We start from the raw sequence: 72,089 nt of genomic DNA on the forward strand, positions 1-72,089 counted from the left end.
TTAATGACAAAGCCCGTACATGCGCGAGCTCAAAATGCATTGTTTTCAATGGGTTTAGGGACCGCCCATTGTCCCTAAGGGGTTAAAAATATTTAAAAAAAAATTCGGAATCCTATTTAGATTTTTTTTTAATTGAAAAAAAATTGCATTCTATCCCTTCCCGTAACAGCGCGCTTTGTTATGAATTGTCTGGGGCAAAACTCAAAAAGAAGGAACTTGGAAATAGGAATATGGAACTTCCATAGCTCATGACCTAGAACAAAGAACTCTTCAGGACATGCTTGCCTAGAACAGTTCTAGAGTAAAGTTCTGAACATGAAAACATGAAAACATGTAAAGCTGTATATCTCCTGAACTTTGCCTTCAGCTCCCTATCAAAAATAACTATTTTTAAACATTAACATTCCTTGATAAATGTTCTTTGAAGCCAAATGATGACAAAAAAGCTGATAATGTTAAAAAAAATGTTTTTAACGTTCAACAATTGTAAAAAATATTTAAAAAATATAAGCAGAAAAAAATTGTTTAAGATACCTGCTCTTTCAGATCTCTGGATGCTGGCAATAAAATATTTTAACCAAAAAAAATATATATATATATTTTAACCAATTTTTTAAAAGTGCTATTTTTTTTTTTGTAGACCTATATTTCAACCAGTTGAAATTGAAAATGAAAAGCAGACGCGCTAGCCGGGATATCTGGAAAAATGAAAGTTGAAATCAACTACGGTTTCCAAAAATTAGAAAATGAAAGAAAATGAGTATAAAAGGTCCCAAAAATAAGCAGAATAACACATCGTATAAACATGGGCTCATAAGGGGTATTTATGTAATTCTTTCATTATAGAAATAAAAGAATTAGTAGCGCTATAGAAAAGCACAGAATACTGAAAAAAAAATCCAGAAAATCTGAATATTTGCAATCAATAAATTGGATAACAGATACGAGGAGGGGGGGGGGCTTCATATGTACTTAAATTAACATAAAAAAATGATTTTACTATGAGATTGTATAGACACGTAGATAAAAAATACCCAGTAACAATATAATATAAAACTTGAGATCCAAGATAAGATGATACAATGTATCCCCCGAATCACACAGAACATTTCGCCGTCTTTGGAAATGAACTTTTAAAGTACAAGCAAAGTAAGAAAGGTTGATGTCTCGTGCAGTCACTATTCTATCTGCCTTCCGCTTCGGCTGTCGAGAATTACAGATCTTCTCTGCGGTTGATAGAAACAACTGGTGGACGTTTCTAATCGTTGGCCGTTTTTGGGGATTGTCAGTTTGTTCCTGAGAATGACTCCGTCGGGGGTCCTCTGGTTTTCAGACGTTGTCTCTTGAGAGGACGCCTGACAAGGGTTCTTTAAAGGCGTGAACATGATTTTCGAGTCGGCCGGGGAAGGATGGTCCATAATTGGGAACGGTGGACTAAAGAGAATGAGGCTTTGAGGCCTTCCTGGTCTGGACCTGAAAGAAGTCTTTGATATTCCTGAAGATCGCTCAATTTTGGAAGACAAGGGGGTGTCTGCAGTAGATTCCCCATCAGAGGTACGCTTCCGACGTAGGACGGGATGCTCTTGGGCAGGAACATGGTTGCTGTCTGAGGTTGAGTTTAAACTGCTGAACGGGAAAGAGTCTGATGAGACTGGGTCATTGTTCTCCTTCTCCTCTATGGCTTTCTTCTCGGGTTTTGGACTCTGTAGAACGTCATTGCACCCCGTGCTCGATGATACAGTTTGTTGTGTAGTAGAGTTACAATCCGAAGGCAGCGCCGCCGCCGTATGTTTCTTCTCAGGTGGAGAAACTTCACAATCGACGTTTACAGTCTGTAAGGGCTGGGGGATTTGGGTGTACTGAACTTTAGGGGGGATCACAGGCACAGCTTTAGCTTGGCACATTTTTATCATGAAAGAGGCTCTCACTGCTGACACGCTCACCGGCGCAGAGTTCCGACGACCTGATGGACCATGAGTAGACGGCGTGGACTCCAGGTCCGGAGCCTGGGTTTGTAAGCGAGGCTGGAGCTTCCAGGATTCATCTTTCCACTCTGTTACGTGCGTCGATCTTTCGGATGTGGATAACTTTGAGCCTGCGTTCGTTGGCTCCATTGGTTGACCTTGAACAGTGCTAGCAGAATGTGCCTTTTCAAGTGGAAAATGAGCACCTGTTGTAATGGAGGGATCCAGTGTCAAAGATGAAGGTCTGGTTTTGGACTTCCCAACTGCATCTTCATTGCTACTGGTGCTGATTTTTACCGATTTCTCTGGATTGTAAATGGTTTCTAAGTTGTTCCCACTTGGCGCTTTCGAAGAACCTTCAGCAGAATTTACGGGCGACGCAGGTAACAGCCGTTTGGAGCTTGGTGACTCCTCATTCTTCACGCAGCAAGTATCTAAAACAGGCTGGATCTGTTGCCTTTCAGACATTTCTTGCACTTCTCGGGACTCGTTCTTTTTCCCAAACACCGGTAACTCAGGACATTTGAAAGATTTCTGGCCGAGTTGGGCCGGGTCATTTTGTAAAACCGGTTTCAATAAGTTATTGGTTTCTGACCTTATATGAAGAACCCCATCAGCTTTGCCCAGCGCTGTATGTCTAAGCGTCCATTGACTGGTACGAGTGTCTTTACTATCCAGCGACAAACTTCGAGTAAACTCTGGCCTCTTATAAAGTTCCCCTGTTGTTCCTCTCCTCTTAGGTTGTATCATTTGGGTATCGTTTTCTAGAACGTTCTTTAATTTTGGAGAGTGTAAAGGACTCGTCACCCATTGATGATCTTCCCAAACCTCCTCCAGTTCGAACGCATGTATGCCATCTGTCTCAATATCTTCTTCATTTTCCAAAGACTCATTCGATTTCCCCTGAGCACTCTTTACTTTCGAGTCTTCTTCTCTGTTGACCGAGTCAATGTTGGGAACAACCTGCAAATTACCATCATTTTCCTTTTCAGTAAAGCCTCGACCCTTATTCTTCTGATCCATCGACGATGGGTGAGGACTTTGCCATACATCTCTAACACTAATAAAAGGTTGTTCTTGTTCCACATATTGGGGTATCTCTTGAGGTAGAGGAACATCACTGCTGCAGCTTTGGGTAACACCAGGAGAAGACGGTGTCATTATTTTTTCCAGTTCTCGTTGACCCAAAGACTTCGATTCTTCCTTTTCGTTTCCATTTTTGTCTTCCAAAGCGACATGATCCAGTATTAGGGAATTAAAAATATCCGTATTATTACTTTCGGGTACAGGAAGGTCATTGATAGATCTATCCGAATCGGCGTTTGGTTTGAAAGAACCAGACGCCTCTTCGATCCGGCCAGATGGCGACGGAACTTGGCTGATCTCCGATGCGTAGTCTGACGGTACTGGAAGCTCTTCCGATTCAATTATCTTCAGCTCTTGTTGTAAATCGGTCCATAAAGGATCTATCAGGGTGATGGAAGCATCATCGTCCTAACAACGAAGAAGCACAAACAATAATTACACATATTTTGTATTTGGGAGAGGAAAACACTAAATTAGGGAATGTTAGATAAAGAAAAGGCAGAGCAGATTATGTATTACTTAAATACTCCACGCTGCAGTTCAGCCAACAAGAGCTGCAAATTCAAACGACTTGAAACAATTTATACAATCATTCCAACCATTTACTATACCCCCCCCCCCAAAAAAAAAGTGTGAGAAGCTGCAGTTCCAGGGCTGCAGCACACCACTCCCTCTGTGGTTGGCTGCTTGAAGAAACCAATCAGAGACAAGAAAACACTGAAGTGAATAACAGCTCTTTGCAGGCATGCAAATAGGTGGTCTCGTTAGAGCCCCTGAAGTCTCCCATGATGCCGAGCTGGAGCTGGGTGTCATTGGGTATAGCGTACATGTACAGAGGTAAGGAAGAGATGCATCCAGCTGAATGCATCGCCTGCAAACCAAGAAGCTGGGGGGCAGGGAAAGAGTAGAATACATAGAGGGGTCCTGCTGAATCTCGTCACGTCGTCGTTAATATGTATTAAAGGATTAAGGATGATGAGCAAACCCGGGGTTTGCCCGGAGATTGCCGGGTGAACCACCGCTTCTCCGGTTCAAGACCCAAATCCTCCGGGTCGCGGGAGCGGGGTCTTGACACACCCCACTCCCCGCCCATTTCCCCTTTAAATGGGGGTGTTTCCCACTGCCGTCAGCAGGAACGCCCCCGACGTCAGCAGGAACAGTCCTGGCCGCGTCCCGCAAGGGAAGGCTCCGGGTAGCCGGAGCCCAGAAGTTCCCAGGTATGATGATGAGACACGTAGGTGCTCTTTAACCACGCAATGCAATACCGACCTGATCGTTGTCAAATAGCTCCTCGCTGTCACTGCCCGAGGTCTCTCTCTGCCGAGTGCCGACCGTCTCTGGGCCACTCGACTCCAAGCTTAATACTTTCTCCAGCTCACTGATTGACACGAGTTCATTTGACCTGCTTTCCGACAGAGGGCCAAAGCCTGCGCCCTCAACTTTCGTCCTCTCCGGGGATCCTTCCCTGATATACTTGGTTGCGTCATCTAACATGGAACCTAAAAATCATATATATATAAAAAAAAAAAATCAATATCAATGCTTAAATAACGCCTAATATATATGTATTTACCCCAAAATTTAACCTTGATTTCTATTTATTCTTTTTAAAAAGGAGGCTTAGAGTACCGACTTAAAAGAGGCGGAAGTCGTACTTAGAAAAATGTTAAATGTTTGGGCAAACCATTCATATTTTGGTATTTGGTATTTTTGTGTAAATTCCGAACACCAAAAACCAATAGAATATGTACGGAATGTTATGATTCTGCGAGTTTGGACAGTTCATGGTGAGGATCCCAACGCGTTCCTTTACCTGTTGGGTTTTCAGAATCTAAATCTTTTGGGCAAGGCTGCTTCGGTCCCTCCTGAGCTGCCTCTCCTCCAGAGTTAGGAGCAGGAGCTTTGTCTTTTGAACCAGGATAGCTCAATAGGTCCAAAACTGGGGATTTGGCCCCTGCGCTCGGCTCTAACAAAGGTAATTCTTCCAAGCTGGACAGGAGAGGGCGTTCTTTCGAGGTTCCTCTGCAGGGAGTGCTGTTGTTACTGATGACGGCGGACACTCGAAGTGGCACCGACACGGCAAATGGTTCCGAGATGTTGATGGCTTTCCTCTGGTGTCTGGGAGAAGCTTCCAAGGGAAAAAGGCTGGCGGGGAAACTGGATTTGGGGGCTCCGTCGCTGGAAGCGTAAAACAACTTCCTGACTTTTGGGGAGATCTGCTCGTTCTCCGCTTCATCTTCAACTCGGAAGACCTTCATCTGCTCGGGTGGGGGCTTCGCTTGGGGGGTTTTGGGATTGGATCTGTCGTGGTTGGATGGTGAACCTCCCGTAGCGCCAATAATTTCTTCTGTGCTGTATTCACTCTCCGGTTTCCTGACGTCGTAAGTGCTTGCGCTGCCGGTGGCTCGGGACTTTGACATCGGTATGAAGAAGCCTCCGGTCCCCACCGACCGCTTGAATCGGCTGACTTTCTCCTCTTCCCCTAAAATTAGGAAACATGAAACCACAATCTGTTTTTATCAAAAGGATCAATTAAACACACGTGGGATAGGCATACGGCTCCTGAATCTAAGACGAGACCAACGACTGATTAAGGTTTAAGTCTTTAGACGGGGGCCGGATGGGGCCGATCTACCGGCAGGTTCTATGTTTCTACGTTTCTAAATTCTCATTTAGAAAACAGAACAAAGACTAAACAGGAGTCAGCAGCAGACAATCCTGACCAGTATGGATGATGAATGGCGACCCCAAGGGAGCTTCTTCTGCAAGAACAGCATAGTTGGCCCCGTATAGAATAGTCCAACCAGTAAGATTTCTTGAAAGTCTCCTCATCTATTAAACAATACACTATACAGGGCCAACTAATCCCTTTTTGCAGAAAAAAAACCTCCTAGGGTTATCCCTGATACAGGAAAGTTAATAACACGTGAGAAGGAAGGAGAGGGGTCTTTAGAAATGAGTTCCAAGTGAAGCAGAATCTGGTTTCTTGTATTTCGTGAAGTTCTTCAATAAATTTAGCACGTTTAGGAGAGTCGGAAGAAAAAGCTGTTGGGGGAGAAGAGGGGAGAGAGATGTCGGGAACGGTTAATATCAGCCAGCAGATAATCACAGAAAGGTGGAGGAACCATGAGGACAAGCAGAGACGTGACCTTCAGATATGGCGGGGAGGAGACGGGGTGACAGTAAGTCTAAATATCCTGGCAGAAGTCACAATCTGGAAGTCAAACAGTAAACAGGGAACAAGAGGGAGGAAGTGTGCGATCTGTGTTTTTAGTTCTTTTTTTTAAACAATGGACGTGCGTTTACATTAAGATGAACATGTGCCGGCGTGAAGGGGGTAGAGGGATTGTATGGATGGACGTGGGCCGAGAGAAAGCGGGGAAAGGAACAGGTGAAAGAGATATCTCCTTGGATCCAGGTCCTGCCTCTGGTTATAGGTGATGTGATAGGTGTGATAGGTGGCTGTGTAGAGCGTTGGGTTGATAGAAGTGGTGCTTGGTGGCATCTCCACCTGGTTTCTCCGATGAGACGTGCATGCGCTGGGGCATTAAAGACATGGTTCATCTAGGAGAAACCCAAGGGATGGCCCTGCTCACAACTGGTGGGAAGAGCTCCTGGGCCTAGCGGAGGGCAAGAAGAGAATGAGATGAAATGTCCTAATCACTGGACTAAGTTTAACATCCGAAGGAGAACATTCAGCTATCCAAGCGATTATCTACAATAATGTCTCCTCATGCTGGGGCTGTAAATGGACGCGTGGATGTTGCCCATCCCTGGTCAGGAGTTCTGGACTAGTTGGCTACATTGTATCGTACTGGTATTTTATATATTTTATTTTTAAATGCATTGTTTCAAAAATAAAATTAAACCATTTCCATACATCGTTTGGGCTTTTTGCATTCTACGTTACTTATAATTATGACGATTACATGTATTGTTACACGTATTGTTACATGTATTGTTACACGTATTGTTACATGTATTGTTACACGTATTGTTACATGTATCGTTACATGTATTGTTACACGTATTGTTACATGTGCTAGAAACGGTATTCCTATTAATTTCGCATGGAAGTCGTTATTTTCCCCATTTTCATTTTTGATTCTGATTAATATCTGCTTGTAGCCATGTGAGACGCCTCTCATTGGTTGAAGGGCTTTGTTGCTGTTGCAGCGGAAAAAACACGATGTCATCAATCCAATTGTTTAACGAGCTGAAGCGTACGAGCGTATTGTGATATCATGGCTTTTCAAATGATTTACCGTCCGTTACCCGCTTTCAGACTCACCGTCTGCCGGCAGGGAGCACAGAGAATCCATACTTTTGGCGGGGCGAATGGTGGCTTTCTCTGCAAAGGGAAACATTTGTCATGTTAGTGTCATACGTGTTGAGGACTAAAAAAAAAATCATACAACATGTAGCACTGCTTGTTCTAAATGTTATTACATTCTTCATGTAGTTTAAGGGAAATAATAGGGCGATAGGCTGTAGTCTAACAATTAGAAGCTTAGGTGTGATGTAAGAAAGTATTTCTTTAGTGGGAGGGTGGTGGATACGTGGAGCAGACTTCCAGCAGAAGTGGTAGAGGGAATGAGACCAACGACGGATTAAGGTTTGAGTCGGGTTAGTGCGATCTTACCGTTCATTTCCTTCTGCCCTCGCACAAAGACGCTTCCGTTGCGGCTCAGCTTGGATTTGGACTCAGACCCGGAGCGCCCCAGATTAAATATAGATTTCCATTTCTTTGACTTGGTGGAAAGTTTCCTCCTGGAAAAACAGAAGTGGGAAGGGGGGGGGGGCATATTTAATGGACTCTCTACTTATATCACCCAAATCCCCCGTAGCAGTCCTGACGTTCACAGCACAAAATATTTGTCATTTTTACCGTGTTTGTTAAACTGTGATTTCTCCTTTTCCCTATTTGATGAACCCGCAGAAATTATACATCATTTTTTGGAAGGGGAGAAAAATAAATTCCCCCCCCCTCCTCTGCCTGATCTGTCGGTCCGCGTCACGCTGTAAACAACAAGAAGGGCTCTATAGCCCTGCATGGCTGATTGCAATAATTGGGGTCAGCCAGCAGGGGGAGCCATGGGAGAGCCCAACAGGGTGTAGAAAGATCCTGCTGAGGCTCTCCTGTCCTCCAGTGAATTTCCAGTGGGTGTCAGCAGTGACACCTGTGGGGGGGGGGGGGCCCGATCTCGTGATCAGGCATTCCTTGAATGATGGAGTGCCGGTGCTTGCTGCGTGCACCGTTACAAATGATCACGTGAAGCTGGTCTAGGCTGTCATCCATGCAGCTGCAACAAAATCAGGATGTACCCGTACATCCTAATGGGCGTCCTGCCACTGATTTTGGGGACGTACAGCTACGTCCTAAGGGGGCTGGAAGGGTAAAAGTACATATGACGGCTGAAGTGTCCCTTTCAAACACAATAAGCATGTCTTGTGTAGCTGATCTGATTCCGGGAACCACCTGTTATCTAAGAAACAGGAAATATTAACTTATTTAAACGTAAAAACACAAAAGCTATAGAAATTGTTTGCAGTCCTTCGGCTCCGAGTTCATCGGCGCTTATTATAATTCCGCTGTTTCTTACAAACAAAGGCTGAGACTTCTTTTATGAACTCGTTATAATTAAACTCTGAGATTCTGGACGGACGTCACAGATGAATATGAGGGCACTTGTGGCTTCTATAACGTGACTATCTCATCTAGATTCTGCAGCCATACTCCTATCCCAAGCATGTTTAAACTCCTGCACTATATTAGGTTCTACCACCTCTGTGGGGAGGCCATTCCTCTTTTGCTTAATACAATGACAGATTGTTCTTTGTTTAGAATTTACTTTATGTAAAATGCAGGACCACCTTTATCACGTCTGCTGGGAGGCTGTTCTACTTATCTACCACCTGCTCATCCCTCCATTACATCAAAGCCCCCGACCCTCTATTATTAATTTAAACACCTATATATTACATTTGAGCACCAAATCATACTTTTTTTACCCCAAGGAAGCAGGTTATTCTGGTGCTGCTAATGCTAACCCAGTGCAGAATATAATACCCCCCCCCATGCCACCTGTCATCAAGCTGTCAGGATTAGTCTCCGTTAATAAGAGTGAGACAGCCTCCCAGCAGAAGTGGTAGAGGGGAATACAGTGAGGGTATTAAACATGCATGGGACAGACATACGGCTCCTGAATCTAAGACGAGACCGACGACTGATTAAGGTTTGAGTCTTTACAGCAGGAGAAACGGACAACTAGACGGGGGCCGAATGGGGGCCGATCTGCCGGCAGGTTCTATGTTTTAATATAAAGCAGACAAATCTTGGAATCTTGTAGTTGAAACAAACACCACTAGGAGGCAGCATTCCTTCACAGTCCCCGTTCTCTATCCATTTATTGGTAACACAGTAGGGTTTGTATGACGATTGGATGCGTTTCATTAAACCATCTGAAGGTTAGAAGTCTATCCCGTTAACCCTCGTTGCTGTCTAGCCCTCTTGCTTGTGAGATGACATGTAAGCAAATGTTTTACTTTACTTTAGAGAGCAGTAGATAAGTGGAACAGCCTCCCAGCAGAAGTGGTAGAGGGTAATCCAGTGAGGGGATGTAAACATGCATGGGATAGACATACGGCTCCTCAATCTCAGACGAGACCGACGACTGATTAAGGTTTGAGTCTTTACAGCAGGCGAAACGGGCGACTAGACGGGGGCCGGATGGGGCCGATCTTCCAGAAAAAAATCCGGATTTAAAAAAATATATAAATAAAGAAATTATTGTCTGTTTTGGATGGGAGTTTTATCTAGAAAACCTAACTTTAATACATTCCCCGGCAGATAAAATATCTTAATATCATTTTTTTTCTTTGAATTTACATAATAATTTGGACAGAAACAATAAAAAAAACCCTACTGGCTCGCAGCGTTGTAATAGATTGCAAGCTTTGGAGACCACCTAGACCTCTTCTTCAGGATTACTATGAACAGCAGGTTATCAAAACCTTCAGACGCCGCCAATTATCAGGAAATAATAAAAAAATATATATTAACGATCTCATAATAAAGCGGAATAAAATGAAATTGCGATCTAATAAGAGATTTGGTGATTAGTTGTGAATTCGTGGGGGGGGGGGAGTCTTTGTACAGCCGCTAATTATCCGGTAGCCCCCGCTTCCTCCGTCCAGCCGGAGACCGTTGTGTCGGAGCCGAGCTAATTGGAGCAGCTGGGGAGCGGCCGCTCCGTTTCTGCTTCTTATCCATATTTGATCAGCTCTCCGGCGGAGGCCGTGTTAATCTGTTCCGTGTTCCTAGAGAATCCCCGCCGCTGGTGACAAGGACCGCAAGCCTTTGTGATCAGAGCCGAGGCGCTCCATCGGCTCGGATTTTTTACCTTTTCTTCTATGTTTGCGGTGAGGAGCGTGCGTTCTAAATACACGACAAAGAACGCTGGCTGTCGTGGAGCTGTCCTTCTCTATTAGTCTCACCCACGGGAAACAATCCCTATTAAAAGTGCATTGTACAGGGCTGTACGGGGTATATTAAGTGCTGGTATTTTGCTTCTCTGATGCTCCTGTATATGGACTTCTCTCTTTATTTTCTCTCTTTTACTCCCTGTTTTCTCTGTCTCAGTCTCTCTTATTGTCTTTCTCGCCCTCTCTTTCTCCTAAATCTTTTGCTTTTCTCTCTCTTTTCTCTGTTTTCTCTCTGCCTTGCTCCCTTGTTTTGTCTCTTTTATTTATTTATCTTTTCTCCATTTTCTTTTTCTTCTTTCTCTTCTCTACCTCTCTCCTTTTTCTCTCGCTCTATTTTCTCTCATTCTCTCTCTTTTGTCTCTTTTTTTCTCTTTTCTCTCTTTCTCGTTCTGTCTTGTCCCCCCCATCATTGTATACATACAGTTTTTTTTGTAAATTACCTAAATATATATATAAAAAATAATTGCACATTTTAAAGCCACATTACATTGGCAGATAAACAATAATATATATTTTGTGGTACTGTCCCTTTAAATATCAGTGTATGACCTCCCGGTAGGACTAGGTGACCTTCCCTCTGTGCAGGAAGTAGGAGGAGCCAGCACTTCCTGCGATAAGTTCCATTGTAATGTGAGTGCAAGGAAACAATAGGGGGACGCGGCTGAGAGGAAGCGCAGCAATAATCCTGTATACAGAATGCGACACGCAGCGCGATCACGCACCCCGGCCACGTTACTATATATTTATATAGCGCCATCCTATTCTGTAGCGCTGTACAGTAGGCAAACAGGACATAATAAGCAGTGCACAGAGAGGAGGGCCCTGTACAGAGGAGCTGACAATCCATGGGCCCCGCGCTTGGCCCACGGGCTTGTCCGGTTTGAAGTCCACACCAGTAACCTCACGATGGCTCCACACCAGTAACCCCGCGATGGCTCCACACCAGTAACATTACGATGGCTCCACACCAGTAACCTAACGATACCTCCACACCAGTAACCTCACGATGGCTCCACACCAGTAACCTCACGATGGCTCCACACCAGTAACCCCACGATGGCTCCACACCAGTAACCTCACGATGGCTCCACACCAGTAACCCCGCGATGGCTCCACACCAGTAACATTACGATGGCTCCACACCAGTAACCTAACGATGGCTCCACACCAGTAACCTAACGATGGCTCCACACCAGTAACCTTATGACGGCTCCAGACCGGTAACCTCAGGATGCCTCCAAACCAGAAGCCTTGGAACACCTTCACACCAGTAACCTCATGATGTCGCCATACCAGTAACCCAACAACACCTCCAAACCAGTTACCTTACGATGGCTCCACTACGTTAAACTTGGAACATTCTTCCACATCTGGCTACGTCACAGTCGTTCTACACAAGTTACTCACAGCATCTCCACACTAGTAACCTCACAATGCTTCCACCTCAGCTGGTCCACCATTATACACAGCAGGACATGACACGGGACTCACTTGTTTTCAGGTAGATCGATGACCGTGTGGAATAGGGTTCCGGTGACGGGGACAATCTCCGGCAGGCTGTTTTCCCTCCTCTCCTTGCGGGCAGGGTGCGTGGCCGACAGACTCATAGCTTGAGCTTCCTTCAAGCTGACCAGTTTCATGGGCAGAGATCCAGACGGCAAGGTCATACTCTTCATCACTCTACACTCTAGGGAGAAAGAGAGCCACATTTATCACACTATATGTACAAGGGCTTAGCTTAGTGTTACGCTGATTCATACAACCCTGACGACCGAGCAGCAACCAATCAAGACTCATCGAGTAGGCCTTGTTGGCCATGTGATGTCACCATTTGATCTGAAGAAGACCTCCGAGGTTCCAAAAGCTCATGTAACTTAATATCTTTTACTATGTTGGCCAAAAAAAAAAGGTATCAACTACAGCTAAAGACCCCATCTTATTTTTTTTTAACCAAGGACAAGTGAGATCCAAGCTGTAAGTCATCACCTTTCTTACATAATAAAATAATACTTCATCGCTTTGCCGACTTGGCAGCCAAACAAGAAGCGCCTTGAAGAACAAATACGTGTTTAAGGATCGCAGATGTTTCGCGAGCCAAATTCCGAGGGCCACTCGACTCTCTCCTTAAGGACAAATCGAGAGATTGGGAAAGCAGGAACGGAACAAAAAAAAAGAATAAACGATCATTCTTGGCACGGAGCAGAAATTTCCACCGCGATAACACAAAGAAAGGCGATAGTGCCAACAGCTATATGCACAAGGTCACCCCAAGGGCAGGACAGGAAGGTGCATATAGGAACCGGCTTATTTTATTAATAGACACGAAGCCTGCATTTGTAAAGGCGGACATCGGGAAAATATATAGAAGTTTACGGAAAGGTTTAAACTTTCAAATTCAAGTTTTATTATATTATGGAGACGTCTGGAAGAATGTTAAATAAAAATATCAATAAGTCTCGTTTATAGATTGAATAGCGTGCGCAGATGAAACACAATGGTCCTGTAAACGGTCCGACGAGGCTAATAAATTAATAACTAACCCAAGGTTCATTGACGACGACTGCAATTCTCATCATCAGTCGGACTACAAAAAAACTCACATTCCTGATGATTTAGGAGACGCCTCTACCTGATTGGAACTTTAGAAGGTGTTTGGATTCTTGCATAGATTTTTTTTTGTAGTCACGCGACTTTTACGGCATTATAACCCGGCCCGGAACCAGGTGAAACATAACCATGGTGTCCCTTACCGTCCCTCGGACACAGCTCGGGCGATGGCGTTCCGTTCTTCTTAAAGATCTGCTTCACGTTGTTGAGGATGAACTCAATGACCACCTGTTGTACCCGCACCTCGAGGAACGCCGCGTCGCCGTTACATCCGGCATCTTCTATCTCTTTTGACCTGAGAATAAAAAAATAATTTATGAAGCAATCCCCTCGGTGATCACTGACCTCGGAGCAAGGAAAAAAATCCAGCTCAAGACGAAGTAGAAGTGAAATGTATGGATCAAGATTTTGGGTCCTCTCTCTCTCCGTGACATCCCCTGGGAGAACAGCTAAGGCACAAAGCCATCAAGATACTTGTAGGGTTGACTCGTCACCGAGTGGACTCTAATGTGAATTCTGAAAGTGGTCTTATCGGCATAGCAACTAATGTAATGATCCCACTGGCTGGACCCCCAATGTTTTTATAGGAAGGTGAATAATAGAAACAGAATCTGCCGGCAGTCCGGCCCCATTCGGCCCTGTCTAGTCTGCCTGTTTTTTCTGCTGTAAAGACTCAAATTGTAATCCTTGGTTTTATGTATGTTAGATTGGATGTATGTGTGAAAGCGCGTATGTGTTAGCATGAGTGTGTATGCATAAGTGTGTTAGCATGAGTGTGTATGCGTAAGTGTGTTAGCATGAGTGTGTATGCGTAAGTGTGTTAGCATGAGTGTGTATGCATGCGTTAGCATGAGTGTGTATGCTTAACCCCTTAAGGACAATGGGCGGTCCCAAAACCCATTGAAAACAATGCATTTTGAGCCCGTACATGTACTGGCTTTGTCATTAACGGGTTCAGTGTGTTAGCATGAGTGTGTATACGTAAGTGTGTTAGCATGAGTGTGCATGCGTGTGTATGCGTAAGTGTGTTAGCATGAGTGTGCATGCGTGTTACCATGAGTGTGTGTGCGTGTGTTACCATAAGTTTGTATTAGGGCTGAAACAACGAATCGATAAAATCGATAATAATCGATAACGGAAATCGTTGTCGACGATTTCCGTTATCGATTAATCGAGCGATCGATTCGTTGTTGGAGCACTCGGCTCCTTTTACTTACCTCCGCGAGCGTTCCCCGCTTCCGCTACACGCGCCTTCTTTTAGTTGCGGTTCGCTCTGTGCGAGTGGCTCCGTTCGCACAGAGCGGTTCGCGGGGGTGGGGGTGGGGTTTCAGGGGATGCAGGGCAGAGTGGGGCTGGGGGGGGCAGGCCAGGGTAGGAGACTGAGTGCAGGGCAGGGTGGGGGTGGGGATGCAGGGCAGGGTGTGAGTGTGGGGGCAGGGCAGGAGACTGGGTGCAGGGCAGAGTGGGGGTGGGGGTGCAGGGCAGAGTTGGAGACTGGGTGCAGGGCAGAGTGTGAGTGTGGGTGCAGAGCAGAGTGGGTGCAGGGTGTGAGTGTGGGGGCAGGGCAGAATGTGGGGGCAGGGCTGGGTGCAGGGCAGAGTTGGAGACTGGGTGCAGGGGCACAGTGCAAAGTGCCAGGGCTGGGTGCAAAGTGCCAGGGCTGGGTGCAAAGTGCCAGGGCTGGGTGCAAAGTTCTGGGTGCAAAGTGCCAGGGCTGGGTGCAAAGTGCTGGGTGCAAAGTGCCAGGGCTGGGTGCAAAGTGCCGGGTGCAAAGTGCCGGGTGCAAAGTGCTGGGTGCAAAGTTTCTTGAACAGTAATAGTCCACCTCTTTTCAGAATGTTTGGGGTTATTTTGTTTCATAAATATTGTGTTTGGGTTTTTGTACTTTGAAAATATTGTTTTTTTATTACATCATAACAAAATAAGAATGTTAATGTAAATTTTAAGTTGTTTTTTAACATCCAGTTCATTAAATTATTTTAAATAAACAAAAAATTTGCATATTGTTTTTTTTTATCCGATTAATCGATTAATCGAAAAAATAATCGGCCAACTAATCGATTATTAAAATAATCGTTAGTTGCAGCCCTAGTTTGTATGCGTAAGTGTGTTAGTATGAGTGTGTATGCGTGTGTTAGCATGAGAGTGTATGCGTGTGTTAGCATGAGTGTGTAAGTGTTTGGGGTTCTTATTCTATCTGGTCCTGAACTAGCCTCCCAGTAGAAGTGGTAGAGGGTAATACAGTGAGGGGATTTAAAGATGCATGGGATAGACATACGGCTAATTCAAGGCCATTGACTGATTAAGTTTTGACTCGATAAACGGGCGACCAGACCAGATGTTTTTATGGATAGAATGTGGTTTTATCTCAGAATCTGTACTGTTTGACCGGGATGATCAGGGATGGGCACACATCGGCATTCCAGTTGTTTTAATGCCAGCAGATGCCAACCTTGGAAGGCAAAACATACCTGAGCAGATTGGGTGCCCAGACGAGCGCCAGGTTTCGGATGTGCATGTTTGTCATGGAGCTGTGCGACGCTATGTTAGTCAGGTGGTTGCTCAGGTATTCCAGAGTCCTGCGAGATTAAGGGAAAGGGAGACGTGAACATGTGACAACAAGAGAGCAAAACTCACCTCTATCTAATAGACACCGGTACCTGACCTAAAAGGTGAAGACAGATGCTGGCTGGATAGAGAGGAGTCTGTTCTAGGACAGCCCGGTGTCTCCTCTGCATAGCCGGCTCCTCACCGACAGTAACAATGAAACGACAGCCTCCCCTCCTACTGTCTACACAATGCAGGCAGCAGCAAAGCAGTATCGCAGCGCAGGTAACCTCTGATGCTGGAGTGCAAAACAACCATGTGTGTGTGTGGTTAACCTCTTCGGTGCTGGGTGCAAAACGTTCATATGTCTAGTTAACCCCTTCTAAGCTGAAGTGCAACTTTCACTCTTTTGCGTAGTTAATCTCTTAGGTGCTGGACTACTGTGCTGTGTGAAGTTAACATCTCCACTGCTGGAATGCAAAATCCTGTGTGTGTGTGTGTGTATATATATATATATATATAATTAACCCTTTCTGTGATGATATAATGTGTCGAACTGATGGATGGGGACATGACAATATGGCTGTGAAGGCATCAGAGTTTGGGGTATTCTGGGCAGCTATAAACCCTTTTTCTGCTGCCCTATCCTAAAATGTGAGTTGGTTTTCCACGTTGATTAGTGAGGCTTTTCATCCCGGTTAGGGTTAGAATGAGCCCACTACTTATTTTCCCAGCCCTAGATTGTCAGCCCTTCTGCCACGGCTGCTGATGACTGGTAATCCGCTGGTGAGTCAACACTCAAGCTTAACCACGGCTTACTGAATATCTGTTCACTTGCTCCGGAGCCCCCCGTCAGCCGATCAGAACCATTTTAGGATTACGTTCCAAAACACGTTTTAAAGCCGCAGTGTAAATAAACCAGAGCCTGCGCTGATACAGAGCCGAACGCCGCAGAGGCTTACGTCTCCGCAACAGAAGCCTATAAATCTTTATGTTTGTACAGGGGGGTCTAAAAACCGCGGCAGCATTTATAACGCTGTATATAAGAGTGGTCCGAGTCCGTACCGTGATCCATGAGCGTGTTTACAGAGGAGCGGGGATCTATTCTGTGTTTACGCGTGCCTCGCGCGTCGTACGGGAGAAGAATTCCAGCTCTCCCCCGACAATCGATAGCGAACACTATATAAGGTGCAGGGCGCCCAGATATCCACGCCGTACCATTGTTTAACATTAGCACCGGCTATACGCTAAAGGTGGGGAGGGGGGAACGGAATTCCAAAAATGCCCAGAGACGGGCAATGTAATTATGTAACAATAACAGCATAATTGAGACCACTGTAAAAATGTACTATACCTAGCGGCATCCGTCAGGGTCATGTATGAGTCGGTACACATTATGTCAGTATTGCGGTGACATCATAACATTTTCTGCCCCGTATTTACCACTTTATGCATGCGCAACGTTTAATTTGCGTATGAAAAACATTCTAATCTGCCCATTTTTCCTGATGAAGGAAAGTCAGGGGTCTCGGCGTCTTCCTCCGAGACTGAAAAGCAAAGAGACGTTGCTTGATCCAGAGGCATAACAATCATGGTCAATAGGGTACTTTGGCCCATTAATTTGCCCCTTAAACGCTGCTTGGTACGGATAACATAACCTCCTACATGCTGGATCAGTCTACACACAGGGAGACACACCACCCCTGCGGGTAAGTGGTGTCAGCAGGGGCACAGGCAGGCTGTTTGGGGACACAGAGGGCACCGACAAGCTTTTTGAGGGCAAAGATGGTCAGGGCGGCCTCTGTGGCAATTTTCGCACACGGGACCCTGTGGTTTCTAGTTAGGCCCCTTGCTTGATCCCCAAAATTAACTCTTGGACTGTCCCTTTACCCGACAGCACCCCCCCCACACAATAATAGAGTTCCCGCTTGTGTCTTACGATTATGTCAGAAGGTGTCCGTAAAACTTCTGCTTTTCTCGTATTTGTTACCAAGACTACAGGAGGCGACTCCTAACCTCGTAACCGTTATTTTTAACAATCGCGTGTGAGTGGGAGAGTTTTAGAGCAGTGCCGAGCGTCGATCTGCTGGGCTTCAGCTGGAACCTGCTGCCATTACTCCTACATTCAATTCCGATTTGGAACGCTTACATCAGTCACTCTTTTTCCTCCTCACCGGGACAGCAATCTTTTCCCATACAGAAAGCCGCGCTGTATGCTAGCGAATGCTGCGTAGGTCAGCGCTTTAAAGCATAAATAACTCATATTGCTGGGTTCTGAGTGGGTCGCCCTGTTTGACCGATGCATGTCCCAAAATGCTAAGCAACAGATCCATTGAGCATCAACACGCCAGGAGACCGGATCAGCCAAGAGGGCACTCTGGCCCCTGGTTTTCCAGGACAAGGACTGCCGCCCACCCTAGATCGCCCATCCAAGACATTTCACCCCATCACAGCTGTCACCGCCACCCGTTTGCACCTTAATATTTAACAGAATGCCCCCTGCATCACTTCCTTCATGGAATAACTCTGCTGTTGCTCCGTCTCCTCTTGGACCAGTATGGCGACATGCGCGTTCGTTATTAACATTGGAACGATAGTCAGTCCTTCCAAAACGGCAACCAGATTAATTATTTCCCGACTTGGAGAGATCTTAAGGACTCCGCAGAACAGGAGAATCGTCATTCCATGTGTTTTCTATTTAATGGATCACAAAGCAGAAGGAATAGAGAACGCCGGGGTCTTTATATATCGGAACGCAATCAATTTCCCCCATTTACAGTCCTTATGTGTTTTTTTTTGTCCTAGCGCACAGTTTGGGGTAATTTCAGAAGTCTGTGGTTTTAGATGGTGGTTTGTTTAACCCTCCAAGAGCCAGAGAGACCAGCAATGCATTATAATAGCCATTTGTCGCTCGGAATGCCTAACCTCACGTTACCTTGATGGAAAAAAAAAAGAATCTTGACGTCTAAATGTTCCATCGCGAACTGGACAAATTGTAACAAAAGATTCCTTGTACACCCTGAATGTTCTAGATCACAATATAACCCCAATCACAGGGGGATTTGGTGATGTAGAACACATAAGTAAACCCATCTGCCCCATCTGGTTTGTGGACGTTGAGTTAAAATAACAGGAAACTAACAAGGCTTGAAACCACGTCAGGCTCTACTCTTCAAGCTTCTGAAGACAGATGATAAATGAAAACACTAAAGAAATACAATAGGTGTCCTAAACGGTATGTAACCCCCCCCAGGGCCAGCCCTACCATGGAGCAGAGTGGGGCAATTGCCCCAAGCCCCTTTTTTTTTTTTAAAGCGGAGGAGAGGGGCGCCGAGTGGTTTTCACTTACCAAGTTGTCAGTACCCGCTCGTCGCCACTCTCTCTCCTCTGCGAGCCCTCTAGTTCGGTCTCGGTGCCGGCTTGTAATGCTGAGCGCCGGAATATGACGTCATTTCCGGCGCTCAGCATTACAAGCCGGCACCGAGACTCGCCGCAGAACTGCTGAAAGGTAAGTACAAAGGGGGAGGGGGGGAGAGGAAGGGTAGATAATAGAAAGGAATAGATAATGGGGGGGCTGCAGAGGAAGGGTAGATAATGGGGGGCGGCATTTTAAACTTCGCCCCAGGCGGTATTATGTCTTGGGCCGACCCTGCCCCCCCCAACCCAACCCAACGCCCCGCACAGCACCGTGCCATTTCCAAGTCAGTCACCGTGGATGTCATGCCTAAAGAGAAACTCGGGAGCAATCTGGGGCTGAATCATGAAGTCAAAAAGCCACAACTTAGCAAATGTTATAAAATTACCCCTACGTTCCAATAATACCCCCGGCATAACATTACTGCCCTTGAATACCCCGGCTCTGCCTTGCACACCAATGTCGCTTCCAAGGAAGGCAAAGCCACAATGGAGGTGTCCTCCAGAACTTTTGTCTCCATTATCATCTTAAATTCGGTATTTAATCCTGTTTCTTCTTTCATGACAAAAATTGTTTTTTTTTAGTTAATTTACACATACTAAAAAAAAACAAAAAAAACAACCAAGCTTTTATGGCTGATCCAATTATGTGATTAATATGTCAATTTTAGAGAATCTTGGGTGATACCGATTAATGGAAATGTATGAATGAGTGGAGGCATTTAGATGAGAGAAGATCTTGCTCACCTGTAATGGGACGGGGGTAACTCTTGGATGACGCTCTGTATTCTCGCCAATTGTTCTCCCTCCACGGAGCATGATACCGCATCCTGGGAATGCGAGAAACACGGGGATTATCAAGTCTGAGCAGAACAAAACATGACAGGAACATCACAGGAACATCACAGGAACATCACAGGAACATCACAGGAACATCACAGGAACATCACAGGAACATCTCCCGCAGAACACGCAGGTTTTCAAGGTGTGCAACAACATCAATCCACTTCAATAGCGAACGGACGGGTGATCTCAACTGTTTGAGCGCTAGAGGAATGGACGAGGCCACCTGGCCATGGACTCAACCAAACATTGTAACAAAAGACTGAAGATAAAGAAGGAAAGTGTGAAAACAAGACTTTTGTGGTTAACGAGTCTTCTCCTCACGCGTGGAACGGATCGTTGTTTTTTGTGTACCTTATACAAGGTAAACCTTATCCATGGAGATCTTTATAATTAGGGGAGTTAACAAAAGAGCTCCCCCCATTAGCCCACCAATGACTCCTCTCCTGCCCCATCCTCATTGTTTAAGAGTGTAAGATGGCAGATATCATGACGCAACACTTGGTTCTGCTACAGGTCATGGTCATACCTGGGGGCTTTTGAGGGTAGCCAACCTATGCTCTGCCTTTTCTGGGTGTGGCTTTGTAAGGGGCAGGGCTAGCCATATGTTGGGTGGGGCTAGCTGTGTATGGGAGCCAGGCTAGCCACATGTGGGGTGAGGCTAGCTGTGTATGGGGGCCACCACCGACAGGCAGGTCATAGGAGGGAAGGTGGAGAATACGGAAAGTGACCCAAAGTCCCGTGAAAGCCCCACTACACCCGGAGACTCCGGGTCAAACCCGGAGATTTCCCAGAACCAGACGCAGAGCTTAAAGGTGCTGTTCCACCTAGACATTTATTATCCTTAATGTTCCTAAATTTTAACTTATTATGTCCTCCTCCTGTATTCATGTTAAATAAACATATTCTTGTTTTGTTTTTTTTTAAATGTCCCGTTTTCTGTAGTTTCTTGACGAAAACCTTTCAGCTCGGCCTTTGTCCCCTCTGCACTGCTCTGGCTGCTTGCCAAGTTCTGACATGACAGGATGGGACCATTTGCTTGAAGGTCTATTAAGTTAAAGGGGACTGGGATTGGCTGTAGGAGGTCAGGCTGCTGTGATGTAATACATACAGGGAGAGCTTTGGAAGAATGTCAAGTCTCTGTTGCTAAGCAGCACTAGTATCTCCCAAAAAAATCTTTTAATGCAGTTTTTCAGGTTTATTTACTTCTCTTTACATGATGCAGAACTTAATTCAGGAGGCCATAGCGTTGGCTTTGCAGTTTGCCCAGCGCAAGGAGTTTCTTTATTACTCTTCCACAAATCAAACACACGTGTAACACGTCAACACGCGGTGCTTTTCACCGGAGCATATTATTACTAACACTCTACCTTAAACCGTGAGAGCCGATTCATTTCCATGTTCTCCGAACAACACGGTAATTTGAGCAATTGCTGGAGATTGTTGCAACAATGTCATTAATCAAATGTTTTTTGGCGAGGAGACACTTGTGGTTTTACACGGAGATAAACAACGCATTTCATTAATAAAACAGCCGTCGGCGGAAAAAAAAAAAAAAAGTTGTCACGACTTCTTTGTGCAACCAATGAAAATATTTATCCTGATGCGCAGGCAGGGAATTTATCTGAAATTATCCCAGAAGTTAAACTACTAACAAAGATAATTTTAATATTAGATTAATTATGAGTCAGACTCCAGATGTTTGTTAACATTTATAGTTAAAACTCCTGTGCCGGAAATTCTACTAATGATTTTTCCAGTAAGTTGGAGAAGAAAATGGGAATTTTCAATGGTTTCAATTTTTTTTATTTATTTTTTTGCATTTTTTAATGTTATGTACACTTCCGTTCAAAAGTTTGCGGTCCTTGTTTTTTGAAAGAAAAGCACATTTTCTTCTATTAAAATAACATGAAATTGATCAGAAATCCAGCGCAGACGGGGTTAATGTTGTAACTGACTATTGTAGCTGGAAACGGTTAATTTTTAATGGAATCTCTTCATTAAAGGCCCTTTACCACTCCCATCACTCCTGTGTTCCAATGGCCCTTTATCACTCCCATCACTCCTGGGTTTCAATGGCCATTTATCACTCCCATCACTCCTGTGTTTCAATGGCCCTTTATCACTCCCATCACTCCTGTGTTCCAATGGCCCTTTATCACTCCCATCACTCCTGTGTTCCAATGGCCCTTTTATCACTCCCATAACACCTGTGTTCCAATGGCCCTTTATCACTCCCATCACTCCTGTGTTCCAATGGCCCTTTATCACTCCCATCACTCCTGTGTTCCAATGGCCCTTTATCACTCCCATCTCCCTTCAAACCTGGAATTCTATGGCACACGGCACAAAATGTATTGAGATTTGTGAATCTTTACTTATTTTAGCCAAAATGCACCCCTTTTCTCCCAAACCCAACCGTGTTCCACGCATCTCAACACCATTGGACCATTCTATACCTATATATAAAAAAACTTTTAAAGATCATTATTGCCTCTATAAAAAATACTAAATGTAGAGCAGATATTTTTTCTACCCCCCCCCTTTTTGCCTAATCTGGCCACAATTTTAAGCTGACAGAAAATTTACACCCACAATAAAATCAAAGATTTGTTTTGAAAGACCGGCTTCCCGACATAAAAAAAAAAATGTTTTCAGAACAAATATATAAAAAAAAAATTAACATTCTGTGGAGGCAGCCGGGAATGAATGAGTCACAGCTGCCTTAAGAATCTTTACACTGCGGAAGCGAGTGCGGCTGAGCGCGTCCGTGATTCACACGCAGTCAGCGGGGCCCTTGATGAAGTCATAGTGATTACTTTTCATGTGGGCAGGAAATTATTAATGATGTCATATCATGAGAATCTCCAGCTCTTCAGATCATTTCTTTAAGAAAGTCAACTTTTTTTTTACTGTTAGGTTTAGCGATAATAATACTAAAAGGAAGGGTGACCCTCCCGTACAGTGCTGCCCCCTGCAGTGCATGGGGGGTATAACTCTGTTAATATATGTTGTGCGTGGACACTTTACGTGGGGCTGCTCAGCTACGTTGTGTGCTTGGAAAAGATCGAGATGTGGCTTAAGAGCTCTTCTGGTGTTAACCATGCATTACACAGGGCCAGCTCAGCCTTTCCTGCAGGTGAAGCTCACCGGGATGGGTCAAAAAAAGTGGCCCATCTCTGAAAATGGGCAGAAAACAGCAATTTTTGTTTAGGGGTAAACGCCCTAGAAAGACAATATATAACACTATCCCGTGCATGCTTAAACCCCCTTACTGCATTAGCCTCTACCACTTCTGCTGGGAGGCTGTTCCACTTATCTACCACCTTATGCCTTGCCATCCCATCGTCATGTTCGTGGGTTTGTGTCAGCTGTAAAGGAACGGAATCTCAATCAGCTGTAATCACTTCCCTGGTGCGGGGCCAGTTTTTGCAGCGCTCGGCCGCGTGGCCCCTGATAATATGCATTGGCTCACGCAAAGCCCCTGAGAGTTGTGAAGTTGCCAGCGCGTCAGGATTCGTTTCACTAACATTTAATCAAACAATGACCTTTTGCGTATCTCTGAGCCGTGTCTGACGTTGAGGTCATTATGCTGAAGTTTCGGGGGTATCTGAGACCACCAGGGCTTGGCGGAAGCCCCAAGGGCCACTAATGGATTAGAAAACGGCTGCCTTCTCTAACATCACTGATTCTGGGGGGGGGGTGAAAAGTGGTCTCCATACCTGAAGGGGCAGATTCCCGGGGTCACACAGTCTGGATCTGACTCCTTCCCTCCCCCCGCTGCGATCAGATATAAGACTCCCAGTTGGTGCTTTTGCTCGAGTATGTTATGGTTGATATCCCTGCTTGAATGCAGGTGACTCTATTAAGTTCTTTATATAATGACAAGTCAAGGTTTCCATGAGGGGTTAACGTTTAAAGGTTCTTATTCCCATGGCTGCCAAAGGATCCTACTGACCGGACCCAGAACCAGAACCTGTTATCAGACGAGACCCATTTGACTCAAATATTCTGCCCATTAAAGGCTGAGGATGTGTTAACCCTTTATTCGCTGTGATGTTAATAGCGATCCTTCATGTGGCGGAGTTGAGTCTGTCTTGGGTTTCAGCACCTTGGCTGCGCAGGACCTTCCCTTACTGAACACGAACAGATATAATTTAAAACATTTTAACTCTTTCATTCAGAGACATATTCTAAAAGATGGAGGGTGCAAATGGCTCCCTAGCGCTTGTTGAGCCAGACCACAACATCGCATCAGATTCATTTTGCTGTTTGATGAAACCATCCAAAAAAATGCTACAAATTCCTCCCAAGATCCTGTCTTAATTCAGCTTTTATTTTTATTTTATTTTTTAAGAGAAATTTGTATATTAAATATTTTTTTACGAATGTATTTCTTACCTAAAATATTACAATTTTTTTTTCCTATTTATTTAAATCGGGACAAATTTGTATAAAAATGAAGAGCCAGACAGACAAAAATCCAGTTTGTTATTTTCTTAGGAGCCAGAAAGTTCCTGTTAACTCGCATCCCCCCCCCCCCCCCCCCCCGCCTGACGATCTCCATCCCCTCTCTTCATCCTCCATAAATATCATGAAAGAGACATTTCTGTAACGGGGTCTCTCCAGGATACAGTACCGAGAATTTACAAACAAAACCCCCAAAGCGCTGATGACAAATAGCTGGCGGGAGCGGGGCGGCGGGGGGCCGAAGAGGCTTCACTTAAAAATGACAAATGTATCTCTGGTTCATCTGAAGAGCCTCCAACGTGCAGCTGGGGGCCGGAAGAGAAGCCGCGGTTACTCCTCACAGGCACATCTCGTCCCTTCATCAACCAAATACCCAGACTTTATTAACGCTTTCTCTCCGACCATTTGTACTAACACCATAGTTGGCAACTGTCCCGCTGTAATCAGGACTGCTGTCCAATGCTATTGTTGTGGTGTTCAGAGCAAGAATAAAACCTCTACCTCCTCTGCCCTGAAGAACAGGAGAGAGGTAGGGATGGAATGGCAAAACTGGGACTGTCCCACAAAAGCCGGGACAGTTCGGAGGCATGTGTTAGTGGGCTATTATGCACACGCATGGAAGGCAATATCAGGCATTGCTGCTGGCACCGTAAGGGTTAATCATGGACCGCGTGGCATCGCACAGCGCCGGGGATATGATGATAATAAAGAATTCCGCCTTGGAACCTCTACAAAGCTTTCCAGCTGGTAACAGAAGGATCACCTCGAGAGTGCCTCATCTGAAGTACCCCGGAGTCTGCCGGCCCGGCAGGCGCTGCGCGTTGGGTAACCATCTGTCCCGGGCTGCGCTGCCCGTCTGCGTCCGTAAAGCTGCAGTCCCCTCTTCCAAACCTAGATTTAGAAGTTCTGGGTGAGTTTGTAGGAAAGTTGTGGTTTCAGATCTCTGACTTCCGTATACATTATAAGGGGTGAACCCCAGTGAGCTTCTGCTGCAGGAAGAGCCTTGTGGGCCCTGTATAATGTATAATTAAATCAATCATCACAGCCTAACCAAACATGAATGCCTCTTAAAGTAACTCTTATCCTCTTTGAGTACTTTGATAAACATTTATCTTATGCGGAAGCTGCAGCCCCAGAGCTACAGCTCCCCAATACCTCTGTGGTCTGCGGATTCTCGCTGCTGATTGGCAATCAGTGTCAGGAAATCAATGTGGCGGATTCCTGTGCGTGAGCATGGAGGTCCCGTTAGACACCCCCCTCCCCATGCCGCATTCACCAAACCTGTGGGGACCGGTTTTCTGGCATGGAAAACAGCTGCGGGATTCTCAGAAGGGGCAAAAAAAATATTGGGGGGTTCTGTAGAATCCCCCCCCAACACGCATTTCCAAAGAACACCCTATTAAAATGAAAATTCCCCATAAACAAAACCTTTAAGAGTGTAAGCGTGAGTTTTAGTGTAAATTTGTGTTAGTATAAAAGTACCAAAATCAGTTTTTTTTAAAGTAAATCTTTAAAGGGCAGCATTTTTAAAATATTTCAGGTCTCTGTAGTAGAAAAAACAGGTGTTCCGACAGATTAATGATAAAAAGTCCTGGAACGTGGATATCGTCCAATAATGTAATCCGAGCCTGGCACAAAATTCCCATTTACATTATTCCTGGAATGTTAGGGGCGGAAGAATTCACCAGTATCAGGCAGCATGTGGCAGATATTAAATATTTACATATGAATAGAAGTTTAAAATGAACCCGTATCACCCCAAAAAAATGATTTTGGTTATTTTAAATCCAGTGTTTGATCCATACGTTGTGCATGTCAGGGGTCTAGCGGGTGTAAAGATCAAATTGTAACATTCAGGGCAGAAAGTAGTGCATGCAGTCCCGTCCAGACACATGGTATGTACCGTATATATGATGTGCGTGGGAACATATAGAGCTTTGCAGCTATAACTTTTGATCTATACATCTGTGACTAATGCATCACACTGTTTTAAAATGAATTTGTAGATGACGGATAACCTTTCATCCCATCTATGTGGTTTGGTTCTCGCACTGGTTGGCACTGGTTGGCACTGTGTCGGGTTGCTTAAACCCTTTCAGGGCCAGAGGGTGGAACATCCAGCGTTTTTTGGCAAGTCTCTGCTGGTAGGAGGATGCACGCCTTTGCACCAATACATCGGGGTAAGATCTCTGAAACATGCAGATGAGAGGTTGGCAAATTCCAATGAAAATTCACCCAATAATTCACTCGTAATCTGAGTTAAAGAGCTGCGGGCGAGCGGCTCCTGTTTGTAAGTACGGCCTAATAAACTTTATTTCCCCCCCATAAAGGCGCAGTCCCCGACACCCCCTATAAAGAAGAATGCATATTAAACTACCCGGTGAGTAACCCTAAACCTCTACTCTGTGAGTACTTTCATTTGCTTTTCTTAGAAAAAGGGAAAAAAAAACACCTGACATGGAAGCTGCAGCCCTGGCACTGCAGCTGCCCTCCTACTCCTCTGTGTTCTTGCCATTGATTGCAAGGAAAGTGCCTCCATTGAAATAAAGGGGGGGGGCTTTCCGTTTATGTTTTCTTATTTAAATGCTTAAAGGTAACAATTGTGCAAACAGTACTTGTCAGACCACAGAGCCGCTTCAAAGCAGCTGCAGCTTCTACCTAAGGAATGCACATTAAAATCCTCACAGAGGGTTAGGGTCACGCAGAGAGTACCTTAATATGCATCCTTCTATAGTAGGGGGTGGCAGAGACACCAAACTGTCTCTCTGAGGTCTCAGAGTTGATTGAGGAGACATTTCCTGAGGCTGGTCCTTCGTAATGCAAGTTAATGTCTGACTCCCTGTTTAGTGAATACACCCCCCTATGATCATAGGTACCCTCTACCAGATCTTCAGACCTTGAAAGATGACATAACTGAAGCATCTGTCCAAATATTATTATTATTTTTTTTTATTTATATAGCGCCGCCATATTCCGCAGTGCTGTACAAAGGATAAATATAATATAACAAGCAGCGCATCACATAATAATAAAATTATGGTTTTCTATCTTAAAAAAGACCTCTGGGTCACATCAAATATACTGGAATATTAGGATTGCATACAATTTCACCTAACAATACAGGCCATACCCAACAATGGACACCATTCTGGCACTGCACGGGTTAAAACATGCCGCATTCCATTTCCTTGCCCCGGCACAGGGGGTAATTTGGAGTTACGGGAGGCCCATGCTTTTGTTTATGGGATAGAAGCATTCTGCTTCATTGCAAAGTAGAATCCGGAGGGTCTCCCCCGGGGAGTAGGAAGGAAAACAGCGAAATTCCGAGAAAGAACACTTAAGAGTCCTCGGCTTTATAGGAAGGCTGGTGTGGAAGACGGCCGTCTGCTTTTGTTGCAGTCAAACGGCAAATTTTTCCACTTTGTTTCACGTGCCGCGTTGTTATTCTTTTATTACATAGTTGTTGGTTTTTTAATAGATTCAAGGTTTTTATTTAGGCGGATAATATAAAGTAGGGTTTATATTGGGTCAGAAGCCAGATTGACGTCAGCGTTCTCGCCCTGCAGGGGAGGCACCGGCCACTGCGACGATCACGACAGCCGCTAAAAATGTTAACAATGACCGTTTGTAGGAGGCACAGCGCGCTTATTTTTATGTTACAAGAAGGTAGAAACTGGTTTTCCACAGGTCACATCGGGTTATTAATGGCGACGCTTTAAGGGTCTTTCAGGAGCCCTATTCCTATCCCATGCATGTTTAGATTGCCTCACTGTATTAGCCTCTTAACAGGGGTGGGCTGCGGTGGGGGGCATTGGGGCAACTGCCCAAAAAAAGGGCTGGTCCCAGTTGAACCAGCCCAATCGCGGAAGAGGGTACACGGCGGGTCACATGACCACAGTGAAAGGATCACACTGTGCGCCAAAGAAGCCTTCGGGAAGAAAAGTGGGCGAGACAGAGGGGGTGAGAGAAAGGGTAAGAGTGAGAGAGATGATATGGGAGTTAGAGGCGGAGTGAGTATGTATGGATGCATGTATGTTACAGTGAATGTGTATGTGTTAGCATGAGTGTGTGCATGAGTGTGTATGTGTACGTGTCCGTGTGTTAGCATGAGTGTGTATGTGTAAGTGTCCGTGTGTTAGCATGAGTGTGTATGTGTAAGTGTCCGTGTGTTAGCATGAGTGTGTATGTGTAAGTGTCCGTGTGTTAGCATGAGTGTGTATGTGTAAGTGTCTGTGTGTTAGCATGAGTGTGTATGTGTAAGTGTCCGTGTGTTAGCATGAGTGTGTATGTGTAAGTGTCCGTGTGTTAGCATGAGTGTGTATGTGTAAGTGTCCGTGTGTTAGCATGAGTGTGTATGTGTAAGTGTGTTAATGTAAGAGTGTATAATGTGTATATGTATGTTACAGAAGTGGGGGCAGCAAAGGGCCGATGGGGCCACTTGGTTTTGCCAACCCTCCACCCTGGCCAAAAGGTGCCACCTCTTCCTTAGCCTCTACCTCTTCGCTGGGAGGCTGCTGCACTTATCTACCACCATTTCAGTAAAGCAAAACATCCTTCAATTACATCTAAGGACAGATTGCTAGAACCTGCCTATCTCACTTCGGGCATTTCTTGTGACCTACTGCTTTGTTTAAACATATTCCACTTAAGATACTTCTCATATTTGGGCTGCCTTAAGTCACAGCTTAAAGGTCCCTGCGGACAGACCCGAACCTGTTCAAATAGTCACGCCTCGTGGTCTTTACTCCTTAGCAATAAAAACATATACAGTATGCACAGTATATAATACAGTAAACCGAGTCCCCGTCCATACAGAGTCTCTGTTATTCTTTATGGAGAGCGATTGCGCCATGGTCAAAACATTAACCTTGGGAGGCGTAATACCTGGATCCACAGAAGGTCAGCTCAGAGGAGAACGAATTCCATCTACATTTATTACTAAAGAAAATAATGTTGCTAAAAACTACATTTTAGGAACAATTCTGTTCTGGAGAATATACTACATTTAGGAGGTTTGGGCAGTTGGGTTGCTTTTCAAAGGCTGAGCGGACAGAATTGTTACACTTCGAGTTCTCGATTAATAGTCGCAAAGTTAGAACTTAAGGTACCTTCTAAGATCCATCTCGGTGGGACCTGCCAAAAAAGCTCAGTAGGATCTTCCAAGGACAAAGATCTTCCAAGGACAAAGCAGTGGCCAACAACTAATGAAGAGATGACCCTCGACCAAATGTTCACAGGTACCAGCCAAGATCTTCCAAGGAAACCATGGTGGCCAGGCCCGGACTGGCCATCGGGCATTTGCCCGGTGGGCCGGGCCGCAGCAGGGCCGGATTGACTTAGCGGCTGATGGAGCTGCAGCTCCAGGCCCCTACCTTAAAATAGGCCGAGTCAGGACCGGACAGACTGGGCCTATGCGGCCTCTACGGCCACATTAACGCAGGGCCCCTTAAGCCCGCCGCAACTGTGACCGAGTTCGCCACTCTAAGGGGCCGGGAAGCCCCCACCAGGGCCAGCCTTACGGGTGTGCGGCTGCACAGGGTTTAAATTAAACCATTTTGAAAATTGCCCAGCCTTTAGCCCTCGAGGGGTTAACACCCCCATCCCGCACAGATACAAAAACACACAATGGATGTAAACTGGAAGCAGAGTAACATCTGACAAACCGCTACTGGGGGGACCTTATTAAAACTAATAGGGAAGACGTGCGGGGCGAGAAGGAACGGAAAAAGTCCTTACTGTGAATTTCTTGTAGAGCTCGTAGGTGAGGAGAGGGTTAGGAAGCTCCCGGAAGTAGAGTTTGCACAGCGACCCCACGCAGTGAATGTCCTGGAGATAGACTTCTCTGGTCAGGTCTGGACACTGGTCCGAGCCAAACTCCTGCCTGAAACGACACAGACACAACCGTAACAGCCTGGAACCGCCTCCCAGCAGAAGTGGTAGAGGCTAATACAGTGAGAAATTTGCTCCTGAATCTAGGAACATAATATGTATAATTATACAGTATACAGGGCCAGCCAAGCTCTTCCTGCCACAGAAGCGTTTATCAGGGTTAGGCTTTCACGTATAGAGTAGTTAAGGGGGTCTGTTCACCGAAGAGAGAGTTAGGGGGAGAAATGGGGGTTTTACCTCCTTGACTTCAACATAAATTCTAAAATTCTGCTGAGAGAAGAGCTTGGCTGGCCCTGTATAATGTATAGTTAAATCAGAAAGATTTAAGTCTCCTCAACTATGCATTCTATAGGACCAGCTTCGAATTAATTTATACATTGTACGGGGTCTCCTCATCCAATAAACTATGCATTACACAGGGCATCCTTGCACCCACTTCGATCCCCAGCATCAGCCGATGACATCAGACACGGTCCTGGCCGGCAGGCTTCGCTTTGAAGATTACCTTAGCTTCTGTATGTTTGATGTCACTCCGGAGAGGCGGTAGATCCCGTCCACCACTCCGTGGGTCTCGATAAACTCCGCGCAACTCTTCAGCACAAGGGGAACTGGAAGAAGAACACAAGAGGGGGTCACCGAAAAGGGGTCCCATACCTATCAGCAGATAACTAACGCCTCATCGTAGAAATGACCCGCATGGAGGCGATTCAGTAAAATATCTTCAATAGATTGTAAGCTCACAAGACCAGGACCCTCTTCTCCTCCTGTACCAGTGTGTTAACGTATATTTTGTATATTGTCGTGTTTTTGTTAGCTTCCCCTATTGTAATAGCGCTACGGAATCTATACTGCGTGGAGTACCCGGGTAATATACAGCACTTAATGAATGAGAATTTTTGTCTTAAATCTAACGTTTTTGGTGCCTTTTGTTAAATTTATATTTTTGTAGATTCTCACGGTTTTCTGCAGAGAATAGAAAGTTCACCCCGTTAAAGAACATATAGCTGGATATCCCATTCACGGCTTTAGACAAACGTCTTCGCCGCGGAATGCTCGGACCGCTCGGGTGAAAGATTCTTCCTTTATAGCATAAACCGGCTATTCCGAGAACATTCCATACAGGGTTATACCGGTGATGCCGTCTCAGCGGTCTGGCCCACGCAGCCCGGTCCCATAACCGGCAATCAAGAGGTTAAAAAGGGAACGCGCTGGTCCCAAAGAAAGAACCCGCTCCGAGGAATGAGAGAAAACACTGACATAATGTTTGTCTCCAGCGGGGATTATGCGTGAGAATTAGATTAGAATGAATTAGCGAACGGAGATAAGAGCCAACCTCACAACTAACGACTCTGTCTAGGAAAAGTACGAGCCCAAACTTATGGAGCAGACAGACCCAACAAGGGCTTTATGGTACAAAAAGGGGAGTTTTTTATCCCTTTTTTTTATTAAAAATAATCTAAGTGGTCAAAAAAAAGGTGGTCTCCTCAGCACAGGATCGGGTTTTATTGTAGATTTTGTGAACTCAATTTTCAACTCTTTATGGCTGAATTCAGCCCAGAATATCGCTCGAGCTCTGACTGAGCATCAGCACGGGCACAGGGGCTTCAGTTCCTAATGAAATATACAGGAGGCAGCCCTGACGCGTTTCACATTGAGTAAAAGGTCAGAGGTCAGGCTGATGGTGAATAACCATTGGCTGGGTTGTTGACATCAGCAGTGATATGATTTATGTTCTATATCGTACTTAACATAGAAGCACTATGCACTGGTAACATGGGAGCGTCGATTTCCAATAAAATATACAGAATAAAACCCCGGCGCGTTTCACACTTAATGTAAGGTTAGGCTGATGTCAGCAAGCATTGGCTGGGTTGTCAACAAAGTGATAAGATTTAGGCTCTATGTAGTACTTTACATACAAACACTATGCATTGGCAAGGGGGGGGGGGGCTTCAGTTTCCAATGATCTATACAGGATCCAAACCTGACGCTTTTCACATTTAGGAGGAAGTTCAAATTGTCCCTACATAATTCACACGTAAAATGATTTATTAGAACTATAATATTCCTAGCAAATACATCCTGTGGGCAGTTTATGAAAAACAAGAACGTGCAGAAAACAAATGTTTTTTTGCACATTCCAACCCAAATAAAAATGTATGATATAAAGACACAAATTACCGGACTATTCTTATTCACGTGAAGTTTTTAGAATTTTTTTTTTTTTAAGTATAAAACTTTAGCAAGTATACAATATTTTTTTCATTCTACCTTTAGAAAGCAGCGGTCAATAAAACCATCAGCAGCTACTTCATAGAAAAAAAAAAACAAAAAACAGCAAAAAAGCATTATTAATGGCCCTGTCTCTCTGGGCTGACCCGCCATATTGCAAATGATAAAGGGTATTTGGGCAGGTGGCTATGCCTCTGGTCCTGCCATCTATCTTATTTGCCCCTCTTCCTTCTCTAGCCAACATCCAACACAGATGTCTCGATCTGGACACCCAAAATGTTAGGGGTGTGCACACGATATAACATGACGTATAATTATAAATATAATAATATATTTTTTTAACTCTATGATATATAATAACTTATTATTATATATTATTTAATTCTAATATTTTTTAATTCTATTTTAATACAGTATTGTTATTTTTAAATTATAATATAATAATCCTCTTTTTTAATTCTATTATATCCTTTTTTGTAATCCTATTATAATATAATTTTTTTTTTATTCCATAATAATATATTAATTTTCTTTTTTTATTCCATGATAATATAATAATATTCTTTTTTTATTCCATGATAATATATATTATATTATAATATAATTATATTATAATATATTATTATATCATATATTATATTATAATATATTATATATTATAATATATTATGATATTTTTTTTATTCTGTTATATATATAATAGTATTCATTTTTCTTGAAAGTATGTAGAATTTTAATATACATCACACTACAATTTTTAGAGGTTTTTCTGCACATGCCATGGGGGGTTGATTATTAATAAATATGAAGGACGATTACCAGTTCTGTATACAGATGGGAGGAAAGGATAATTTATGTAAAATGTAAAAATGTAAAAAAACTCAAGGTTTTTTTTAGAAAAATCCAATCCTCTAGTGTACAGGACTTGTTATTTCCAAAAACATACATTTTCCTTCCAAAAAAATAAAAATCATGCAATTATAATAATAAAAAACCCGGGATATTTTATTTCACATATGTATAGTATCTTCACTTGTAAAAGAAAGCGGAAGAGATAATGATTCAGACAGACGTGATATCGGTGACACGCTAGTCTGAGCCGCGCGGCTGCCAAATGGTAAAGACGCCAAAATCCGAAACATCCAGACGGCAGCTCGAAATTCCCTTACATTTTGCTGATTTCACGGTAAATAGATGAAAAAACAAAAAAACAAAACAAAAAAAAAAAGTGCATCCAGCTGGGTCTGAACCCGGTGGAATCAGATTTAGTACTTTTTGGCCTCCGCAGTTAGCACTTTTGGACAAGATTCTCACAATGTAACAAAGAATGTATCAACATCGTAGATTTAATTATTATGTCGAGAACTTTGCTACTTTTTAAGTGGGCTTTTCTTCCTAATTTTTTTAAAAAAAAATTCTTTAAAAATACAAACTTTATAGCTGCAACATCAAACAGATGCTGAGAAATTCCACAGACCCGTTGTACACCACAGTGGAATATGATGGTGCTATATAAAACAATAAATAAATAATATTATGAATTATTAATAATAATTAATAATGTAGAGGTTAGTGTGAGGTCTATGCCCAGATTGTCATCAAACAATCCAAAAACTTTAATATTCAGTTAGGTGAACCCCTTAATCAGTCGTTGGTCTCGTCTTAGATTCAGGAGCCATATGTCTATCCCCTGCATGTTAATACCCTCACTCTACCACCTCTGCCGGGAGGCTGTTGTGTCATGAAAATCCAAAAGCCACGGGATAAAGTTCAGAGTATATGGCCATTCATATCCCTGTCATTCACGGGCCAAAAGTGACCCTCTGTGGTAATTTAAATGCCCCACTGCTGGGACATTCTTCCAAGTATGTAAGATTTCAAAAGGTCCGTTTCTTTTTAACTCCCCATGTCACGTCGTAAGGGGAACATGTTGGCCCGTGATTTGAGCTTTCCCGCTGCGATCCTGACCGTCTCTGAATTTCTCACCTGTGACTTTACGTGGAATATTGTTTTTGGCGGAGGAAGAGAGGACTCATAAAAACCAGCAGACGATCAGGCCTTGTGCCAGATGTGGGAATTGGCCGGAATGAGGAGGGACTTTAGGATAAATTAAGGAGAACAAGGAATGAAACAAAAGAAGAATGGAGACAAGGTTGGCAATTCATTTACTTGACACGATGGGCTCCCAAATCCACCTAGAAGGCAACATTAAAAGAGGCAACTGGAATAAGAAACGGGACGGATACAGATGTAACGATGTTGGAACCCAGGCAACTTCTTGTAGGGACACTCAAGTCTTCCATGGAGTCCCACCAGTGAAGAATGCGTATTAAAGGACTATTACGCAATCAGCACAAGGAGCTCTTAAAAAACATTGGTTATTGTTCAAGTTTCTACAAAAATTATTCTTTTTTTCCCTGCGAACATCACCAGGCTAAAATGATTTTAGGTTCTTTTTGCATGAATACAGCCAGACCGTATTGGTCGCTCTCAACCATCAAAGTTCAAGTCAAGTGATCCTGAAAGCCTTCACATAAGAAACCTTTTAAGACCCCGAGACCATCAGTTACACCTACATGGAATCTGGATTCTAGAACCTTATCAACAGTTTTCTAGATATTTACTCCACTTAAGCCTGTAGTAGTTTCAATAGTAGTAAACCAATTTTTAATAGGATGTTGACCTAAGTAACAAAATCACATATTGGCTGAAAAAAACAAAAACCGGGCTCCTCATTAGGTCCCCAGTGCACCATTAGCTAATTAGACCTTCGCAACCAACTCATTTAGACTATAAAGGACTCCCTGACTGTCCCCAGTGCACTATTGGTCAATTGGCCAGTTTGACTTCGCAACCGACCCATTTAGACCATGGAGGACTTGCTGACCGTCCCCCAGCGCACCATCTGCGAATTGGCCAGTTAGACCTTCGCAACCAACCTATTTAGACTAGTGAGGACTTCCTGACCATCACAGTGTCCATAGCGAGCCAGCTGCAGCGTCCCAGCTGCAAATGTCCTAAAATCCCGGGGAGCTCATTCTATCCTACAGCACACCGCAGCCACGGGGCATATAAAGAAAACAGATTTGTTCTTGAATAAACCGAAAACTTCTGAGGATGACAGCATCGGCGGACCTTATCTGACAGCTTTTATCTTTTTCGAGATCCGTATCGTTTCTTCTTATGCATCCGAATGAAAAACTGTCAGGATACGTCGTGAAAATGATGTAAAACAAAAAAAAAAAAAAATGTCTAGGAATTATTGCATATAGCCAGGTGATGGTGAAATGCGATGCCATCTCCTGGTGCTGAAGGAGTTAAACTACATTGCCATGGGCTATAGCTGCAAGGGGCAGAGCATTTTTGCCCCGTACCGATCACGTTGGGCTCACAACGAGGCAAACGGGGATGGTGACGGAATCTCGGTGTGTTATGGCAGAACCCCGAGTGCCCCGACCACGGAGCGTAAACCTCGCATGACTTTTTCTAAAGTTACACAATAACCAAAAAATGTTCCGCATCTCCTTCCGTCAGCACGTTGGAAAGGACCCCCCCCCCAGTATGGTAACCTGCTCCGAACGATGTTCTGATAATGTGTATAGAAACAGCAGGAAACAGCCTTATAAATTAAAGAAAACCCCCAGCATTATACGCACTTTAATGCGTATGAATGGTGTCGCTTTTGGAAATTCATGGGTAGATTCGGCAGAATGCCCCATATACATTTGCCCCTTTCCTTGCCCCTAGCTATGTTGCAGACAGGACATGTGTTCGCCTGAGGTGATGCCAGCCAACCGGCCATGTGCTCGGTGTGCCAGGTGGCCAGTCTGGGCCTGTCAATGGGAGTGCTTTCCTGCCACTGCCTGCAAGAAACATCAGACCAAAAAAGGAGGAGGGCTGCTGCAGCAACAGGGCAGCAGCTTCTAGGTCAGGTGTTTTTTTTTATATTACTTTAATATTCTGTATTTCTAAATAAATGTAACACTTTCTAAATGTCAGTTTCATAAATAACTATTAATATTTAGATTTAAAGCCAGATTTATTGTCACTCTAGAGCCCCGCCCCCACCTCCCAAAACAAAAGTGGCCCCCACTTGGCCATTGGGAACGTTGAGCGGTATGAGAGTGGACGTATGTGATTTAAAGGCTACCCACTCGAGTGACGACAAGCTGAGTGTATGAACACAAACAAATCTTTAGTCCTGCGCGACTATCTCCCGCCGCAAGGCCAAGCAGGTAGTTTTATCACTTCCTGTGTACTCTACGACCCAACATTCATTCATTTCCTGGCTCGTTTGTCTAAAGTGCCGGCCAACATTGTTTCAAGGATCTCAGCCTTGGAAGACCCTCTCCGTGCGTTTGCACACAACTTCCTGTTGATGTTAGGCCTCACTTCCTGCCTTTGCAGCGGCACTTCCTGTAAGCCGATATGTAACCCTTTTTTCCATGGTTCTGACAGGGCGCATTTTCCAAGCGAGTCGAAAATATGTATTTTTTTTTTCCTATCACTACCAAATCTTTGCCTTTTTGATAACACAGGAGGTTTTTATATGAGCAGAAAAGTTCCCACCATTTTTATCTTAAGGAAGACATGGCAATCGAACGAGAAAAAATATGAAATTGGTTTGACCGGGGTGTTATTTTTTTCTTTCCAGGTTTTTCCTGCTGTCCGAAAAAAACATTACTCCAACTGAGGAAATTAAAATAAATAATAATAATAAAAAAATATATATATATATAAATTTACAAAAATAATAGTAATAAAAAAAGATATATATATATATATATATATATATAATACTGAATACAATATTGCCTTGTACAGTCTCAAATCCTTAAATCTAAATCATTCCTTGGTCTTAGATTCAGGAGCCATATGCTTACCCCTCACTGTATTAGCCTCTACCACTTCCCTTACGAAAAAATTACTACAGTTTTTCTGAAGTAATACTGCAGTTTTTTGGACATGAAAAAACTGCAATACTGCACTTTTACTGCAGTATTACTGCACATTTACTGCAGTTTTACTGCATTTGTACTTCACTGTACTGCAGTTTTACTGCAGTTATTTTTGTACGGAAGTACAAATGCAATAAAGCTGCGGTACATTGAAGTACAACTGTAGGTTTGCAATATAAAAAAAAAAGTGCAGTAAATGTGCAGTAAAACTGCAGTACAGTGAAATACAAATGCAGTAAAACTGCAGTAAAAGTGCAGTATTGCAGTTTTTTCATGTCCAAAAAACTGCAGTATTACTTCAGAAAAACTGCAGTAATTTTTCGTAAGGGTTCTGCTGGGAAGCTGTTCCACGTATCTACCACCGTCTCAGTAAAGTAAAACTTCCTTACAATACCGCAGCACTCTGATCCTTTAGTGTTAGATTATGACCTCTTGTCGAATGATAAATGCTTATATTCTGGAAACCGTTGGACACCTGAGTTGGTGCGAAAGAAAATTCATCTCCTCTGCAGAGCTTCTCCTCCTCGCACAGATAACTCGCTTTTACCGTAATTGTGTAAATTGGACTCCTAATGAACCCAATCAGTTCGCCTGGAAATTCTGATTTTGTTTTCGCTGCCTGGATGGTTTCCGACGGAGCGTGGCCCGGCCCGGTGACATCATGTCTACTTAACTGCAACACTTTGTGACCTTTAGAAAACGCAAGAAAGGTCCATTTTAACAAGATTTAGTTAAAATGTTTTTCCTGATTTATAGTCGAGGTGAGGAAGCCGATGAGGTTATCCCATCAATCAAATCACACTAAGTACATTATCATGCCTCCCAACTGCCCCGATTTTGCCACTCTATGCCACTGATCGCCGAGCTCTGCCGGGACAGCAGGGTTCAGGTCCGCAATCCAGCCGCCCTGATTTCATGTCTCCGGTGTCCCGGACTGCGCATGTGTGCATGATCAGTCGCGTTGCCAGTCTGAGTGCCACTCGGCATCCCAACCTCCGCAGCATCCGGATTCACCGAGGGGGTTAGAAGTTGGGAGGACTCCATGATGGATGCGTCAGAATTACGATGGGTGCGGCTAACGGGCAAAGCTTGAATAGTAGATTTAAATAATGATTCAGGATGTCGTATGTCTATCCCATGCATGTTTAAATTCCTTCACTGTATTAGCCTCTACCTCCTCTGCTGGGAGGCTGTTCTACTCATCTACCACCCTCTCCATGAAGTCAAACTTCCTTCCATTCCATCTCAGCCTCTGACCCTCTAGTGTTAGATTCCGGTCTCCTGTTCTAACTTTTCTCCTCCTTTGAAATAAACGTCCCTCCTGTCCTTTGTTAAATCCCTTTGTGTATTTAAACGTCTCTCTCCCGTCATCTGTCTCTCTTCTCTCCCCCAGCCGGATAAATTGAGATCCGTCAGTCTTGTTCTGTGACTAGAAGTTACTGATGAATGTCGTTAAGCGACAGTTCGCAGCGACGTCTCCATCCGACTCCTCGGGGTTAAAGATGGCTTTCTTGAAGTTAAGCATAGCGTCTTCCATACATAATGATTAGCGGTTGGTCAGCAGGGTAGGGAACGGGCCGCGTGACCACGGAAATGGCTTCCATCGGGGAAACATTGGAGGATCGGTGTCCTTGAACATTCCGTGGCTCGGAGCAGAGAGAACGGATTCAGAACAAACGCAAAAAAGGGGAAGAAAAGAACATCGCGGCAAAACAAGAACAAGCGATGACCACAACACACGAGCGAGAAGGAACGCGAGACGCCCAGCAACCCGTCCAACATCTGGCTGCATGCCACGGCTACCGATATGGCAAGCGATTGAGCCCACTAGGGGCATACCTTCCATGTTTCCTGGTTTTTGCAGGACAGTCTTAATTTTTGAGCACGGTGCCATGGAACGGTTTGGGAGATCCTCTCATCTCCCCTGACCGGCCCAGGGGGGCATTTAAAGCAATGGTAACACCTGGCAACACTCCAAAGCCGAGCGCCCCAAGGTGGCTCTCTGGGGTAGGTCTTGGGTGCGTGACGCGTGTTACCTCAAACAAGGTGGCTTTTTTTTTTTAATTGGCAGTTTTTAGTTACTTTTTAAAACTACATTTGAAAATAGAAACAACTTGGAATTGAGCGTCTATGGAAATTCTACAAACCGATTCACCCCTCTGAGTGCCGCGCCCCTGACACCAGTTACAAGCTGAATAATAAATCAATTCATTTCAAAGCGTATGGAAAAGAAATCCAGTAAGGCTCAAGGGCTTCGTTTGTTCGCCTCATTTTTTAGATTGCAAGCTTCTGGGTAATGTCCCAATTATATGTTTGTAGCAGTTTGTCTATGGAATGATGTCATAATAACGTATAACGAGTCGCGTGGTAATAGCGGAACAATGGCCAGGAATAATCCAGTGCTCTCTCTGGCAACCTGCAGAATTAATCTCTGTATATTGTTACTATATTATATAGTGCCATCATATTCCGCAGCGCTGTACAACATATAACTCTCACTGGGTGTAAAGGGGCTGACTCACGCTCGCATTCTCAATAACAAACATCTCTATAAATTCCGTTTACGAGTGAACGAGGGACGCAATGTGCTTACGGTAAGCAAAAAAGTGGCAAAAGCGTCTCACCGCACGGCCACTAAAATAAACACATTTATGTTAATAAGGGAATGTCTTTGTTCACCCCGGATTCCCCTTTTCCATGCTATAGAATGGGCTTTCTCTTTATACCACTTTTTTTTTTAATAGTCGAAAAACAGCAAAAAAATAAGAAATAAATTATTGCATATTTCTAGTGGGAGGTGTAATAGTTTGGTTTTTTTAAAATATTATTTTTTCAATTTTTAGACTTTTTTAAGACAGCAGATCCATTTGAGGTCTTTATTATTATTTATTGTTTTATATAGCGCCATCACATTCCGTAGCGCTGTACAATGGGTAGACAGGACATAACAATCTGACTTACAGAGACAACAGGTGAGGAGGGCCCGGCTCAAACGACCTCACAGATCTTTCACCGATGGAACTGGATGGTACTCCTTATGATGTCATGGTGACATCACTGAAGTTTAATTATTAATTATATTTAAAAAAAAATTATATATTTTTTTAAATATTTTTTGAATAGAGGGGAACAAAAATGTCTCCCTCTTTTCAATGTGATCCCTGCTGATCACAGAGTGATCAGTAAGCAGGGCTCCGCCGCTCTGCTTTGCCGTACCTGCTTAGGAGGATCTAGATAGATTCGTAAATGCATAAACAGATAAAGGGACTTGCTGAAGTACAGACCATGCAGATTGAGGGAAGCTGCTGCAGCAGAGCTGCATCTTCTGTATCGGATAAGTGCTTAAGCTGATAATAATAAGACGATCTTTCAGATTTACTGCCGACCTTGCCCTAAGTTAGAATCATAAATTAAGCATGCCTTGTATATTATTCCCTTAACGATGTTGCGCAATATTCCGCCATGAGATGGAGAGAACACAGATGTGTCCGGGGTCCTGCGCACGCTCACTGTGCACTAATCACCATTTCCAACTCCGTCTCAATCCAATTACACGAGCGATTTAGGCTCTTCGACCCATCTGCTGCTCGCCAGGGACGGGAACTGCAAAATGTAATTGAGTTAAGGTTTGGGGAACATTTGGAACATGATTAATATGGGGCCGCTTATTACATTACATGAAAGAAAGAAAAAACTAGAAACGAACATCTCGCCCGCTTAGGGGCTATTCCTGCCAGAAATTCTCACTTTAATTACTATTTGAAACGATTACAGAAAGGCCAAGAAGTTCTGAAAATAAAGCAAAAAAGCATTGGATATCATGCCATACTACTTGTTTTAGATTAATCCTATGGTGAGCCAGACCACAATAAGTTACAAACGGATTGAAAGAAACCGGCTGATTTAGTCTTAGATTTAACAAATTAATTACAAATTTAAAAAAAGGGACCTCGCTATTTTTCACTATAATTAATACTGAATAAATAGCAACATTTCTAAAGATAGAACTTATTTTTTTTATTATTATTATTATTTATTGTTTTATATAGTGCCATCAAATTCTGTAGCGCTGTACAATGGGTAGACAGGACATAACAAGTAGTATGTAACATAACAATTTGACTTACAGAGACAACAGGTGAGGAGGGCCCGGATCAAAGAGCTTACAATCTAGAGACAGAGAAACAACCAATGCAATGACAGTCATGCCCATACCCGGGATTCTCCGGAGTCTCCGAGTCACTTTCTGCTTTCTCCGGGGAAGTGAGCAGCGTGTGACCACACCCACTCTCCTCCCACATTCCGCCTACTCCGAGCCCACTTTGACAGCTAGCCCTGCCTCCAATGTGGAGCAAGCCCCACCCTTACACAAAGCCACTCCCCCCCCCCCCCCCCCAGAAGCCGCAAAGCTCAGATGATTAAAAAGAAAGGAAACAAGACTAACATTATAATCCAGCAGCTGATGGCGGAAGTATTAAAAACTTTATATTGTTGAATTTTTTTTTAAATGTATATATTTTTGAATTCATTTTGTCCGTTGAAAATAAATATGTTAACTCTGGAAATATCTGGAGCTTGTTTCACGTCGTCACCCCTGTAACATTATGTCAAAGAACCCCCAATTAAGGCATGAGTAAAAGTTATTGTGCATTAGCCGGGAGCGGAGAAGCCTCGGCCGTGAACACAGAATGGCTTCTTTGAGTCGGCGTTTGCACAGAATGGTGCCATTTTTGCCGTGTAGCTGGAAGTAAAAATTCAGCCCACGATGTCCGCGCCGACGAACAAAAGGCCCTCTCAGAGCCTTCCCCTGCTCTCCCGAAAAAAATCAGGGCAAAAGTTCCCCTCGAAGACATTCCGGCCGCGGAAAGAAAAGGCGAGTCAAACTCTCAAGCTATGAAAGAAATGACTATCACGGGGCTTGGACCGCAAGGAATTTTCGTATCGCTGTTTAGCGGTTTTTAGAGGAGTCCATGCAATGCCCCATTGTTCTGGATCTTCTAACGAATCTCCACCGGCATCATGTGCCCGAGCGATTCCGCCGGAGGGGACATTCTGGATACATGAGAATCCACAGAGCGGTCCCACGGAGTGTGGGAAACGGAACCCGGGTTTATTTACAGTCCGGGGTTTAAATTCATTTTCAATTTATAATCATTCGTGAAATTCAAGGAATCCAAAAATACATTTGTCAATTCGGACCAAAAATAATGTTGTAATTATTTATTAATACAAATAATTATTATTATTAATAAGAGTAATACGTGTTGTTTTAGTGTTCTAGCGGTAAAGTATTAAATTATTAATGGGGTTTATTTGGGGCGGTTTATTAAAGAAAACGGGAAGAATGTGTAAAGGGATGTAGATCTATACATTGTGTATATATATATTTATACACATACATACATATACACACACTACCGCTGTTCTTATGGAAAACAGGGAAATTTCTAGCTGTAAAATAATTGCAAAATGGTTTCTAACGATCAATTTGCCTTTTAAACTTAAACTTGGATCAGCAAACACAACGTGCCACTGAAACAGAGGAGTGATGGGAGTGATAAAGGGCCACTGGAACAGAGGAGTGATGGGAGTGATAAAGGGCCATTGGAACACAGGAGTGATGGGAGTGATAAAGGGCCACTGGAATACAGGAGTGATGGGAGTGATAAAGGGCCATTGGAGCCCAGGAGTGATGGGAGTGATAAAGCGCCATTGGAACACAGGAGTGATGGGAGTGATAAAGGGCCATTGGAACACAGGAGTGATGGGAGCGATAAAGGGCCATTGGAACACAGGAGTGATGGGAGCGATAAAGGGCCATTGGGACACAGGAGTGATGGGAGCGATAAAGGGCCATTGGAACACAGGAGTGATGGGAGCGATAAAGGGCCATTGGAACACAGCAGTGATGGGAGCGATAAAGGGCCATTGGAACACAGGAGTGATGGGAGTGATAAAGGGCCATTGGAACACAGGAGTGATGGGAGCGATAAAGGGCCATTGGAACACAGGAGTGATGGGAGTGATAAAGGGCCATTGGGACACAGGAGTGATGGGAGTGATAAAGGGCGTCTGTACGCCTATGAAGAGATTCCATGAAAAATCAGCCGTTTCCAGCTACAATAGTCATTTACAGAATTAACCCCGTCTGCGCTGGATTCTGATCAATTCCATGGACAAAATTTACTTTTCTTTCAAAAACAAGGAAATTTCTAAGTGAACCCAAACTTCTGAACGGTAGTTTATGTATAAAGCAGAGCATGGTGGCCCTTCTGAGTGGGCCGCCCCATCTGCATTTTGTTGGTTTATGCGTCTTTATAATACGGGATAAAAGTTATCTTTTTACATGAATCTGTCCAGTTCAGCCGCCTCATGTTGGTGTTTCTGGACTTTTGTGTCGACAATACAGCCATCAAATTTTAGGGCACTAAAACGGCCACACAATCATACTGCCGTGGAAAACACAAAATTAACACAAATGCTAAAAAAAATATTGATATAATAATTATCATAATAACAGAAATAATATGCATCAGCACGTATGATGTATTTTCAGTGAAATAAGTTTAGCGAATGCTCCCTCCCCACGCGACGCTCTAACAGCTGAGGGATTACACGCGATCCGACTTCATACGGTCTGTAAGAATGTAAACAAAGCCGTGATATTTCTGACGCCGCGTCCCACCCGGCACCGCATGAGAACAGGATTTTCCTTCCCTGACACGGGACATCTGGGGCATGCTGCGTTTACACGATATTTCCCATCGGTTTTAAAAAATTTTAATATCAGGTTAAAAATAAGTTTTAAAAAATATTTTGCTGTTTCCTTTTTTAATAGGGTTGTAGTTTTTGCCCCATAATATAAAGTTTTCAGGCAGCTGCATATCAGCCGTTTGTATGATTCTCGCTCTGTTATCTGATCCCCGATCTACTAAACCCCCCGACTCCTTATCATACTGCCTGTTGTGAGCAACAGAATGACTCAGTCTTATTCACCCAGTTGGACAATCTGACCGGTGAAAGTTTAATGGACTATAACATCACTGATAGATACCCCCCAACATTTCAGTTGTCCAAATCAGGACACCGGCATTGGGGTGTGTGACCAGATGTGGATCAGGAGTGGACAGAGCAGGACCCATGGCCACCAACCTTACCCAAAGAGCCTCCTCACATTGCACCGTGTCGCAAGGGGGGCCACGTGGGAGGTCCGTGAGCCGGTCTTGGGGGATCAGAAGATCTCCTCAACTGACCCATGATCCCCACTGCGGCCAAAAGCTTGGAGGCGATACAGGTTCCCTAAAAGGTTTCCGTCAACCAACACAGGTTATCCTTAAAAGAACCCGGAAGGTCAGCCTGGAATAACCCATAAATGTGCAGAGGATCCGTCTAAGAGCCCCGCAGACTCGGCATGGATACAGACTCAACGTTCTACAAAGGCTCGGTGGACACAATGAACTCAGATGTTAACCGCTGTCAGTTTTGATTCTTCAATGAAAATGGTTATTGCCGTAATCCTCTCTTATTCTCCAAAGTATGTTAAAGAGTAATGTATTATTAATGTATGTAGTAGTGTCTGGTTAATGCCCCTTCCTCGCCAATGGTTTAAAAGTTACACATTGTAAAGATTTGCAGACAATGTTATTGCATTAAAGGGACAGAATAATCCCCCAGACAGCCTCACCGAAAAGAAAGAGTGAATATTAAAGGGACCCTCCAGCCATCTTATGCATTTTAGCTGCCCGGTCCCTTTAAATTTTTTTTGGTGTCCTCCTTGCAAATCCAAGAAGCCACCCATGTATTTGCCCCTCCAAGCTATTTGATGTGAAGAAGATATGTCCGGGGTAAGACTTTTCTCCAAGTCACCTGGGACGGTATTAGTGTCCTCCAAGAAGGTCTGTTCTTCTGGCACAGGGGACAACCTGAAAGCCAAGGGAGAAAACGTTCCCCGACCTTCCTCAGACTTTGCGTCTTTCAAGGCTGTGAGATTGTGAAATAGAATGCGTTTTACAGACCCCACTCACCTGGCGATGGGATTAGACCGGTCATAATCACCCCCTGAGGGCTCAGAGAACCGCCGCGTGTTACTGTTCCCCTGCACAATGTATAGATCAAACACACCTGGAAACTATTTGGTATTGCTTGAGTTGAGACCATTGCTTCCCTACAGGACTGAGAGTTTTTCTACATGGGTTGTAGAATAAAACACCCCCCACACACACACACACACTCATCCTGACACTCCGTTATACCTACTACCTATCATACCTCCAGTCCCAGGTGTCCCGTTGAAACAGTCCAAGCACCGTCCCACAGGCCTGCGGGGTGAAAGTAGGACAGTGGGGATCATGGGTTAGTTAGTTGAGTTCAAGTGACCTCAATCGCATCCCCCACGTAGCCAACTTGCCGTATACTGAAGCGGAGTACCACAATATGACATCATATCATATCTATACATTGCATGGTGCCTGGACAGGTAAGGTAGATGGATGGCCCAACCCCCACCCTGTCTCTAACAAAGCAACCCAAGCAAAGGTGTCCTGGATCGGGCATCTGAAAATGTTGGGGGTATCCCAAGCCCCTCGGTACCTGCTCCCTTCTCACCCCATGTGACGGTAGTTTTAATGAACACGGGGAGAAGAAGCCCACTGCCCCGCTGTTAAAGGGACACTCCAGCCATCACGTGTACTTGAAATGTATACGACAGCGGCCCCTTTAATTTTTCCCTTTCTGCCCCTTACAAATCCAGGGGGGGTTTCTACAGAACCCCCATATGCACTTGCCCCGCCCCCCCATAGGATTCCCTCCAAGTCACATCTTGTGGGAAGCTGGTCACATATATGCTGTATATGTTTAACCCCTTTAAACCCCTCCGTGGCTTTGGGGGTTAATTCTTTAGTAATCTGAGGAAGCCAGAGAATCGCTGGAGAGATTCCGGCCGTTTTGGGATTCTCTGGCGTGGGGAGAAAATCCTGTTATTTGGCCTTGAATGAAACAAAGTAACAAAAATCTAACTATTAGAAGCTTCACAAAACCTACAGGGAGCAGCCACCTTAAATGTTCTGTTCTCAGGATCTGCATGATTATTCCTCCCCATTAAGTTATCTGTACCCTTTTGTTATGTTATAGAGTGTATGGAAGGGAAGGTCAGAACATTATATTAGATTTTATGTACAGATTCTGTAGCAGTAAAATGGATTAGATATTAGGAAGTATTCAGACAAGGGAATTCCAGGACATCATGCTTACCAACTGTCCCGCTGTTCGTGGGATAGTCCCAAATTTGGTACTCTGTCACTCTGTCCCTCCTAGCTCTACGTATGCTCCTGCTTTCTTGACAGAGGTAGGGCTCGGCGGGATTGGGCACTGCAATGCCGAGGTCTCAATTTTATTCTCCGGCTCCTGGAAACCTTAGGGAGAAGCTGCAGCTTCCCATTCCCTCAGTGGTCTGACGTTTTGTGCCATTGATTGGCTGCTTGAATCAGCCAATCAGCGTCGGGAAAATGCTCCAAATGGAATCAATGAGAGCGTGTAACACTCATACTCACAGAGGTCTCACCAATCCGAGCTGGCGGTGAGTATACATACGTGTGTCACGTGATGCGCTCGGCCAACCGCGTCCCTTTAAATGAAACGTATGCCGTTGAAGATTATATTCTCTGGGAACGATATTGACAAAGGAGTTAACCGAAAAGCACCAAGTAAGCAGAAGTGAAACTATTCTGGGCGAAGCTGTCCACGGAACCCGTGGGAAAGTGACCTGGACGGGATCGGCAACTTCTGCGCCTAGCGTCTGCTGCAAGCGTATCCTATTCCCTATCCCTGATTTACTAAACGGACTACTGCAAGGTACCCGTCCCAGCAAAACACGCCGAAGCCGCAAGGTATGCATGGCACAGATCCGTCCGGCAGATCGGCCCCACCCGGCCCCGGGCTAGTCACCCGTTTCTCCCGCTGGAAAGACTCAGACCGTAATCAGTCGTTGGTCTCGTCTTAGATTCAGGAGCCGTATCTCTACCCCATGCGTGTTTAATACCCTCACTGTATTACCCTCTACCACCTCTGCTGGGAGGCTGTTCCACTTGTCTACCACCTCTGCTGGGAGGCCTAATAATCTGCATTGACCAGGTAAAACGTGCCAAGTTTTCCGTGGTTCTTTGAACACACAGCATTGCTGTATATCTCTGGAACTCACTGTAAAGGACTTTCAGAAAAGTACAAACTTTAAAAGTTTGATACAAAAACTCTTATTAATTTGGTAAAGTAAGCATTTCCCCCTGCGGACTCCGTTAATCAGCCGGAGAGTGCGGGTATCCGGCGTATTTCGTTTATTACCATTTGTTTGGCATCTGATTGGTAATCCGCATTTTACATCTATCTTCTCATTGGCTGAAACCACCAAGAAGCCAGTAAAAATTCACCATTTTTACAAAAAAATATGTTAAATTTATACGAACAACTTCTAAAACTTCCCTGTTTTTATTTTTATTTTTTGAAAAAATATTTTAAAAAAATGGAGGATGATATTTTTCACTTAGTTGAGGTTTCAATAAAATGAGATTTTTTTGACAAAAGCAAACGATCGGCTTAACATTTTCCTTTCGGCAGTAAAAGGAGGTGACTGCCGGGATGGGATCCTCGGAGCGGACATCAAAGCCGGGATGTCTCAAAAAGGAGGTCATGCGTCAGAGCGGAGACCGCAAAGAGCTTTGACCGAGGGCCGAAGAAAGACTTCATTAAAGGCCGCATTTCAAGGAGGCAGATCCTGCAGGAAACAGATGTTTGGTGAAGCCACGGGAGGGCGACAGCCCCGGGTAACGAGGGATCAACCCCAGTATCTACTGCCACATGGGCATCACATGATGAAGGCGACCTATGGGGGATCTGAGATATCGCTAACCCAGGGGCAAAAAACCCATAGGGATGGCCCTGCAAGTTATATAAGGTGTAATAAATGCAGACTCTTCCGGCCCCCGTCTAGTCGCCCGTTTCTCCTGCTGTAAAGACTCAAACCTTAATCAGTCGTTGGTCTCGTCTTAGATTCAGGAGCCGTATTTCTATCCTATGCATGTTTAATACCCTCACTGTATTACCCTCTACCACCTATGCTGGGAGGCTGTTCAATTAATCTACCACCCTGTTAGTAAAGTAATACTTCCTTACATTACATCGAAAATAAGTACAATCATTCCCAGTCGCTCGATTTTAAGCCAAAACGTGCCACCCGTTCCCTCCACAGCCCAGTCACCCAATCCAGTCTTCAATAACGTCTATTCGGAGCTGGACTGGGGATTACTACGTGGCCCTTTAAGGATCCGATGTACGGGAGAAGCATTATGGGTAACATAAAAGATCCTATAGGCTACCAGCCCAGCAGGAATTAGCCCGGTGTGCCAGATGGCCGTTCCGGTCCTGGTTCTACTAGGAGTAAGAAGTCGTGGGGTGAATCTTTGACGACATGATTATTAGGGTTCCGTCGAATAACTCCAGGTTCTAAATGCTGGTATTTTTTACTTTTTGGTAAATTTACCCAAGACTTTTCTGCACAGGAAGTGGGCGTTTGTCCTGCAGACGTGAGTCACATGGAAGCAGGAAGCTCGTGAACCGTCTGCTCGCACTGTATTGTTTAAACCGTTCTCTGCGTTGGATGCGCGCTCTGATTACCAAATTCTTATTATGCGCTTTTCCCACCGTACGCTCTTTCCCCTCGTACGCTCTTTTCCCCCGTACGCTCTTTTCCCACCGTACGCTCTTTCCCCTCGTACGCTCTTTTCCCCTGTACGCTCTTTTCCCCCGTACGCTCTTTCCCCCGTACACTCTTTCCCCTCGTACGCTCTTTTCCCCCGTACGCTCTTTTCCCCCGTACGCTCTTTTCCCCCGTACGCTATTTTCCCCCGTACGCTATTTTCCCCCGTACGCTATTTTCCTCCGTACGCTCTTTCCCCCGTACGATCTTTTTCCCCTGTACGCTCTTTCCCCCGTACGCTCTTTTCCTCCGTACGCTCTTTTCCCCCCGTATGCTCTTTTCCTCCGTATGCTCTTTTCCCCCGTACGCTCTTTCCCCCGTACGCTCTTGTCCCCCCCGTACGCTCTTTCCCCTCGTACGCTCTTTTCCTCCGTACACTCTTTTCCCCAGTAGGCTCTTTCCCCCCCGTACGCTCTTCCCCCCCGTACGCTCTTCCCCCCCCCCGTACGCTCTTCCCCCTCGTACGCTCTTCCCCCCCGTACGCTCGGTTATTATGGGCTTTCCATGTGCTCGAAATGACTTCATATAAATAGGGAAAATATCACTAAACGTTGGGCGTAACTTTCTGGTGAGGCTGGAAACCATTCCAGTTCTTTCCTGCCAAAAACTTATTTGCAGAGACCAAACAATGAACCGTCGAGGCTCTCGGAGAACGCGCATCCCTCGTGGACGTTCGTTACTACCGTCTAACAGAAATGTGATGGCAGATAGGACCCATTCGGCCCGTCTAGTCGCCCATTCTCCAGCTGTAAAGACTCAGTCTCCAATCAGTCGTTGGTCTCTTGTCCTAGCCTCAGGAACCATACGCCTATCCCATGCGTGTTTACATTCCCTCACTCTATTAGCCTCTACTACTTCTGCTGGGAGGCTGTTCCACGTATCTACCACCCTCTCAGTAAAGTAAAACTCCCTTATATTACATCCAAGCCTCTGAACCTCTAGTTTTAGATTTTAACCCCTTGGCAGTACTTCATCGCTGCCCTGAGACCCGGGGTGAGCGTTAGGAAACCCGTAGAGCCGGCAGAACAGATGTGACGTTAACAAATGATAACGCAAGAGGCTGACTCGACAGAATTTGTGTCTATTGCAAACTTTGCTTTCGCCTCCCCTGCCGACACATCTGGAAGTGATTGTTAGCTTGGGTTTGTATGTTTTCGTGAGTACAGTGAAAACATTTGGACACACACTAGTGATTAGGTTAAAAAACAGTCTTAAAGCAAACGAATACAGAGTAGAGAGTCCCAAGCTTATTGTGGTGTTAGCAGACTCAGACTGGCCATCTGGGACAAATGCCCCATGGGCCGGGGGGCAGATAGGGCCACATACTTACCGATACCGCTGCTCCAGCTGGGTCCTCCATCGTGCAGCCACCAGCTGGAGTAGAGGAGCATAATGTTCCACATGTACATCATCTGGTGCCCGCTGGCCTTAAAGTGCCAGCGCTGCTTAGTAACCCCCAGAACGGCCCATGGAGTGTGCTACCAATAGCACTCTTTCTACAAGTATCTCCTGTTGACCTACGTAATCGAGTAGGTACTGAGTCCCAGATTCATGCCGGTTTTGCTACATTTCGAAACACACGTGATTTTGGACACCATAAATTATGGAGATACACGTTAGCTGAAGTTCTACAAAGCAGAGAATTTTCTTTAAGTTATTGTCCGCAGTAGACTTTGGAGAGGTGCTCAGCGTCAGCCAGCAGCTGTAAAGGCCTGCACGTTTTATTATCTATATTATATTTTGTAAAATAGGTACTCACGGCGTCGATCTACGCGTTAAACGACCTTAAACAGAACTTTACTAGTTTTCAACGGTATTGTAGAGCAATAACAATGAAGCCTTTTTTCTAGGAGCTCGGAATGTTTGCTGGGTATGAGGGGATCGCAGGGTTCTACGGCCCCAAAAGCCCCGATAATGTGTATAGAAACAGCAGGAAACGGCTTTATAAATGAAATTGTGTAAATAAATTGCATTTTATGCAATCACAAAGTCGCTTATAAAGTTTTACTAATCACACAAGCCCTACTTGGCCATCTGTAATGCTGTACTTTTTAGGTAACTTTTACACGTTTATTATGTTTTTTGTCTAGCGCAGACACATGCGTGCGCAGATATAAGCAATAACCGTCGCAGCTGCTGCTGGTATAATATTCTGTATTATCACAACCTTGAAATACTCTGGAAATTCTCCGCCAGTCCACATAAAACGGGATATAAAATCCTGCGCAACATCTGACTCGGAGACAACAGATGTCTCTGTTCCGAATGAATATACAGAGGCTCGTGTGTGTGCGGACTGGACGCCCAACACGGGGAACATCCTGATTTAAAGTTTTCTGAAGGATGCCCTGTTCCACTGAATCAATGTCACGTCTGGTAGGATATATTCCTCTCCAGGTCCATAATTCTGTCCTTGTTTAACCCCTTCCCTCTCGGACAAACCAAAGAACAGCAAAACAGAATAAATCCCCCCCCCCCTTTGTAAAATGTAAAACCCGGAGCTATCATAAAATCATTTGAGTCAACCTAATCTGGAGAGTGTTGATAAAATACTATAATTTTATAATTATAAAATATTATATTTTAATGATATTATAAATAATAATATTATATTCTATTTTTATTATATAATATATTATAATGATAGAATATTTTATTACAATATATTATATAATATGATCTATTATTATAATTTTTAATGTAACAAAATATTATAATTTTAATAGGTTACCCCTAATAAGGATTTTCATGGTGGTAAATGGATAATTTGCATTTTTTTTTGTTGTTTCTTTAATTGATACGATGCTCAAATGTATACACTGCAAAAACAAATAAAAATAAAAAAAATAAAGACATGATTATGAGAATAATGCATGTATATTTTATCAGCTGATATATTTCTGAGACACCTGTATATTTTACTTTATTTTTCAGTAGTTTTTATAATTAGGTTGATTATATTAAATTGTAAATGACAACTAAAAATGTAAAACTGCAAAGAAAAAAAAAAATAAATATATATATATATATATATATAAAAAATGGAATTAATTGCACATGATCTATTTCCAAACTGTTAGCAAAAAAATGTAAAAAAAATCTATGTCATCAAGAAAATGTTATTATATGATACTGTTTCTTTAAATGTATCATTTTTGTTGCATTTTACCTGTTGTTTAGTGTTTATAGTCAGCATTTCCCAGCAGGTCAGTAAAATCATTACACGGAGCCAATAAATGTACTCCTAAAATAGTAATCATTTTTTGGCATAAAAACGTGGACACCTTCCTAGAGCCCTGGACATCGGCCATGAGATAATCTGGTTGTGTTTGAAACATTGCAGGTTAATAGACCATAAACTAGAATGTTATCTATACTGCTATCCAGCAAAGCCCTTTAAACATGGTATACCTCCCAATGGTCCCTGTATAGGAAGTTCAGTCCCTCTCCAAATCCCTGTGACCCTCTTTGATGCAGGACATAAGAATAAGTGCCATTGTACTCAACACTGCCAATTAAAACCAACTGGCCTGTGGAGAAAGGGACTTAATTAGCCTTGCCATAAAGCATCAGCTCAGTGTTGTGTTTGAGTCGGGAAAAATCACATGACTGACAACAATGGTGGCCTCCAGGTCTGCAGATAAAGGGAATTTATTGAAATAGAACCAGTTTTTTGTCAACAACGACCGATATTACTGTATGCAGCGCTGGGGGGTTATATTACTGTATACAGCGCTGGGGGTTATATTACTGTATACAGTGCTGGGGGTTATATTACTGTATACAGCGCTGGGGGTTATATTACTGTATACAGCGCTGGGGGTTATATTACTGTATACAGTGCTGGGGGTTATATTACTGTATACAGCGCTGCGGGGTTATATTACTGTATACAGCGCTGGGGGGGGTTATATTACTGTATACAGCGCTGGGGGTTATATTAGTGTATACAGCGCTGGGGGTTATATTACTGTATACAGCGGAGGGGGTTATATTACTGTATACAGCGCTGGGGGTTATATTACTGTATACAGCGCTGGGGGTTATATTACTGTATACAGTGCTGGGGGTTATATTACTGTATACAGCGCTGGGAGTTATATTACTGTATACAGTGCTGGGGGTTATAATACTGTATACAGCGCTGGGGGGGTTATATTACTGTATACAGCGCTGGGGGGTTATATTACTGTATACAGCGCTGGGAGTTATATTACTGTATACAGTGCTGGGGGTTATATTACTGTATACAGCGCTGGGGGGGTTATATTACTGTATACAGCGCTGGGGGGTTATATTACTGTATACAGCGCTGGGGGGTTATATTACTGTATACAGCGCTGGGGGTTATATTACTGTATACAGCGCTGGGGGGTTATATTACTGTATACAGCGCGGGGGGTTATATTACTGTATACAGCGCTGGGGGTTATATTACTGTATACAGCGCTGGGGGTTATTACTGTATACAGCGCTGGGGGTTATATTACTGTATACAGCGCTGGGGGGGGTTATATTACTGTATACAGCACTGGGGGGGTTATTACTGTATACAGCACTGTGGGTTATATTACTGTATACAGCGCTGGGGGTTATATTACTGTATACAGTCCTGGGGGGTTATATTACTGTATACAGCGCTGGGGGTTATATTACTGTATACAGCGCTGGGGGTTATATTACTGTATACAGTCCTGGGGGGTTATATTACTGTATACAGTCCTGGGGGGTTATATTACTGTATACAGCGCTGGGGGTTATATTACTGTATACAGTCCTGGGGGGTTATTACTGTATACAGCGCTGGGGGTTATATTACTGTATACAGCGCTGGGGGGGTTATATTACTGTATACAGCGCTGGGGGTTATATTACTGTATACAGCGCTGGGGGTTATATTACTGTATACAGCACTGGGGGTTATATTACTGTATACAGCGCTGGGGGTTATATTACTGTTAACAGCGTTGGGGGGTTATATTACTGTATACAGCGCTGGGGGGTTATATTACTGTATACAGTGCTGGGGGTTATATTACTGTATACAGCGTTGGGGGTTATATTACTGTATACAGCGCTGGGGGGTTATATTACTGTATACAGCGCTGGGGGTTATATTACTGTATACAGCGCTGGGGGGTTATATTACTGTATACAGCGCTGGGGGGTTATATTACTGTATACAGCGCTGGGGGTTATATTACTGTATACAGCGCTGGGGGTTATATTACTGTATACAGCGCTGGGGGGTTATATTACTGTATACAGCGCTGGGGGGTTATATTATTGTATACATTGCTGGGGGTTATATTACTATATACAGCACTGGGGGTTATATTACTGTATACAGTGCTGGGGGTTATATTATTGTACACAGTGCTGGGGGTTATATTACTGTATACAGCGCTGGGGTTTTTTACTTGTGCATGGGTCGATACACTTATGCTGTCATAAACACCCATGGAGGATGTGAAGCGAGTGAAAACAGAGCTGTCTATCTATCTCTCTTGCGCTCTTTTATATAGAGGGAGCCTCACAGGGAGGAGCAGGTGGAGGACAGATGATCCCATTCAAATTCTACAGCGCACCAGTCCTCCTTAGGGTGTCCCGCCTTAGACATCAGCCTTGCATGTGGGAATCATTATCCCAAATTCCTTTTTGATATTTAAAAGGGCTTCTAAATCCTGTCCTCAGCATGAAGAAAGCGAGGTTAGGAGTCACAGGAAATAAAAACATCCCGCGATAAACCTTACTTTAAGGTGCAGATGGAGACTAAGTAGCTTGGCTACTAGTACCTTGCAGAAAAATGGGCCATACCCACTGCGAACGTTCAACCCAAGGCGCAGATACGGATCACTGTACTTTTTGATCTATACATTACAGTTATGGTTTCACCAACATGCACAAAGGCAAAAAAATAGATAAAAACAACAAGGTATTTGATCTATACATTTATATCAGATAATTATGCGTTTGCTATATAATTACCTAGCACAATGTATAGGAGAATTTATTTTTAATCTTTGCCACTTTGCAAAGGGGCATCAGTAATACGTCATGACACTTATAGGGTTAAAATAGTTTTTTTTTATGTATTATAAGGGCACAGAAAAAAAAAGAGAGTTCTATATGGAGCCGCCAGCTGTGCAAACAGCTGTAAACACGGTCACGCACGCTCGCCAAACTGTAAAGCAGCCGTTATTAGGTGGGATAGTCCCATCGCTTGCCTCTGATTGGTTGCATATATTTGTCACCCCAGTAACATACTCTTTATCCAGGGGAAAGAAGTAAGAATATGATAAATATACACATTTACGTTGTTAAGGTATCTCCGTTGCTTTGACATCACAGCCCCGGTGCTATTATTTGCACAATTATGATCCCCCCCCCCCGGGTCATGATCCCCCAAAGCTCTAATTACTAAACTTCTGGCCATTCCTGTATTCAGCCCATTCCAAATATTAAATAATAAAAAAATAATAAAAATGAATATTAATGGTTTGTTTTTTTTTAAATTACAAAAAATTATATAAAAAATTATATAAAAAAAATAAATTTATATATATTAAGCCAGTGGTGAGATTTTGCGTTCCGGGTAAATTTGCTAAGAATTTGATGCCGCCAAATCCGTCCCATGCTTTATATCTACTTTCAGCACAAGGCTCAACTGGAAATATTTATGCCATATTATTTTTTTTTTTTAAATGGCCAGAAAAAGACCCGTCACGGCTCCAGGGATAAATAAATTATTATAAACACACCTGCCAAAATTCTGTTAATCTAAACAGGTAACTAAAGTAACAGGGAAGACGAGAAGGACACTGAGAAGAAGATGGGGCAGCTTTTGGTGGAGTGGCCACCGAGAACCCACTATGGTCCAAGGAACGCAGATAGCCGTCCAAGCCACAGAATAACAAAAATCTCACTTTTGAGTGAAAAAAACACCAGATTTCAGATTTTGCCAACGTCGTCTCCAAGCAAAAGGAAAATGTTGCGAAATAGATTCTTACTTTAGCTTTGATTGGTCGAAAATAAATGATTCCTGCCTCTGATGATTTACTGAGGAGCTTTCACGTCCGAGATGAAACCACAATTGAATCCGGCGCGGAAGTCCATCCATCGCGTGTGTTACAAATTCATTTTATTACATTATGTGATATTTGATTTATATTTCCAGCTCTGACATCACACCTGTATCCATTAAAGGCATAGGCGGGGGATTTTAGCCGTTTTTTTCCCCTTAATTTCCCATTTTTCAGCGCGGGCAAACTCGGAATCCTCCCGTCGTCCCGAGCAGGAAGTTGTCACCCACTTCCTGGACTCTACCTGCATTGTTTGAGCAGACTGCGCATGAGAATGAGAATCGTGAGGACGTTCTTTAGATACGGAACTGGGACACTCGGACCATAAAGAACGTAGCTGTCCCGGGGGTGATGGCCTGAGACCTCCCGATCCTCCACTGACAAGCAGGGTTTCGTCAAAGCTACAAAATCTGCCGGCCGCCATCCCCTGATCTACAGTAACCTTCATATCCATACCTGGGAACTAAATAAGCCGACTCGGAAACTCCTGAAATATTAACCCTTTTATAGCCCATCATGAAGATTCTATGATGTGGCTCACCAAACGGCTCTAATACCGAACTTCATGGAAACCTTGACTTGACATTATTTTAAGATACACTGAATTGAGTCACCTGCCTCCAAGCAGGGATATCAACCATAACATACTGGGAGCAAAAGCACCAATTGGGAGTCTTAGATATCGCCGACTGTTGACCTGGGTAAATGCTAACGAAGCAACGGGGACCGTAGTAATCCAATGTCTAATTAACCCTAAAGATATCCTGGGTTCGGATAACACATCTCCAGACAGGCAGTCAAGTTTACGGAAGGTACTTTCAACGGGGAATAAGATAGATCAAGATGATTGGATAGATCGGGTTTTATTTCGGTCTAGAAAGACAAGACGCCATTAAAGACCCAGGAAACACGCGGATCATACCACTGCACCGACACCAAACTTCAGTCAAGCCAGGTCTGTAGATGAAGGTTCCTGGACCATGGAACAAGATCTGCTGTTATAAACCTTGACAGTGACCGGTGGACCCTCCACCAATAACCAGCCCAAGAAACCAAGATGGTTCCCCTTTATCTTCTTGGAGAGACCCCCATACCAATTATGCCCCCCACATTGCCCCATGAGGGTCAAATCTGCCATATCTGCAAAATACATTCTAAATATTGCTTTGAATTTGCCCCATAGGTCCTTCATTTCAAAACATCTCTGCAGCAGCTACGTAGGAATGCAGTACACGGCCGCTCTAGAGGAAAACCTGTGTTTAAGGAATGTTATTGAAGCAACAAACGAAAACTGTATGGTTCTTTTTTCCTTATGATTCTCAAATAATCTTAGCGTGGAATGTCAGATGGGAATCGGATGCCGCATCCAACCAGGAAGGGGCAATCAGGGCCTCATTTCTTTTTTTAATGGAAAATATGGAAAAATCCAAATAATTTGGTCATTTATTCCATTAAAACATTTCAGAAACATGTTTTATTTATATCTTTATTTAAATGCCAACTGTGGCAGACTTTTCCAAAAATGTTTTCCTTTTACCTCTTCTCAAGCACTGCGGCTGTTATGGACTACAAATCTCATCATGCTAAAGCTCTTTTGGCATTTCGGCTACAAAGCTCATCAATCTCAGCCAAAGTTTTTCTGAGAATAATGAGAGTTGTATTCCACAGCCACTGGAATACTAAAGGCTGCCAACACAAGGGGTTCATGTAAAGCCACATATAATATAATATCCGAGTGGCTCTCAAATGTCCCTCAATGCTTTAACATACAATCACCTGTGTTCAAGCAGGGACAGGTCACTGTCTCCTAGTCCTTACCACTTTATAACCAGGCAGAGCTGGTACTAGTGGTTATGTGTACATCCTTAGGTAGTGAACTGGTTAACTACAGCAACTTTTAACCCTTGCAATAAAGCAATTCAATACCAAAACCCCACCTCCTGTATAAACAGTTTTAAATATCACAAAGTAACACATGTAATATGATCAAGAACATATATGACCAGCTGTTTCAATATACTGTATAATTAACCTGTTATGTACTATGGGAAATGTGTTGCCTTTTTAGCTGACAAAGCAGTCCAGTACCCATTCTTGCAATCAAAGGGTTAAAGGTCCCTGATCCCACACTGTTTCATTTAAGCTGCTGTTAACCTCTTGTGGTATGCAGGGGCCGAAGAGTAAACATATTTTCTTCTGCCGCATAGCACAGTTTCATTACATTAAGTCCTGGCAATGAAGGGGTTAATGATCAGAGAACACATTAGAATCTCTTTTACATAACATATTACTGTCCTGGTAATTCAGATCAGATGCCGCTGGCCAGGCAGGGGTGGCTAGGGGGCACGTACAAAAATTAACCCCTTATCTGCCAGGTAGCTGAACCCCATGCTAATTAACTCCTACGTTACTACGTTAATTATTGCCCCATAAGCAAAGCTCAAAAAAGTTTTAGGCTGCCCATGATGTAAGTCTCCAGACACATGTCAAAAGGCAACTTTTACACATTAACCATTTGAGAGCCATGGGGTGGGTGTGTATGGTGCTTCCTCCCCAGACAAACCAGCAGTCATACAGTTAATGCTAACCGGAGAGAAGGATACTTTGTACTCACTTGCAACAAAGTAACAAAAGCTACAAAAACAGTAAACAAAAAAGTATCATTCCAATGAATGATCAGAATGGGGTTAATGCAAGCAGTCAGGGCAATAGGGGAAAGGCAGGATTTTGGGGTAAATTGACTCACCATCCTGTCCTGAGGACTCCAAATACTCAGAGAGATCACAGCCAAATCCTCCAGTAGACCCTTTCCTCTTGAACTTCGACTTTCCACCCTTGTTCTTCATGAGTTGGTCCAGAGAGGAGAATCCCCCTCCTCTCCTCCCAGCAATGGCAAAAAAAATGTTTAAAAAAAAAATAAAATAATAATAATAATAATAAAAGTTTCTATAAAACAAAATCAAAGAAAAGGCAGCGCGGAGCCTGAGCTCTGATGGCCAGCAGACAGCATTGGGATGTCCCAGGAACTCCAGATCACTCCATGGAAATCCAGCAGCTCCAGACAAGAGGCTCAGCTGTCACCCTAGGGTGGGGAAGGTGGGGGGGGGGGGGAAGCAGAGGCAGATCAGATGATCCAGAGAGAGAAAGGGGGGATAGAAGTGCAAAGAGCCATGGATCACATCCTGGAGGAAAGAGGGAATGTGTGGGGCAGAGAGCTGGAGGTGGCAGCAGGGAGGCGAGGTCTGCGCATTGGGCAGTTTGCAGCCAACTTATGCCACCTAAGCAGCCTGGGCAGTAGGAGAACAGACCTGCCTCTGTGCTGGGGCGGAAAAACTAGGGGAAAAGGGGCAGATTCCTGAAAAAAAAAAATAAGAAAGAGGTGCCCTCACTTAAAGATGCATCATGTCCAGACCCAGTGTCTGCAAATGACTTTTTTTGACCTATCTGTAATTTTTTTTCCTCCTTCCTCCTTTTCTTACAAATCACTGGGTTATCCAGCTCAGGAAATGCTGTTAAGGAAATGAGGAAAGGGGGGGGGTTGCTTTTTTGGCAGTGCCTGTTAGGGGTGGAGGGGGGGGAGAGCAGTAGGGAGGGAGGTGGGATGACAATGGGGGAGGGAGGGAGAGGAGTTCTGACATGCAGGAGATAACGGGACAGCTCAGCTTTACAGGGAGGAAATCTGCCCCCCACCCCAGCATAAGCCTAAAGCAATACTTCCTCCAACCCTCCCCTCTGACAATAAAGGACAAGTCAGGGGGTGCATCGCTGTCAATATCCACCATGTAGCAGATCATGTATGACGTCATCTAGTAAAGGGGTTGTGTTTCTTTAACCTCCAGTGGACTGCCAGCTCTGTGGCTCACTCTGTTGTTAACAGGCAACTAACGGTTTAGAGTGCATACCTCCCAAGTGTCCTTAATTAGGAGGGTCAGTCCACCAAACCATCCTTCCTTCAGAAAAAGTTTGTTGGGTATGAGTGTATTCCCAGCATAGGACCATCTGGGTTGCCCTGAAGGTTTTAGGAGGCTACTTTTTATGTTTTGTAAATTCTTGCATTCAGAATCATAAATGTCTCGAGTTTTAACAACTTAAGACAGCGTTTAGACCCTCAATGGATCCTTTCTGTGCTCCGGTAGTGGATTTTCTATACAGTCCTCTTTAGTCTCTGTCTGGCAAGTGGATTAGGAAATGCTACGTGATTGTACCTGGGAATGCCACGGGGCAGAATGGTAGCGGCTGCTGGCCCTAAAGTGCCAGGACTTCCTAGTCACCCCTAGTCCGGCTCTGATCATCAAGCTTTCTCAGCAGTGGGTCATCCATCTGGCACACTAACCACTTGTCTAGGGGTCCCTGGGTAATCTGCCAAATGTACCGCCACCACCCACAATAGCCCTAGCTGCACTGTTTGGGATACAGTAGCCAAGAGGTAGGGGCAGTAGCCCAGAGGTGGGGGGTAGCTATACAAGCGTGGCATCTCTCAATGTATGGGGGCAGACAGGGTTAGGAGGGTTTTGTGAATGTAAGTATGGGCTGATGCTTAGGATGTGCCTAGCGGCCCCTGAGGGTATTACTAGCACTGGGCTTCTTAATGTTTGCTGGGGCCCTTCAAAAATGTATTGGTCTGCCTGGAACCCAATTAAAGAGAAGCTGTTACCATGACAACCTCTAGCCACAACTAAATTCACATGTCCAAATTGTTTGTCATTGGGCGTAATTGTTTTGGAGGTATTTAAGAAAGCTGATTGGTGAAGGAGCCAGTATTATCTAATCAACTTCCTGTCCTGAAGGTCTCTCCCTTCTCCTTCTCCCTCCCATTACAACAGCTGCCTCAACCAATCAGCAACAACCAGCAACTTAACGATAGGGGAGCAATAACTTAACGGGGAGGGATAATCCTACAGATCCAGAGCACAGAAAGTTAAAATACATTTCCCAGTGGTAAACAAATCTCTTTTTCGCTCTACGTATGATGCTAGAAGATTTTAACCTCACCGTTCCTGCTGGAGGATTGTGGGAGTTGTAGTCCATTCACAGCCTTGGCAGTATTCGGCCTTCTGGGTCATGGTGTAGACTGGATGACAATCCTGCCCTTTCCCTTACGGGATATTTCAGGCTCCGATACGTGTCAAGGTGACCTTGCCCTTTATTCCAGGGCAAAATTCAGCTAAACTTGTATAGAAATAACAAATTCAGTGCGATTTTTTTCAGGCGATGGAGCCGGGCTAGAGAGGGGTGACTAGCCACAAGGGGGGGGGGGGGGTAACAGATGTAGAGGTGGTAAAAGCCAATACCCTAGTAGGAGGCACGTAGGCTGTCTTGGTGGTATAAGTGGAGACGTCTCCTCTGTACTTGTGGACTCTCTTCATGCCTTCCTGAGGACCTGGTTTCTTGACCTAACACCATGTTTTTATGGGGTTTGCCTATACCGTTACTATTACTATTGTCCCAGCTCATGGTGGCCAAGCCTCGCCCATCTTAGACCACCTTCTGCTGATTTCCAACCCACTGTATTCCTTCGCAGCCCCTACAAGGCCCTATTATTGTCTTTTTGATGGGACCAACCCTTGGTTCAATGGCTTTCTGCCATTGGATGGTATTGAGTCCAGTCATTTAGAGCCGGACTTAGGAAGGGTATAGTCTGAAACTGGGTGGGGGATGGATAAAACCAAGTATGGGATGGATAGAATCTTCTGAAAGTCAGGAGAACACGCGGCGGCATTCTTCATTCCGCTCACTAGTTATACAAAAGCCTTCGTTGAGCCCGACCATGAAATGTCATCCGACTCATTTAGATGTTAAGTACGAGGTGCTTTATGTGATGTGAACTCCGGCTACTAAATCTGTAAATATATATTTACGGCCATTATCTCATCTCTTCATCACTTTATTCTCTTCTTATGGCTAATAAAAGGTAATAAAAGGAAAAATCGGTATTCTAAACACTTGGTATATTAATAGTCGGATCAAAGTATTATTTTATTACCCAAATGAGTCATTAATCATCAGAGCCGTAGATAAGTCACGGCGTCCTCGGGCGCGCTCTCTGGATTCGGCTGCTCTCCAGGACTTGGCCCCTCAATAAAGAATTCAAATGAATAACAGCGCAGGAAACCGAAGCCAGCCGCTTCCCTGATCCTCCCCACATGTCCCTGTCCTGTTCCACCACATCGTATAGAGGCAAAAGCTAGCAATCCGATATGCTTATAGCAGGTCTATTCACTAAGAAGCCAAGTGATCAGTTGAGATCAAGGTTAACTCAACTGAACAGACTAGAGTGAGGTCGCATGCCCTCACATGTGTATGGAGAGAGGGCATGCGAAGTTTATTTCAGAGGAGGGGAAATGTTAGAACGAGAGACCATAATCTAGAACTAGAGGGTCAGAGCCCGAGATGAAATGAAAGCAAGTTTTACTTTACTGAGAGGGTGGTAGATAAGTGGAGTAGCCTTCAAAAAGAGGTGGTAGAGGGTAATACAGCAAGGGAATTTAAACATGCATGGGATAGGCGTACGGTTCCTGAATCTAAGGATTGATTAAGGGTTGATTCTTTAGAACAGGAACAGACAAGATGTTTCCAAATAGGTCTGGTCAGATTCTCGGTTTATATGTAACAAAGTAGTCAGTGTTATCTCTGGACACGCAGCTGAGAAACAAAAACTAGCTGCTTCAACTCTCATACGTGTTTATCACGTGTAACTCTGAAACACTGATTCTGGCTTCCGATGTTTCGTTGAAACACACACAGTTTCACCAAAATGAGAGATGTTTGCCAGTTTACATTTTGCGCGTTTCGGGCGAGGGTAAGCGAGTTGTGGGTGATTTTTATTTTTTTTTGTTGGTTTTAGTAAATTTGCGAGCTGACCATTTATTTTTTTGCCAATTGCAAGCATTCACAGTTAATAGTTGATAGTGAATAGACCCCAACTGGAGAAAACTCTAGCATTACTTTACTTATGAAAGCAGCCCAAAAAGAAGCCCCCTATTTTCCTGCAGTTTGCGGGTATCCTCTTGGTTTTTGCCCCATTTCCTTGCAATTTGGGGAGTGTCCTATGGTCTTTTTTGCCCCCCATTTCCCTGCACTATAGGGGTGTCCTCTTTTACCCCCCCATTTCCCTGCAGTTTGGTGGTGTCCTCTTGTTTTTTGCCCTGTTTCCCTGCAGTTTGGGGGTGTCCTTTCATGCCCAAAATCTTAATGTCTCATTCATTCATTACTGGAGCTTAATGATTATATTTTATGTTTTTAGTATTCGCTGTATGAATATTTTGATCCGTTAATAAATAGCATTATACAAATTGAATGTATAGAACTTTAAAATGTGGGATTTGGCAAATGGGACAGATTATTATTTCTCTATTATCCCCCGGATATCGAGATCTCCCTGCTGCACAGATGGGAAATCATTAAAGGGACACTCCGGCCATCATCAGCACTCTAATGCATAGAGCGGTCGCTTTAAATTTAAGTGGTGTCCCCTTTGCATGGAGGGATTATGCGGAACCCCCATATACATTTGCCCCCCTCTATTTTCCGGTATATGATATACTTCCCTCCAGTCAGCTCCAGTTCTGACCCGGCAAACATGGCGCGCGTGGGGGGGGGGCTGTCTAACGAGACCCCTGTACGTATGCTGGGAAAGCGCTCTCATTATTGTCGTTGGTAGCACTTTCCTGCCACTCACTGCCTGTTTCAAGCAGCCAATCTTTATCAACCTTAATAAGTGGTAGCCGGAGCACAGGGGGAGGAGGGCTGCTTCAGCAGCAGGGCTGCAGCTTCTGTGTCAGGTAAGCATGGATATTAAAGTACTCACAGAGGGTTGGGGTTACTCGCAGAGTAATTTAATACACATTCTTCTTTAGTGGGGGTGCCATTCGTTTTATAGTCATTTTTGGGCTATAAATAGCCGCCATCACATCCTCATTGTTAGAGAAAGAAAGCCGCTCCGCTCGCCCCCCCCCGGACAGGCTGATGCCAGCAGAATCATGTTTTTTCCTTCAGTCCGGACTCATTGTTGGCCCACGCTTTGTACGGCACGTTCGGCGGGCGAGAACCGGCTCCCACCCTCTCACCGTCTAATCGACAATTAACTTAACCCTTCAGGTGCCACACCCTGCTAGAATCTCAAAGGGTTAAATACTCTTTGGGGAAAATAATAACCATTTTATCATTAAAGTTTAACACTTAATTTTTTAAAACCCATTTTCTGCTGTTTCTATACACATTATCAGGGTTTTAGGGCTGTAGAACCCTGCTATACCCTCATACCCAGCAAACATTCTGACCTCCTAGAGAAGAGGGGCATCAGGGGAGGAAAAAAAGGCATAGGGCAGAATAAAGGGGGCATCAGAGGAGGAAAGAGGGGCAGAGAGAGACTGACCCTCCTAAAGTGTAGCTTTTAATTAAATCAATTAAAAAGAATATATTTTTTGATTTTTTGCATCACCTAATCCATCCCTGTCCATAAATGTATTCTCTTCTCTCTATCTCATCCCTACAAAGGCTGTCTGAACCAATCAGCAACAACCAGCAACCTAAAAGGTGAGCGATAACTTTATGGGGAGGAATAATCACGCAGATCCTGAAGCAGCTTCACACAGAAGGTAGATTTCTAACAGAAATGTATTATATCTGTGAAGCCCGAGGCATGGATTTATTTAGCGTATTGTATTGCCGAGAGTGACAGCTCGCTAAGTCCTTCCATTGTTTCTTTACCCAGTGGTCCTGCTGCAGGATAGCGACCGAGGAATTCTATTGTTCTCAGTGAGATAAGCTCTTTTATCATGTGCTCTGAGATAAGATAAGAGCTTCATTCTCTAAAAAAAAAAAAATACTCAAAATGCTACATTTTCTGAAAAAAAATAAATCACAAGACTCTCACAGGCTGTTTTTAAATTTGCACCAAAAATAATTGTGGAAAAAATGTCGGAGTTTCTATTTAAAGAGACAGTCAGCATGAACATAAAAAAGTGAGGGCCCCGTCCTGAATATCTTCCTTAGTCTCTGGCCTTAACTTATATCTAGCTTAGCTGTATGCCTATCCCATGCTTGCTTAAAAGCCCCCACTGTATTAACATCTACCACTTCAGCTAGAGACTGTGTCCTCTCATCACTCTATACACTATATCCCGTATATATATATATATAGAAACATATAGATACATATATAAGTAATCTGGGTGCACCCTCTTCTTTTTGGCTGCCATTAGTTTATTCTCATCTGTATATTTTTTTGGTCAGCGACCAACTGGGTCACTGACCATAAATCATGTCTGGTACTTTAATGCTCCAGTCAGTGAGACCGCCCACTGACCTCAGTGGCACCACCCACTGATGTCAGTGGGCGGGCGGTCCTGGCCACGTCCCACAAGGGAAGGCTCCGGGTAGCTGGAGGCCAAAAGTCCCCAGGTATGGCCATTTGTCTCATTTGCCTAAAAGACCGTCTGGGCCTAGTAACCACGTGAATTCAGACTGAAGTGTCTTGTGATTGGCTGAGAGCACAGAGAAGCCAATCAGAATTCAGCTTTCCAACATATTTTTCTTCGGTGCTTCTCTATCATTCTCAATAACCCGCAAAATCCCGCGTTCATTGAGGTATCTGCAGTACATACTGAGGGTAGATTTGGCTGAGGGTGCTAGGGGTTGTAGATTCGGGTAGAAGGCCAAATGGGGTCTTTACTTAATAAGAGTAAACGCCTTTATTTTTAGCATTAGAGGAACCCTGGAAAATTTCACCGTCGCCTCATAATTTCCCTCAGGGCTGCGTAGCGGGGGGATTAGCGTTAAATGCGGGAATCCAGCCAGAGGACGGCGGACGTCTTTCACTTGCACCTGGACGTTACCGAGGCGTGGGAATTAAAGCGGGACTTATGAATATTTCATGGCATTTCTGTAAAATCTCAAATCCTACTAATGGACTTTCCATAACTCGTCTCTAAACCAGCCATGCACCATAGCTACCAAGTGTCCCTCAGTCAGGGTGTCTAGTGGACTAGTGCTCAGATAACAGAGCGACAACCAAAAATGATTAGAACTAATTTTTAGTTTTATTTTTGGTCAAGAAATGTCATTTCCTGCCCTTTTCAGTTCAGAAGAAATTCTGAAGGCTTTTCTCCGTAGCGTTCTCCTGGCCTGGTGTAGTAGTCCCTCGACAGGGCAAAGCCTCGGCGTGCACCATCTCACCCCGAATGGAGGAACGAGGGAGAGGCTGTCCCCATGGTGTGCGTCGAGGCTCCGCTCTTTCACGGAAGTCCTACACCGGTCCAGAATAATGCGGACGGGTCCACGGAGAAAGAGAAGCTTTTCCCTCCCGAAGGAGATGGAAGAAGAGGATCGAAAGGGAATCGGAGACTGTAGGGAGACACTGAGAGTGTGAGGGAGAGCGTGAAAGAGAGGGTGAGGGAGCGTGATAGAGGACGAGAGCGTTAGTGTGAACAAAAAACAAATGCAAACAAAAATTTGTATCTCTTTGGTTGGGGCGTCTCCTCGTTTTCCCTCATTCGTACGAATCGATGGAATGGCAAATTTAGTTAAAATTAAAATTCACATTTTGTTGGTGGGGGTTACCATTTAAAGGATAGAAAGAGATCTAACTGTATTAATCGGACAATTCCACGCCCAGAGAGACGGGAAAACACGGGAGGTAAAACTAATGATGCCCACAGGGGGGCCAGCATCTGCTATAGTGGGCCCTGACTGTTGTGCAGAGGAGGGGTAGGCTTTTTGGCGGGAAATTTGGGGGTGGAGTTGGGGGAAGATTATTTAAGTGGCTGTTTTCCCAGGTTTAGGAACCATTCTTGTGGTTAGCGTACCTGGTTGCGTGTCCCACCCTCCCTCCTTGCCTTTGTATTTCTATTCTGGTTTTGGGTTTGTGTTGTTTTTGTCACAGTCTGTGGGGCGGCAGCTTGCCAGGTATCCAGGGGGTTAATGTGGTGGTAAGTGAATGGTTGGTAACATCTGGTGGGAGGTTCTTGGCTGTCAGTGCTGGGAACCTCAGGTCAGGGTGGGGGCATCTCGGTATGTCCCTTCCTTAAGTGGTATTTGGTTCTGGTACCTGGATTACTTGACAAGCTTGGTGTGTTTATTGTGTTTGTTGTATATATTTACATGTTGGTGTTGTGAGTCATTGTCCTTGTTAACGCACCGATGTTTATTGTTTCAGGTTTTGGCGTGACAATGACTCTAATAAATAAAATTGGCTGTGGCCTTTTCTTATCCATATTCAATGGTGTGCGGTGTCATTATTGGGATTAATGGGGGGTTAAGTCTAGCCCTCTGTGAGGCTCACAATCTCTGCCACTGCGTGATGTTGCTGGACGGCTGAACGTGTTGTGAGCTGCAGAGGTTGCGTTTGTGGTTTTGATATTTGCATAATAAACAATCCTTTGATGTGTGATGACATCATTCGCTGATTCTCTGAAGTCAACATTTAAAGTTCCTGTTTTCTCGTCTCAGTTTAACGGGCTCTTGGATTTAAGACAGTCCCTTTTTGGCTGTCGGCGACCGCGAGGATCCAGCGAAACCAGGAGGAAATCATCACTTTTTATGAAAGATTCTACATAGGAAATGAGAAAACCCGAGAAAACTAGAAAGTTCCAAATTTTGAATCGTCATCACATATATTTATATAGCGCCAGCAGAGTCCATAGCGCCGTTACAATCAGTGGAATAATGTAAAATTTATATTTTAAATATATAAACTATACTAGTCTAGTCAGCTGCAGGATAAAGGCACAGTGGCCATGTAGCTGCCATGCTGGCCCTCCGTCCCTCTGTGTTGACTTTACTCGGGTCTGGTTTGGGACTGCACCTTTAATAACAATAGCTCCGACTCCCCATGTGCAGGACCAAGAGCTCTCCGGAGCATGCGCAGTGCGGAGCCTGGGACTTTTCCTGGCATTGGACCAAGCGATTCTTTCAGATCATATTGTTCAGCAGGAAACAAACAAGGAACAAGGCACTGGGTGGGCACGGGGTGGACATTTAAAAATAGCCCCTCTCTCCTTCCCTATCCCCGCCTCTTGTCCCTGGATAGGAGCTGGTGCGCCTTGTCCCTCACTGCAGATAACGCTATCAGTATGTCCACTTCCAGGTGCTCTCGCTATCCCAGCATACACCCTGTCTGACGCTAGCAATGCTGCAATATGCGCTTAACCCTTTGGGTGTCATGCTGTGCTTGATCCTCTGGCGCTGCGTGGGTTAATTTTGAACTGTTGTATAGGATCAATTTTATCATCAGAATTTATGCAGGAATTTAAAGGGTTAAACTGTCCCTGTGTTCTATGCTTACGGGTACTTGGCTGTCTTAGTGATTAGAGGATTGGGATGTGACCTCATGCCCCAGTATCCTCCGCCATCTGTATCATGGGGTCCATACTCTCCAGCAGGGCCGGTTATAGACCAAGTTGCAATATTTTCCTGCACCCCCCCATTCTTTTACATACAATCCTAGCAGGATCGAGCAGACACTATACAGAGTAAGGTGCAGAGCAATTATTTATTATACAGAGGCAGCTGAGCATCACACCCTTCCCCTACTTCTCTGCTCTATACATGTCACTCTGTCCACCGCCTTCCTAACCCATACACGCTCCATGCTAACACACATTCTAACACCATACACTCAAACAATACACTAACACACTGTTCGTGGACACTCTGCCCAGTCTAATAATGTATACTGATAGTCACAGACACGCTTACTCTAACACTGTACACTGACACCCCCATACACACTCACTCACCAACACACCGCACTGTACCCTTACACACACTCACTCTAATACCTCACACTAACACCCAACACAGTTTATCACTGTATGTTGACACTGCCATACACTCACTCGTCGATATACCACACTGTGCCTGACACACACTGACTCTAACACCATTCACTTACACTCCCCACAGTTTATCACTGTACACAGACACATCGTACAAAAAGAATATGAGATGCTTCCCAAGAACAGACAGCTGCTTCATAACCTTCCCTACAGTACGTTCCCGCTTTGCTCTCTTGGGTGGCATCATTTTGATGTGGGATCAGAGTCTTTATCGCAGGTGGAATCCCTGCTTAAACACAGGTGACTTCATTCAGAATATCTTTACCTCCTGAAAAGCCATGATTTTTATTAGTAATAGCATATTCTGGCCTAGGGCGGCAGGTCCAGACGAGCAGCAGCCCCCCTGCCACAAAGCCCGGGGCAGATCCCTCTCTTAGGTGATCATCCCCTCCCCCAGTGGGGTACTTCTCAGCGGGCTGGTTACGAGATACAATATCCCGGCCCTCCGCAGTGACGTCTGCGGCAGAATCTTTGTGGTGGGCTAATAAAGGGTTAATATTTGAAGGGTTTCAGGATTTGGCAGTACAGCCCCTGCTGATCTTCTCTGCATTGTAATTCCATTTATTTAAATGTTTCGCTGTTTTCTGATTGTAATTCAATTTTTTTAAATGTTTCGCTGTTTTCTGATTGTAATTCCATTTATTTAAATGTTTCGCTGTTTTCTGATACTGTTCCACGCAGACCTTTGTTCTAGTTGTGCAGCTGCTAGATTTCGATATGTCAGCTCCATGCGTTAGAATATCCAGGAAGATATATATATTTAATAATCTCTAACGAGAAGACGAAACGCAGGGTTTTGGGTAAAAATCAAAACTGTTACTAATGGAGATTTTTTTTGCAGCAAAACAGACATCGTTCTGCTGGAAATTCTGCTCACTAATGATTAAAAAAAAAACAGCGCTTTCAAAAAAATACATGTCTGTTATACAGATATATTTAAATATATAATTGGGTTGAATTAAGGCTGCTCTGGGACAAACAACCCTCAGCCGGCACCTACTCAACACATAAAAGCTGTGAGTGCACCAGCTGGGATAACTAGAAAGGGGGGCTTGTATAGAAGCTGCAATACCACTTGTGGCCACTAGGCAGCCTCGGACATGTGCCAACACCACACCCTGTATTAGTTTGGCTCCTGGCCCTGGCACACAGAGGTGCCGGGCAGTTTTTGGCATCTTTCATCTGCCTCTGGCCAACTTAAAATCTTGGATCATGGGGGGGAAAAATCTGGAAATGCCAAGGGGAGATTTATCCTGGATTAATTGGGAACCACAAAACCCTTTGAACCCTCTCTCTCTCTATATATATATATATATATATACATCTATATAGCAATCTATAGAGGCTGTGAATGGGAATGAGATCTCCTCTGTAACTGGACCATTGAACAGCAACACACCGAGGGGACTTGTCTACCGAGAGGGCAGTCTGCTCATCCCCCTAGTTTTAATGCCCTCCTGGACATGCCACCCTAGACCCAGTTGGCCAAGGCCAGTGTACGTCACTGATGACCAGTTACCCCTTTTACAGGGAACAGTCTACTAACTGAGGCGTTAGATTTAGGTGACACTCTTATTAAAGAACCCCTATATATATTCAGAAGTGAATCAGTTTATAGACACCTAATAGAACCAGTAAATTGTTTTCCCCATTATTTCCCAACATATGCAAAGGAAATAGTAAAAGTACTGAGAATTTATCCTATAGGTGCGGCTGTACATACAGGCAGATTGGCTACTAAGCCCTTGTAGGTAATAGAGGACAACATACAGTAGCGTAGGAAAACATAAATAAATATAGAAAATACCCATTTTGGTAAGTATGCCAACCTTTTTTGTGCCTCTGTGTCCAGGTATACAGATCTGATGGAAGGCGGGGGAGAGCTGGCAGCTTCTGGCCCCCATGGAGGGAGGTAAAGCCAAGTGGCCCCAGCGGCAACTTGCCTTTCCCAGCAGTAACTAACATATACACTGGCACACATATTTACACATCACACATTCTTACACTAACACATATTTACACAAATGTACAGACACATACACACTCACGTTACACACACTAACACAAAAACTATACACTCATGCTAACACATGCTCCATCTAACATACACACTAACACTATTATGCTAACACACTTACACACATGAAACACACATTCACTCTAACACACTTACAAACATATTCGCTCATTCCTTCGCTGACTCCTTTATCATCTTCCTCCACTCACCCTTTGCCTTCCCAGACCCTTCCTTATTGCTGCTCTTGCGTTGATCAGACGAACGTTCACTGCACTCTGTTACATTTCTGCCTCTGTGAATGGACCGGGCCAAGTTCTTTAAGAATCGATTCATGCCATACCTAATGGAAGGTATAAGAGAGCCCCCAATCTCAGTCTCTCAGTAACGTAATGCTCGGCTTTCTGGCAATGAAAGGCTTAAGATAATTTTTTTTAATATTCAGGCTTTTGTTATATGTCTTGGAGTATTTTTCATATTTTGATTTGCGGGGGTTTTATTCGGCTCTTAATGTGGATCTGAAAAATCTAATTACACATCAAGAGACCGGAGGAGCAGTGCTTTGGAGACATATTGATAAGTGCGTGGGTTTCAATTTCTCATCACTGAACAAACAAAGTAATTTGACTTAAGGAGCGTCCAGTAAAACAGACGAAATGTACGGCTGGGTCAATACCCAGCAGCCCAGAAACCAAAAGTGCCCCTGGATATGCTCTGTGCCCACCAGACCAAAAACTGAGGGCATTCTCTATTTAAAGGGGCGCTCCAGCCATCATGTTCTCAAGTCCCTTTAAATTTACATGGTGTCCCCTTGCAAATGGATGGGGGCAATCTATAGAATCCCCCCATGCAATTGCCCCTTTTCTCCTTTGCCCCCATAACACTAGAGAGTAGAAGTAGGTGGAAATTTAAAATA

General features: G+C 44.1%; 1 protein-coding gene across 1 annotated transcript; it reads right to left on the reverse strand.

Moving 5' to 3' along the window:
* Nucleotides 1-1,178: 1,178 nt before the first annotated feature.
* On the reverse strand, nucleotides 1,179-59,169 carry LOC149274277 (rho GTPase-activating protein 31-like). Its single transcript, XM_089505685.1, has 12 exons — nucleotides 59,070-59,169; nucleotides 30,811-30,913; nucleotides 30,153-30,297; nucleotides 19,851-19,933; nucleotides 15,614-15,721; nucleotides 13,256-13,437; nucleotides 12,027-12,213; nucleotides 7,693-7,820; nucleotides 7,342-7,401; nucleotides 4,864-5,532; nucleotides 4,320-4,549; nucleotides 1,179-3,458 (listed from the first exon to the last, which is right to left on the reverse strand). The coding sequence occupies exons 1-12, from the start codon at nucleotides 59,167-59,169 to the stop codon at nucleotides 1,179-1,181; spliced, it is 4,275 nt and encodes a 1,424-aa protein (XP_089361811.1).
* Between the last annotated feature and the right edge of the window lie 12,920 nt (nucleotides 59,170-72,089).

This window comes from Sceloporus occidentalis, unplaced genomic scaffold, assembly GCF_023333645.1.
Source record: "Sceloporus occidentalis isolate IW3139 unplaced genomic scaffold, rSceOcc1.0.p SCAF_342, whole genome shotgun sequence".
NCBI lineage: Eukaryota > Metazoa > Chordata > Lepidosauria > Squamata > Phrynosomatidae > Sceloporus > Sceloporus occidentalis.

Excerpts from the sequence above, each read along its gene's own strand:
- LOC149274277 (XM_089505685.1), bottom strand. The coding sequence starts at position 59,169 with ATGAAGAACAAGGGTGGAAAGTCGAAGTTCAAGAGGAAAGGGTCTACT. Across the intron at positions 30,298-30,810 it reads TCAAACATACAGAAGCTAAG|GCAGGAGTTTGGCTCGGACC; the intron begins GTAATCTTCAAA and ends GTGTCGTTTCAG. Across the intron at positions 5,533-7,341 it reads GTGCTCCCTGCCGGCAGACG|GGGAAGAGGAGAAAGTCAGC; the intron begins GTGAGTCTGAAA and ends TCCTAATTTTAG.